The following is a 72,089-nucleotide window of genomic DNA, read 5'->3' on the forward strand; positions in this document are numbered from 1 at the left end:
CATGTGCCTCCCACGTACGCACAGCGGACGGGCGCAGCGGACGCGCCGTTTGCGCGCCAAAGGCGCGCCTAAGGCAAGCCCGTCTGCGCCCGTCCGCGACGGGCCGGGACCAGGGGCCACAGACCCTGCCCGTCCTCTGGCATACTCATCAGCCCAACTCTCTGCATACCCCGCCCCCTTCCCTCCTTCCCCTTCTCTGCTGCAATGTCTTGACTCCTTTGGTATTCTTGCTCCTCACCTTCCCTGCTCCCTCCCTCTCACCCACAGCTCCATCTCTCCCTCCCCTGCTTCTCCGCTTGCCACTCGCTTTTCACCAGCCCCCCTTGCAGCTGCTGCTTGCCTGCTCAACACTCGTTCGGCAGTCAGGCATCAGATGGAACTTTCCAATTTTTGAACACTGACTCTCCAGATTATTTATTTCTCACTGAAACCTGGTTTTCCACTGACTCTCTTCCGGACCTCCTGGCCATTCTCCCTGACACCTATTATGCTCTTCGAGCGGATCGCCCGGCTGGGAAGGCTGGGGGTGGTGTGGCGATGATTATTCGCTCCACCTTGAAATTTCAACTTCTTGTTCACCCACCCATACCCAACGTGGACTACCTGGTGGCCCGATCTCTTAATCTTCCCGACCCTCTTACTGTTGTCCTCATGTACCGTCCCCCTCAACCCATGCCTTCATTTGTAGCTGCCTTACAGGATCTTTTGGCCACACTGGCAGTCAATAACTCTTCGGTTATCCTGCTTGGCGATTTTAACTACTGGCCAGGTGACCCAAGGGAAGATCCTTCTTCCAGAGATTTCTCTGCCACCCTTCAGTGTCTGAACTTCTCGTCTCACATCCTGGCCCCCACCCATGTCAAGGGCCACACTCTGGACCAAATCTGGTCATTGCACCGTGATGTCTCACCCCCTTCTATACTTCCCTGTATTTGGTCTGATCATTTCATTATTTTATTTTCCATTTTTTCGGCCTTGACCGACAAACTGTCTTTACCTAAAAATTTACTAGTTCGCAGTTGGAACCAAACGGACCTTAACCCTCTCTCGTCTTCCCTGGCCTCCTCAGTGCCTGATCTTACTGATCTTTCTTTAGATTCGCAGACAGAAGCCATTAGCACCTGGCTTTCTTCCTCCTGCGATCAGGTTGCCCCGCTTAAGAAGGTCAAATCCGTCCGCCCTTATGACGCACGTAAATGGTTCACCAGGGAGCTTAAAGACCTCAAACTCGACCTCAGACGTTCGGAACGCCATTGGAGACGAAACTATTGCCCCACTCTCCGGGCTAAATACAGACTTCTCCTCAATGACTATAAAAAAGCGATCCTGACGGCCAAAACTAAATACTTCACCGAGAGAGTTGCCCTATCTGCTAACAAACCCCGAGAAATGTTTTCCCTCGTCCGTCACCTCACCACCTCTGACCGCACTAGCACCAGTCTTGTTCCAACCCAGATCCTCTGCTCTTCACTCAATGATTACGTCATTGATAAGATCGCCAACATAAAGGCCAACATTCCCATGGTGCATCAATCTGGTGCCCCCTGCCCCCCCCCTTTGCCCTCTTCTTTTCTGGATCACTTTCCTCCCATTTCCATCGATCGTTTCCTCAATCTGCTTTCAAAAGTCAAGTCTGGTTCTCCGGCGGACTGTGCTCCGGCACGGATCCTCAAAGCTCTTTTTACCAGCTGTCCTGCCCCTCCTCTTGGCCTTCTCTACGCCTCCTTGGCTCTGGGTTCTGTTCCTTCTTCCTTTAAATCCGCTATAGTTTTTCCTATTCTTAAAAAACCCGGTCTAGATCCCTCCCTCCCTTCTAATTTCAGGCCTATTTCTCTTCTTCCTTACTTGGGTAAGATCCTTGAAAGCTATGTTACATCTTGCTTGTCCTCTTATGTCGAGGAGAACCACCTTTTGGCCTCCCATCAGGCGGGCTTCCGACCAGGACACTCCACGGAGACAGTGATCATTGCGGTCCAGGACGAACTTAAGGGGAAAGCCGACATCAATCTTCCCCAAGCCCTGGTTCTCCTCGACTTGTCCGCTGCGTTTGACACAGTCGACCATTCCATCCTTCTCGACCGTGTCAGCGTAGCGGGCATTCGGGGCGCAGCCTTCTCCTGGCTTGCGTTCTTTCTTCAAGGCAGGTCCCAAGCGGTTCACCTCTCGGGCTTTTCCGCTCCCCCTCGCTCGGTTACCTGCGGGGTTCCCCAAGGCTCCTCCCTCTCCCCTCTTCTTTTTAACCTCTATATTCACCCCCTTATTATTTCTCTTCGCGAGCTGGGGGTCTCTGTGTATAATTACGCAGACGACCTCCAGCTCGTCTTTGATCTCTCCTCCCCCTCGGACTCTCTTCCTAAGTTCTGCTCCACGTTAGTCTTTATTTCTGAATGGATGAGCACCAACCACTTGAAGCTCAATCCGGACAAGATGGAGCTTGTCCTCACGGGTGGTCCCTCAAATCCTTGGTTCACGGTTCACTGGCCCCCTTCCTTTGGTTCCCCTCCATCCCCGGTTCCCTCCGTTCGGACCTTGGGCATCAAGGTCAGCCATGATCTGACCATGCACGCCCAAGTCAGTTCTGTCGTATCTTCTTGTTTTTTGTCCCTTCGCCTCATTCGGAAGATCTCCCGGTATTTCTCAGCGGACGCCCTTAAATCCATAGTCATGGCTCTCATCACCTCCCGCCTTGACTACGGGAATGGCCTGTACGTGGGCATACCCGCTTACGAAACCCGACGCCTTCAGGCCATCCAAAATCAGGCAGCCCGCCTCATTCTTCGCCTTCCCAAATCTTCCCACATTACCCCTGCACTCAAGTCCCTCCATTGGCTTCCCGTGCACCTTAGATCCTTTTTCAAATTGGCCTGTTATGTTATGTTATGTTATGTTAATGGGTAACTTATATAGCGCACGGCTACTCCAAGGAGTGTCCCGGCGCTTTCTGACCCATTACTGAAAAAGAAGAAGGATAACAGACATAACAGTATTATTGATTAAAAAGCCACGTTTTCAGGGCCTTTCTAAAGGAAAACAAATTGGAAATGTGGCGGAGACCAACGGGAAGAGAGTTCCATAGTCTGGGGGCATGATGTTTAAAGGAACGTCCACCAATTCTGGCTTTCTTAATGGGAGGCACCATTGCCAAGCCAAGATTTTCTGACCGGAGAGATCTGGTGGGCTTGTAAAAGGAAAGCCGTTTCCTAATGTAAGAAGCCCCGACCAGATGGAGTGCCTTGTGGGCCAGTGTAAGAGCTTTGAATATGATTCGTTTTTTAATCGGAAGCCAGTGCAGGGAGACTAGCAACTCAGAGGCTCTGGCTTGCCGGGGTAGGCCGAAGATGGCTCTAGCCGCAGAGTTTTGCACAACCTGGAGTTTGTGCAAAAGATAATCCGGCAAGCCCAGGTAGAGGATGTTAGAATAGTCAAGCCTGGAACAAATCAGAGCTTGTACTGTCAACTTCCTATGGGCAGCGGGGAGCATAGGAAGGAATTTACGAATCATTTTTAGCAGACCAAACAGGTACCTGTGAGGCCTGTGATCTGCGTTTTCAAAGCAAGGGCGTTATCAATTTTAACCCCCAGGTTTTTTGCAACCGAAGAAGAGGAGGAAGGGGGGGACATGCTCACTGGCCACCATTCCTGCCAGGGCGGCTCTGCCGGACATCCGAAGAAGAGCACCTCAGATTTATCAGGGTTGCATTTGAGGCTGCTTCGCTGAAACCAGTTGAAGACAGCCCCAAGGCAACCACGGATGCTCTCCCCGTCAAACTCCGTGCCCTTCTTGCAGGTGAAGAGTAGCTGGGTGTCGTCAGCGTATGATATGATCTGGGCACCCATTGACTCCGCCAGCGCCGCCAATGGAGTCATGAAGATGTTAAAAAGGGTCGGGCTCAACACCGACCCTTGCGGGACTCCGACATCCATGGGCGGAACTTCAGCAGAGTACGGGGGGGCCCAGACCACTTGACGGCGACCCGCTAGGAAAGATCTCAGCCAGCTCAACACCGTCCCTCTGAGACCGATCTCGTGAAGTCTTCTCAAGAGGGCCTCATGCGGGACGGTGTCGAAGGCCGCCGACAAGTCCAACATCACCAGCATTGCTCTTCCGCCTGCGTCGAGGACTTCCTTGATGGCTTCGCTAACTTCCAAAAGAGCGGTCTCAGTACTCAGATTGGAGCGGAAGCCAGATTGGGTGGAGTGGAGTAACCCATGATCTTCAAGGAAGGAAGACAGCACAAGGTGAACGTGCTTCTCGACGATCTTAACCAGGGTGGGTAGGAGAGATATGGGCCTATAGTTGGCATGTATCTCTGGATCGAGGCCTGTTTTTTTTAGAAGGGGAACAACCATAGCCTTCTTCCAGGCTGGTGGAACAGTGCCGCTGGACAGAGAAAGGTTGAGAATGGGGGAGATTATGGGATTCAGGGTCAAGGCATTACTAGCTAGAAAGCTCGCCGGACAAGGATCAAGCGGGGAGCCAGATTTGATTTTGAGTAAAAGATCCAAAGAATTGGATTCCAGTAAGGGAGGAAACTCCGATAGAGTGGGGCAGGGGTCAGGGGATGAAGACATCAAATTAGATTCATACATTAAAGCAATTGGAACAGCAGGTGGAAAGGATTCTTGAATCAATTTGATTTTAGTGTTAAAGAAAATGGCCATCTCCCTAACCCAGGGTTCAGAGAACTTGTGCTGGACTATGCTCGATTTAGGAGAGGTAAATTCTTTGACAATGGAAAAAATTTCTTTACTGGAGTTTGCCGCAGACTCAATTCTATCTGAAAAATAGTTTTTTTTGGCCTCGAGAATGTCAGAATGGTAGGATTTAATAGCTAGTTTATAAGCAAACTTAGTTTCTAGATCATAATGCTTCCGCCAGAGTCTTTCGGCTACCTTACAATTACGGCGTGCTAGAGCAAGTGATTTAGAAAACCAAGGGGCCGAACTACGCTTGACGGATGAAGAAGGGGTGGAAAGAGGCGCGAGAACATCAAGCCTATCCGTTAACCATTCATGGAAGGTTTCAAGGTCCCTCTCCAGATGGCCGGATTGAATACAGGGATAATCCTGGAGCGTTTGAGCCAGATTCTCAGGAGTAATTTTATGTAGGGGTCTTCTGGGATGTCTGTGGTGGTCTGAGTTAGTATAAGTAGTTTTACTTCTGCCCTGGATCAAAAAACTGATCAATGTGTGGTCAGACCAGAGAACAGGGGTGGGCTGGGACATAACAAGGGGAAAGGTGGAAAACACTTGATCAAGCGTGTGACCCTTGTTATGCGTTGCACTTGAGATGTGAGGAATTAGACCCAGAGGAGCAGTAATGTCCATGATTTTAATCGCTTCACTGTCAGACTCGACGTCCATATGGATGTTAAAATCCCCTAACATTATGCAGTTTTCCACCTTCAAGCAGAGAGAAGTGATAACCGATTGAAGGTCCTCAAAGAAGGAACCCCGCAGACCAGGAGGTCTATAAACAAGAAGCCCAGTAAAAGATTGATGCGGGGAGAGTACAATGGAGAAGGCGAGGGATTCGCAGCCAGGAATGGACAGAGATGGAATTATTGAGCAGGCAAAAGATTTTAGGACTGCAAGTGCAACACCACCACCTTTTCCCACTGTCCTATCCTGTCTGTAAACAATATATTCTGGCGGGAAGGCTACCGCGATGTCTGGATTGGACGAATCGCAGAGCCATGTTTCTGTGAGCATGAGACAGAGTGGTTTCTCAGAGGTAAGTAGCTCAAATATGTCCAAGGCGTGCCTGTGCAATGAGCGGGTGTTAAGTAGTAAGCACTTAAACTGATTAGACAGGGATGGCCGGGAACCCTCCGAAGCCCGGTAAATGTTAGGATACCAACCACAACCTGGGCAGCAGCATTTACCTTTAAAGCGGCCGGGGAACACATACCGACAAGTTGCGGTGTTAGGGTTAAATGAGAGTAGATCCTCAGCAGAGTACATACGCCTAAGTACAGAGCCTGCCGCTGTGCCGACCGCTGCCGTGTCGCGGACGGGCGCAGACGGGCAGGACTCTGGCACGACTCCGGCACGGATCCGGCGCGACCGCTGATCGCGTCCGCTGCGCGGAGTCATCCCTACCCGTTTTTATGACGCTGAAATCGCGTCAGTAAGCCCAACCCTACACAAGATGGCGGCCAAAAACCGGTGCTCTGCCCTCGGCGTCGATACTCAGCCGAGAGCAGGTCCGGTGCAAGAGGGGAGGGGGTGAGAGGGAGACTTGAAGCGCAACGAGCGCTGGGTGGTCCAAAGCACAAATGTCCAATAAAAGTCCCACCTATTCAACTCAGGTGAGGCGAAGTGCAAAATGCAAGATGCTGCAGTTAAAATCAATAAAAACACAGAGGATAGGCAAGAGACCTCCCGGCTACAGCCTCAGGAGGGGGAAAAGCGTGCAGAGTCAGAATTACCTGCACTCGCCCTCTCGTCCCTTTTATGACGCTGAAATCGCGTCAGTAAGCCCAACCCTACACAAGATGGCGGCCAAAAACCGGTGCTCTGCCCTCGGCGTCGATACTCAGCCGAGAGCAGGTCCGGTGCAAGAGGGGAGGGGGTGAGAGGGAGACTTGAAGCGCAACGAGCGCTGGGTGGTCCAAAGCACAAATGTCCAATAAAAGTCCCACCTATTCAACTCAGGTGAGGCGAAGTGCAAAATGCAAGATGCTGCAGTTAAAATCAATAAAAACACAGAGGATAGGCAAGAGACCTCCCGGCTACAGCCTCAGGAGGGGGAAAAGCGTGCAGAGTCAGAATTACCTGCACTCGCCCTCTCGTCCCTTTTATGACGCTGAAATCGCGTCAGTAAGCCCAACCCTACACAAGATGGCGGCCAAAAACCGGTGCTCTGCCCTCGGCGTCGATACTCAGCCGAGAGCAGGTCCGGTGCAAGAGGGGAGGGGGTGAGAGGGAGACTTGAAGCGCAACGAGCGCTGGGTGGTCCAAAGCACAAATGTCCAATAAAAGTCCCACCTATTCAACTCAGGTGAGGCGAAGTGCAAAATGCAAGATGCTGCAGTTAAAATCAATAAAAACACAGAGGATAGGCAAGAGACCTCCCGGCTACAGCCTCAGGAGGGGGAAAAGCGTGCAGAGTCAGAATTACCTGCACTCGCCCTCTCGTCCCTTTTATGACGCTGAAATCGCGTCAGTAAGCCCAACCCTACACAAGATGGCGGCCAAAAACCGGTGCTCTGCCCTCGGCGTCGATACTCAGCCGAGAGCAGGTCCGGTGCAAGAGGGGAGGGGGTGAGAGGGAGACTTGAAGCGCAACGAGCGCTGGGTGGTCCAAAGCACAAATGTCCAATAAAAGTCCCACCTATTCAACTCAGGTGAGGCGAAGTGCAAAATGCAAGATGCTGCAGTTAAAATCAATAAAAACACAGAGGATAGGCAAGAGACCTCCCGGCTACAGCCTCAGGAGGGGGAAAAGCGTGCAGAGTCAGAATAGGCTGTCTGGCCTTTCAGAATAGCCTGTCTGGCCTTTCGGGCGCACACCCACTCAGCTCCCCTTTTTATTAGTTCTATGATCACTCCTTACGCCCCCAGCCGCACTCTCCGTTCCTCTTCTCTTTCTCTTTTGCACGTTCCCCGCTTCCGTAAATCCAGAACGGGGGGCACCCGTTTCTCGGTCCTGGCCCCCCGGTTCTGGAACAGTCTTCCTCTCTTCATTTGCTCCATCCCCATCTACACCCATTTTCGTAAAGCCCTGAAAACATGTTTGTCTTCCCAGGCATTCCCCTGTTAGCTCCCTTGGATTCCACCGTTGAGTCAGGTCTAGTCCCCAGCGCCAGGAAGCCGCTTGGCCGCAGTGCGCTTTATTAAGTTTCTTTTTCATTTCATTCATTTCATTTCAGAGGTCGAGAAAGCTATTTTGGCCACCACCAAAAACAAGGCCCCTGGCCCTGATGGGGTTCCAGCTGATTTTTACATTCATTCACCAAAGCTATGGGCGGGAGTCCTGGCCAATGTTTTCACTGCCGCCAATGGCAACCCTTTGCCAACCACCTGGGTAACTTCTACCATCGTCCCCATTTTCAAGAAGGGCCAGCGTGATGACCCAGGGTGCTATAGGCCCATATCCCTTTTGGACTCTGCAATTAAGATCTTAGGCAGAGTCCTTTTGGTCAAGCTGAGGGATAGTGTCGAGAGCTGCGGGGGGCTGGCCGACATCCAATATGGATTCAGGGAGAGGAGAGGAACTGTAGAGCAATGCTCCAACTTACATTTGTTGATCTCAAAATATACGGTGGCCAAGGAGGGGTCTTTTATTCCTAGCGTTTATGGACCTCTCCTCGGCCTTCGACCTGGTGAACAGGTCTAAGTTGTGGGCCACTCGCCTGAGGATGGGGATAGACGAGGCACTGGTAAGGTATATGGCTTCACTTCACCAAGAGCTATTTGCAGAGGTGCGGGTTACAAATGAGGGAAGGTGTATGCCCCGTTTTAACTCTATGCGCGGGGTCAGGCAGGGTTGTATATTGGCCCCCCTGCTCTTCACTATTTACATTAAAGGCCTGGGCACTTATGTGGAGGACGTGGAGGGAGACGTTCCGCGTGCAGGAGTAGATAAGATCCCTGCTCTCCTGTACGCGGATGATGCGGTGCTGACAGCTCACCCTGGTGTCTGTCTTCAACGGCTTCTGGATGCCTTTGGCACATTCATGGACCAACTGGATTTAAAAATAAATACAAACAAATCACACACAATGGTTGTTGGGCGCCAAAGAAACAAGGGGATATCTAAAACCTTTGAATGCAAGGGTGAGGTTGTTACCAGAGTCCCGACTTTTCCCTACCTGGGGGTCCTTTTTGATGAAAGGGGCTCTTGGGGACCCCAGGTTAGGGCAAAAAGCCTCGCGGTGATTAGAACATTAGCAGCCCTTATGGGCTTTGCAAATAGGTTGGGCGCTAGGCCGATGGAAGCCCTTTTAAAGATTTATAATAGCAAATCTATTGCACTGGCTTTGTATGGTTCACCCCTTTGGGGTTATGTAAATCTTGATCCGATACAGAAGGCAGAAAACAGATTTTTACGCTCCCTTTTGTCTGTCCCACAGTCCACACTGACTTTCTCCATACACATGGAGGTGGGCTTGGATTTCGTCACCGATAGACTTAACATGGCACCTTTGATTTTTTGGCTAAAAACGTGGCTCAATGAGGAACTGTCCCTTAATCATAAGATCATATCTGATGTCATGTCTCTAGACCACTCTAAAAGGGTGCCATGGTTGGCCTACCTGATGAAGTCTTTTACAGATCTGGGACGCCCGGAACTCTTTACATCCCCTTTGGACATCAAGAAACAGGATGTAGATACAATCAAGAAGCAGTTCATGAGCAGGGCAAGAGTGGGGCGGGAGGAAAGGGAACTGCAGAAGCCGGCAGTGAGGAAACATTATCTGCTTGTAAATTCCATTGCACTTGCACCTTACCTTAGTTTTGTTACGAAGCCATTTCATAGGTTTCTCCTGACCAAGTTTAGGTTCAACCTGATACATTTTTATTTGGGTAGTTTCAAAACTTGGGAGAAACCAGATCTAGCCCCCCCTGTTGCTGTGATAACTTTTCTGTTCAAGATACCATGCATTTTGTTATGTTTTGTGGTCGCTTTTTGGAGCCCAGGAAAAAACATCTGTTGCCTGTTCTAAAGGAGGCTGGCTTCACGCAGGTGAGACCAGCCCTGCTCTATCTTCAATCACTGAGCAACTTTCGTATTACATTTTGCATGGCAAACTTCTTGGTGGAGGCAGCTAGAACTAAACAATGTAACACAGTAACGGGCCCGCCCAAATGAGCTTTATTTTTTTAACTTTGTATAAAATGAATTAATCTTCTCTTGTTATATATAGCCTGGAAAAAGAACTTTATTACACGCACTGATTTGCATGATATTGTTAATAGCTTTTTACTTGTATATAAATGTTTTTATCTCTTTGTATGATTTTTAACTAAATCGAATAAAGATTCTTGACTGACTGACTGAAGCCCACACCATATCTCACCAAAAATAATACGAAAGCAGCCTAAAAAACTGCCTTTTACATGCATAGGTTACCAGAGTTGTGAATGCAGAAAAGGCATGTTTTCTCTATGGATCACCTTTTATTTTGTTGACTACTGTTTTGCTGGGCAGAGGGTCTGCATCTTGTGAGTGTGGGTGCTCACAGGAGTGGGAACCCTGAAGAGAAGTTGCAACAAAAATATTATGAGTGGCCCAAGTATTTGCCCTTGTGCTTGTAGAGTTACACAGACATCTGCTCCAGTGAGTCAGGCACCTGTTTTCCGCCATGAGCACCAAAAGACTGACCACTGCTGAAAGTGGAGCCACAGTCCTAGAGACATTAGGATCCGTCACATACCAACATTTGAATGGATCACATAACCCTAAATATGAATGCGAGATAAACACATCTTTTCTGTCTCCTAATTCTGAACTATAGACCTTGAGATTCTTGATTTTAGTACTGTAGGAACATTTTGCAAGTTGTCTCATTTGCAGTGTGTATTTCAAAATATTTATATTAGCAGATGGGTAGTAAAAGTAAACAATGTTTTAGAGTTACCGTGATTTAACAGGAAGATCACAATGCTATGTGTCTTCTTTCTGTACAAACTGTGCAATGCTTACCATGAGTTACTGATAACTTGGGTAACCAGAGCTACTGTTCAATGTCTTATTTGGCTGCTTATTTATTGAAGTATTTTTCATCATCTTACTACTTTTTACTGTTACTATCTGTAGATATTGAGGTGTTATTAAATTATTGTAAGTTTACTAAAATACCTTTCTTGTAACTATAATAATTGTGTTGCACTGTGCCTTTAATTGAACTTGACACTCCTTATTTTGTGGTAGGCCTGGACAGCTCAGCCAGCTACAGGAAGAGTCAAGGAGATATGGCTGGCCATCTTTCCACTTCAGAGTAAGTATCCTGTGTCCGGCTCAGTGACCAAGCACAATCCTACCTTTGATCTTGCAGGTATGATACCAATCCTTTGGGAATACCCTGGTAGCACAAATGAACTATTTCATGGCAAAGATACTTTTATAAGATAATGCGGGGATTCATTACCTTTAGAATTCTAACAACTGCGCCATATGCTATTTCTATTTCTTTTCATTGTTTGCCCATTTTGCATGATGAGACACAATTTACCGCTAAACAGCGATGTCAATCACAATGCTGACCATATTAGGGGTTAGATGGGACTCCAACCTCACACTACATCATCAAGTCCAAACTGTCTCTGCAGCATGCTTCGCCAAGATCAGAATGGTGAAAAAGTTTATCAATTTCTTGCCAATAATACCAGGAAGATTGTAGTCCAGGCGTTGATTACTTCGCACCTAGACTACGCCAATGGCTTATAACTGGTCTGTCTGCGGGTCTCTGTCATCGTCTCCAGACAGTCCAGAATGCTGCAGTGCGACTGGTTGGTGGTATTCCCCTACGTGAGCACATCTCGCCCCACCGTCGTAGACTTCATTGGCTCCCGATACAGAAAAGGGCAGAATTCAAGGCACTGGTACTGGCTCACCATGCACTGCGAGGCAAGGGTTCTGTCTATCTTTCCTCCTGTCTCATCCCTTATAACAACACTAGGACTCTTCGGTCTTCCTCAAAAAATCTCCTCACCACTCCCAGATTTAGGAAAACTCGCTCAGGCGGAAAAACTTTCCAAGTACTTACCTCTGCTCTCTGGAACAAGTTACCAAACACCATCCGGTTGATCCAGGAAGAACAACCCTTTTGGAAAGCCCTAAAAACTCACCTGTTCTGTTGACCACTACTTTTCCAAATAACACCTTAGCCAGCATAAGATCACACAGGAGCGCAGGGACACCCCGTTGGGGTATCTGTGCGCTATATCAAAATACACTAAATAAATAAATAAATTAGTGCAGTGTACTGACCTTTGGCTGCTCTTAAAATGTCTGGAATCTTAGGCACATGGAATCTCTTCAGATGGAGCGAACATCCTTATAAATCAGCGAGCCAACCTGTGCACCGCATCATTGCTCCCCTCTTGTAAGAGTCTGGTAAAAACAGAGTGTAAAGATCCTCCAAAGACCAAAGGTTCCAGAACACTGAAGTATCAGAGGCAGGAATAAATTACAATGGCTGACATGTAAATAATAAAGAAAGTGAAAAGTAAATACATAGTACAGGATATCACACAGAGATAGCAAGCTACATATATATTCAGAATTCTCTAATGTGGCTGCCAGCGAAAACAACATCACACCCTCTCAAGAGATGTGCAACAACCTCGCCGACTTCTTCCACAGCAAGATTGCAACCATATACAGAAACTTCCAACCTACACCTACTGTCTTCCTCAGCAGATTCACCACCACTGAAACCAACACAGAGCACCTGGAACCTCTTCTCCACTCAGGACACCACCACCAACATAAAACCATCCACCAGGAGCTTCCACTAATCCATGCCTGCACCATATCTTCAATCTCTGAAACCAAAGAATCTGCCAGGAACTCACCACCCTGCTCATCAACTCAATCACCACAGAATCATTTCCTGATGCCTGGAAACACACCAAAGTCAGAACAAAAATCCCTCTGCTGACCCCAGCATACTCAAAAACTACTGGCCAGTCTCCCTGCTCCCTTTTCCAGCCAGGGCACTAGAAAAGTTCATCAACAAGCAACTCACAACACACCTGGAGCAGAACAAGCTACTTGACGCCTCCCAATTCGACTTCCACAGCAAACAAAGACCACCCTTATCGAAACTTCCAATGACATTCGAAACCCTTCTCGACCAAGGAGAAACCACAGCCCTGATCCTCCTGGACCTCTCCGCAGCTTTCGACACTGTATCTCACCACATGCTGATCAAAAGACTCTATCACATCTGCATCCAAGGGGACGTACTCAGATGGATCACATCCTTTATCACCTGCAGAACACAGAGGATCCACTTTGCACCTTTTATCTCTGAACACAAGGTGTCTCTCAGGACTCATCCCTCAACCATACGCTCTTCAATACATATATGACTCGCTGGCCAACATCGTCATATCCCATAGCATCCACATAATCTCCTAAACTGATGACTTCCAACACATCCTCTCATTCACCGACAACGGCACAAGAACAAACTTCTACAGATGCATGACAAGAATCACAGACTGGATGAAAAACATCTCAGTTAGCTGAACACAGACCAGGCAGAGGTACTGATCTTCAGCAACAATAGCAACCAGTTGAATGACTCCTGGTGACCACCAAACCTTGGACCCGTATCCACACTCTCCAAACATGACAGAAACCTTGGAATCATCATCAAGCCTTCTCACGTCTACTACCTCACTCTGCACATGCTATGTAAGATCTTCAAGTGGCTACCCTTGCATACTAGACATACCGTGACACAATCCCTCATCACCAGCTGACTGGGCTATGGCAACACCCTATGTGTTGGAATGCTGTACACCTCCTATAGAGACTTCAGATCATTGAGAATGCTGCAGCGAAACTCATCCTCGACATTCCACGACGAACCCACATCACACCCCACCTAAGGCAACTTCACTGGCTCCCTATGCAGACGAGATGTCAATTCAAACTGCTGACCCAGGCACACAAGGCTGCCTATATTAACCACTGCATGAACTTCCACCAACCGGCAACAGAACTTCACCCCACCTTCCTCTCTCTGGCCCTCACTCCCCACATCTACTATAGCAGACGTGGAGGACTCTCCTCCAACATCACAGACCTGGAACGGCCTCCCCAAGCAACTCCAGACCATCAACTCCCTTTCAAAATAGCAAAGACGCCTCAAGACCTGGCTGTTCGAATAAGACCTGAAAGCGCCTGGATACCCTACCGAGTGATTACCCATGCATTATTAATCTGCGATTGATTGATGTCTACATTTGAATCTTGGAAGATACTTCCATTGAGAACATAGTTGCACTTTCATTATTTTTGTTAAACGTAATAATGCAGTATGTTTGATATATTTTTCCAGGATTAAGAAATTACGTGAATATGCCGCCTATCAGTGTACATCTTCTATTTCCACAATTGTAGGTTCGATCCAATAAATATTCATTATTGTGATTAGTTCCATGAAATTATTTACCTCACAATTGAAAAAATGTTTTGTAAGTATCAATAAAATAGATGAATCTTTTCTTCTCTTTGCCTGAAGCTATGTTCTGCACGAATGTCTATGTTACTTTATGTCTCCCTGGTCGGTGTCTCATAAATCCACATATTTAAATGGTTCTGCTTCCCACTCTGAGTGGTATGTTTTACAATGCTTTCTGTATCCTGCAGAGTCCCTGTATAGCTGGCCACAACAGCCATTTGCAAATGCCCTTGTATGCTTTGCTCACTTTTTAATGTAAAATAAACATCCCCTTCTTTGCCACAAAATAAAACAATGCTTTTGGGGCAACACTGTTACCTGTGCAAGTGATGAATTGTTGTTGCCGTGGTCCATCTTTAAATAAACAATAAGCACCAGATCAGCTGTCCCATTTTAGGTAGTGTGGTGAGCTAGGAGAGTTGATGGGCATTCATGGTGATCCTCCCAGAGGAGTGCAGCTCAAAGGTTCATACCCCACTTGAATAATCAAGAAAGCCAACTGACACACCAGTTCCCTGACACACTGACAAACTGACTACAATCTACCCAAAGGACACTAGCACGATCTCTTGGCACACACTAAAGGTGAATCATTATTTTCCTAGGCAGTCAATTAGAGTGTGGGGTAGCGGGCTAAACACTACAAATTGACTATTAAACTGTTCTTCCAAACTTGCAGTTCTCCTGCCACATTTAGAGATGGATAATTGCTGAGCCTCAGCTTGTTCTGCCAGTGTAATCATTCGAGCTAGTGGTCCCTCTGCCAGTTGACTTTCTGGTCATTGTGACAATTACTCTGCCCTAAGGGCTGAGGGTCGCTAGATTTTCTTGCTGGGATTACTATGTGAGGCATGGCTGTCCCAGAGAGGGAAATCAAATAATTAAAAAGCAAATTCCACTTAAAGCCTCCATTACAGGCGTAGAAATGCCTGCTAAGTCTAAGGGAATCTCTAAATACAATAGGCTTTTCTCTACCAGGGTGTAGTGTAGTTCCTATATTCCCAATAGGCTCTGCGCATTGGAATAATATATCCTATAGATTTGATGTAGGACTTAAGTCAATAGGTCTCTCTCGAATATACTAAAACTTAATAGTGAGTGCCAGCTAGCTCAGAGGTCACTAGAAACTTTCTCAAATAAACAAGAAGGGATTAGTTTCTGACAACAGCATAAACATGACAACTTTGTTTCCCAAGAATATATCTCTCAGAGTCTTTGAAACTATAGATAAGTATTTCACTCAGTCAATCGTGCATGCTTCGTTTCTACAGAGTTGCAGAGAAATAGTGAGACAGGCGTTTTCAATATAAGGTGTATTGAACAGTCTTCTTTCTCATGCAAGAGAGGTGAACTGCTTCAATCGTCAGACAGAATGCAAAGTATAATGCGTACAGCGTAAACAGTAATATGAAATAATACTGTTAGAGCATTGTATGGTTTCTAAACCATATAAAAATACATACATAAATAACAGACTAAAATGCTCAACTGGTGTTTCTAAAATACGCCGACCCCACTGTACCTAACCTAGGTCTAGTACGAGGGAAGAAGTAAGTATTGTTTAGCATAGGTTTGGTTTTTGCCAAGATTCTACCAAAGGTTTCTCTAGGTTCTAATCAGCTCCATACCTTAGAATGAAGGAGTTCTGGTATCTCTTTCTTGGGACTCGATTTCCCAACACCCCCGAAGGGGGAGTCGGAAACACTGGATTCTCGGCAGAGAAGGGCAGCTTCCTGATCAGTGCGTCAGCTGGAGAGTCGTCTTCCTTCTGCACTTGCTGTAGCGAGCTGCGTCGGGCAAGTAGGTCTTCGAACTGCTCCGAACCACTGTATCTTGCTATAGCACCTTGTAGGTGTTTAGGAATGCCATAGTTGACTTAAAGTCGGGTATATGAACGTCATGAATGAACCCTAAGGAATGGATGTTCATTGTAAAACTAACTTAGTTCTTGGAGAAATCAATATTCAAGCAAGGGGAAGACCCTAACGGCTTAAGCTGGTTTTCCAAGAAATCGTTGTATCGTTTGGTGAACGGATGGAAGTAGCCATGCTTGTATTTGGGTAGCATAGGCTAAGCCTAAATAAGGGCTTGATTTCTATGCCTATATAAGGCCAACCTGAATTGTACCTATATAAGGGCATGAATCGGGAAAATTCAATCGGAGCCTAAAACGCCACACAACACCCACTCCACTTTCTTATGTACGACATTACTAAGTACTAAACACGTTAAACATATCTAAACATGATGTGTTAAAACCCACTCAAAACACATAAAAATGCAATGGTACTGGTTATACACAAAAGCGAATTGGTGCTGTACACATTAAAAGCAATGTTTCATTCTAAGCATAAAAGTTGACATTTGTAAATGCCGTCTGAATGAATCACGAAAATATACTTTTATGTAAATACAGAAAAGAAAAGCCGAAATCATTTCATGGCAGATTACATAAACTGTATGAATGTGGACAAGGTCAAATATTATCTCTGAAAGTTTTTAAAGAATTCTAGTTCTCTATGAATAGTTCTACTTTAAGCAGATTACTTTGTACCATCAGCATTTTGCGTCTGTGAGATCTCAATGAATGCCGTCATCAGAATTGGTAGCCGCTGGGGACAACACAGTGCATGGGCCGTTACTGGTTCAAGCAAAGTATCAACATCCGTTGGCATGACAGATGGGAGTGTGAGACAGATGTCCAACACACATTCTTCTCCGCACAGCAGGCAGCGTAGAACAGGTAAGATGCAATCTTGCCAAATTGGTCTGAATGACAGAAACCATGTGGTATTTAATTCTCTTAAACAAGTTAATCCCAAAATTTGGACGATGCACTCCCGACACTTCATCGCCAGTAGAGTTGTCTCCACGGTGAACTGGGTGTCGCTTGTGGATTGCCTTGCCATATCAAAGCAGTAGGAGCAAAAATAGTATCCCTGCAGCGAGTCCCAAAATGAGAGGCAATCCGCCAAACACAGATTGCACAAAGTTTGGAAATATTCCTAGGACTGCTTCAAAGGGTGCTAACAGTCCCGAAAAAACTGTCTTAAATACATGTACAATACCACTCGTATCATACATGTTTAAGATACGACTTAACATTTCTCGAGAAATGTATAGGGCAATTTGTAGTTAAGAGGGTATGTATCTCTGCAGAAGTACTTGCGACTTGCAGATCATAGGTCTCTTTGGCCGAGGTCAGTGGCACAGTTTTCTGTAAAAGAATGGCTTTCATTCTGCTTAAAGTATCAATTAATATAGAAGATATGTTCAGTGAAGGCCATAAAGGCGACTCCCAGACTGTAAACAGCAAGTGACCCTGGCTGACACGAGATAGAGTAAACCTGGCAACATGCCACAGCAGCTGTGATCGTTCAACATAATGTAACTTCCATTAGAAAGTTGTCCAAAAATGGGATCAATCACTGCAGCTGGTGAACCTTGCAGGTGGCAGGATAAGTTGGTAGAGGAACCATCGCAGGCCCATGTAAATTAATACCCTGACAAAGGAGAGAACCGATTAGTGCGTTTTCATAATTTTTACCACTAAGAAAAACTTATTTCGGCCCACACTCCAACATCTGTGTTGTATGGTAATTCCTAGGATGTCTTGATGTATTCTTTACCCAACCTTTCATATGTGCCTGCTGGTTGACAGGCAGCGTGATTGTTCCATGTATAATCCATTCAGTGGATGGCTTTTCAGCGACTGTAAATGGCAATCTTTCCAGTTTTACAATGCTCAGCACCGTATAGTCTGCTACCCTCTGTGCCAGTTTGATCTGTTTATCAGTGAGATTGAATTCTGAAAACAGTGACATAGTATTGATTAAACACCAAGGCATATAGCCTGAACGTAGGTTTTGTAACGTCCAGCCTAATAGCATGATAGAACGTAATTGCGACTGACCATATTGCAGCATGACCAAGTTCTGTTCCATTATGTCTATGGCAGAGGATACTATGCTGTCCAAAGAATATATCCTGGACGAGAGAGTCGTTAACCCATTGTCAACTACAGAGAGAGTTTTCTCTAAATTAATAAGATCAATTTCTCGTATTCTTTCTGCAGTCTCTGCTTGCGTAATCTTCTATGCTTCATTATAAGCAGCATAGATATCTGCATATATAAAACGTTTGGTTTAGTAAGTCCTTGCAAGAACTCCCTCAATCAGCGCCATCTTTAATTAAAGATAAGTGTTGTTTTACATCTTTGATTGTAGATCTATGTAGCCAATCAAGGCACAGTTTCCCTACACTGTGTGTTGTTACTATTCCTGGATATTGCAATCTATCTAGACAGGTGTTTGTGGGCCAGATTAACCATTTTTTCCTATCTGGATCTGTTCTGTTGTGATGCAAAATAGTATGTACCTCAACCTCCCCCTCTGAAGTGTTACTGCTATCAGGTGTAGGTGTAGGCTTGGACGGATTGTTCAGGTCTTTTATATTGGCTAACCCAAGACAAAATGTCTGTTGGACAGTGTCATTCAAAAACATAATTTGCTCTGGGATGATGCAGACAGTTTTTGTCTCAATGTTGTCTTTCAAAAAGTTGAAACCTAGTAAAGACAGCTGAGCATAAAAGGCAACAGAATAAATGTGTTTGGTATTAGTCAGCATACTTTTCATTCTTGTCTTATTAACATTTTTAAAGTAAAATGATTTTGGATTTGAAGTATTAAAACCTGAAAAGTATTGAAATTTTCCCAAAAATGTTTTTGAGCTACCCTTTGGTGGCGTAGGACAATGTTCCCATTGGTTATACATCAGTACATTTCTAGGGTTTCCAGATTTGTGCAAGAAATGGTGACCATAGTGATTATAACAATCCATTTGTTCATTATCAGATGAACCCTCTAAATATTCATGATTTGTAAACTTTGCAGACATTTCTAAGTCTGGCATGATATTATTAATAGTCTCGAAGTCCCAATCATCAGAAAAGGTACTAGATGAAACAAAGTCATTCAAGGAAATCTTGAACTGGTGTGGAATCTCCAACAGCTCTGCAGGGCCAAAAATGTCATATTCAGTTCTGTCTATACACCCTGGTATAGGAACGGCTGTGATGTTCACTGATGACAAGTCTCTTTGTTCACGAGGAGATGATTTGTGTGGCTTGAATAGTAAGTTGATGTTCTTACTTGCTGTGTCCTTTTTAACATATCTTCCATTTATAACCATTCCCAAAGTTAACACCAGAGTCAACCAAAGTAGAAGAAATAGCACACCCAACACAATCCAAAGTTCAATCCATGGTGAATCCAGATAAGTCTTTTCCAGGTGATGAAAAAGGTCTGTTGCTTGTTCTTTCAAAGTTCATTTTGCTGGCGTCATTTCAGGTTCGATGGGATGCCCGGAAAACGTATCAAAGTTAATGAAATAGCCAGAGGCAGTTCTGTCAATTGTTGGGATTGCATCAGGATTTAATGAAATCGCCGGAACCACTTGATCACTTGTTACATTTGTATAGTCCGATGCTATTTCATTGTAGACAGGTGTTTCTTGATTAACTGTTATTTGGGTTTCAAGAGGTACAAGTTCCATATCTTTGTTGCATAGTCCTTCTTTTCGCACTGCAGATTCTTCAAAGGTGATGAGTCTCTCAGTTTGAACCTCTTGGATAGTAGCCAGATTAGGGCATCTGCTACATTGGTCGGAGTCCACTTGGCCTACTGCTTATGATCGGCCACATGATGTGGTTTGACCAGGTCGATGGACACAAACCTGTTCTCCTTTTTACCAGCAAGAGGTGGCAGTAATACTGTTCTTGATCCGTGGATTGCTAGGACAGGTACCGGTTGTCTGTAAGAAGGCCCGAATTCCTTCTTGTCCGTGATCTTTTCTCTGACTAGATCCCCAAGCTTAGGAATTCAGACAGGCCTTTCTGGGACGGTTAGTTTCTCTTCAGTGGTGGTTGGCTTCAGGAACATGTTACTTTGTTTCGTTCTTATTTCATTTAAGTCCTGTAAAACAGCCAAACAGTCTTTGATATCAAAGGGTTTTTGGTCTACCACTGAAGTCTGACAATCGAGGTCCAAATTTAACATTCTGGTCCCAAAAAGGACTTAATATGGAGTCATACCCCCTAGAGAACTTCTTGGTAGATTGTTAAGGATGCGTTGGACACTTATTAGATGTTTGACCCACCCGTCACCCGAGCCTAATACCCTAGCTGTTGTAGATTGCTTTATGCCCCGGTTTTTCTCTCCCCTACCGAATTTCCCTCAGGATGGAATGGACTAGAGAACCGCAATGCAACGCCCAATTTGGCCTTGGCCTCCTTGTAAGCTCGAGAGCTAAACCCAGGACCCAGGTCAGAATGTAGCATGCCGACTGCGTAAATGCCGATAAAGACTAGCAAATCTTTTTATAACAATTTGAGGCCATATCCAAATGAATCTTGAACACAAATCTACTGTGACCATGATATATTTATAGTTACCATCCCTCCTTAAGGGACCGCAGTGATCCAGGTAAACTCAAGCAAATGGTTTATCTGAAATTAACAGGGGCGTCTGCACAAGACGTTTTACTGTAGAGATTTTCATCTTTTGGCACATTTCACATTCCAAAACATAGTTTCGGGTCTGTTTCCTCATGCGCGGCCAGCAGTATCTCTGTTTTAATAACGACACTGTAGCGGAAACACCTGCATGTGCAGAGGGGAGCCCTTCATGTGCTGCTAAGATTAGTCCTAATCTATGTTCCATGTTTGGAATTACTCTATCCCCCACTCCAGGGATTCAAGCAAACGGAACATTATTTGCATCAGTTATATATGAGTATTTGAGTGGAAACCCTTTTGGTAATGTTTTACCATTGTCTTTGCTTGAAGCATTGACAGCTAGCATTATTTCGTCATCTATTTTCGTTTTTGAACGAGTGATTGCAGCTACAGAAGCCGTTTGCACAGCTGCCTTTGCGGCTTCATAAGCCATCAAATTCCCTGCAATGTGAACGCCATCACGTTGATGACTCAGTGTATGTATCACGTGAGCTGTTTGTAGTCCTTGTCGTAACTGAACTTCTTCCCAAAGCAATTTATGCTTGATTGTGCCACCTTTTGCATCTTTGTAACCATTTTGAATCCAGTTTTGCAAGTATTCATTGTAAGATTGAACACAATAATACGAATAACACACTATGAGTGTGGGGGATTCATGATCTGTACTTTCAAGTGCCATCTTGAAGGCTTGTAGTTCAGCTCGCTAAGCTGTACAATCTCCTAGAGAGTGAGTTTTATTGATCATTGGTTGGAATTTGCCATTGTGCCAACGGCCTTTAACGATCGCGCACGCCTCACTATAGGCTTGTTTCCCCCCCGCAGCAGGTTGAGCTGATCCTGGTCTTTTTTTTTCAGTCTTTTCAGCTATAGGATTCTAAAAACAAAGTTTAATTTCATTCAATTTATCAATCTATGTACTGTTATATTTTATACCATAGCTTTTGTTTCAAATAATAACGAAAATGTTTTGTTTTGATAACTGTAATTTATATGGTGTGTGTGATTGCTAAATGTTGAATGAAAGACACAGGGATCATGAAGTAAGTATGGTAATGTGTAATGTGAGAATTTTGAAAAAAAATAGATTTTTTGGGTGAGGAATAATGGTAAAAATGTGATGATATTTGAAAAAGAATGTTTAATTTTGTCATATAAACAATAAAAGAAAAAGATTAATTCTAGACAGAAAAATGAGTCTTAGGTCTATATTGTTGGATTCTAAATATTTCCTCCGAGAAATGAAAGTAGAAGATATGTAGCAATACTGGCAGTTTTTCAATTTTGTTGTTTATAAGAGGCTTGGCCTTACTGCTGAGAGTCCAAACCCAGTGGTGGTATTAGCTTCATAGAACGCTCAGCAAAGCGGGGGAATTAGCCCTGCGCGTGAGCGCCGCGCGTGTCATGACGAGCTCAGCTCATCATGAGCACAGCGGCACCGTCCGTGACTTATGACGAGCTGAGCTCATCATGAGCACGGAAGAGGTTAAAAGACCTACTCAATTGTACATGTATATCGGGATAGCCTAAACACAATTTATCCTCGATAGTCTTTCAATGGATGGTCCTAAAAAACAATACAGTGATCAGAGTAACTTTCCAGTAATTTCTTAATGTTTAGACCATCTTATGTTTGCTATACTCATAAATCACTTATCCAGTCACAATTTTGTTTGGTAATACTCTGAGTCACGTGAGATAGAACAGTGAATTGTGGGGGTGCAGACGCGTTTCAACCTTCATGCAGGGGACCATGAGGATTCTAGGAAGGGCTTCCTCAGGGCTAGGATTTTACGTGTAGGACTTTGTGATCTAAAAATCATAAAGAAAAGTGATGGGGAAAAAGTTATATTCTCAAAATCTAAATGTTTGTGTTATTGCTAAGCATAACCTCAGTTTTGGTCATATTCCGTACCTAATGTGCAGAAATTCTTTTAGAACTGATCCTGTTGTCCAATGGAAAATAGAAAGTCGCTCCCAAAAGAGTGCCCTCACTCTTCTTGGTATGTCCCCCTCCATCCGGAGTGTTATTTCATATAACTTATGTGGACAACTTACCCTGGTATCTGCTGTTTCAACTTGAATGAATTCATTCAAGCCCACTGTCTCCAGATGATCCTTCAAGTTGTTGCGAGCTATGGTGACTTCTGCCACGCTGTCCAACATTGTCTGAGCCCATTCCCCGTTCTTGAGTTGTGTCCTCAAGATCCTCGGCATGTCTGATTTTTAGACCTGCTGCTTTCTTTTTGGGGAATTGAGGTTTCTTGTTTTTCTGAACGTGTTGATAGTCTTTGGACTTTATGCGTTCTTCCTTGTGTTCTGACCGTCCTCTTCTTTCGGATTTCTGTGACGAACTCTGAAAGGTACGAGAGGAACGTGTATCAGTATCTTCCTATCTATCAGGTTTTCTCAAATTATCCCTATTCCTGAGGTTATACCTCCTTTCAGAGGGCTCCTTTTGAGGAGACCTACCTCTAGATTGAGAACGCTTCTCTTTAGAAGTTTGTGTGCTATTCTCCCACTTCTTTTTAATAGGAGTAGGAGTGTTTTAGTGAAGACCTTTAACTATATGATTCTATTAAATTTTGAATATTACTAAGTAATTGTTCATCCGACATTGCTTCAATGTCAGGGTCAGGTCTGTAACTGGCTAAAGCCAGCCATGTTGCTCCTGGTCTACCTAGTGGACCAATCCTGGTAATGTGATTTATATGTTTTAGGGTGCCTTTAAACCAGAGCGCATGCTCTTGGTAAGTTAGTGGAATTTCAATATCCTTGAAAGGAATGTATTCCACTGGTGGTTCATCTTCTGTGTAGAAGTGAAACACATGTGGACTTGGATCTGCTTCAGGGAAGACTATTCACAAATAGAATACCTCTGTCTGGTGATATTCATGTGCCTCTATCACAAAAACTGCACTACCACCTCTTGCTGATAGGCCATTTTTTAATAAGTGTTATATTGATGGCTTTCCTTAAATGTAGAGGTATGCTTATAGCATCATCGTCGGTTTCTTTGAAACCTGAAATGTTAAAAGCTGGATCGGCTGGATCAGCCGCAGCTCCACCAGTTTTGGTGTTGTTATCCCCGTTTAGGGACATTTTTGTTGACTGAAAGTTTGCAAAGCAAGTTTCAAGGAAACAAAGATAAGGTGCACAATATTTTTGAACACTAACTAATACATAGGATTTTCGTCCTACTCAGCTATGGCCAATATTACCCTTGTACCCACTCCAGACGTCTATTGGAGTATTTACGGAAAAAATGGTCTCTGAGAAAAGCACGACTGAGTTACTTTAGTATCTAGTGTTAAATTAGTGCCTTACCAAACGTTGGGCACCATGTAGTGTAGTTCCTATATTCCCAACAGGCTCTGCCAATTGGAATAATATATCCTATAGATTTGACGTAGGACTTAAGTCAATAGGTCTCTATCGACTATACTAAACTTAATAGTGAGTGCCAGCTAGCTCAGAGGTCACTAGAAACTTTCTCGAATAAACAAGAAGGGATTCATTTCTGACAACCGCATAAACATGACAGATTTATTTCCCAAGAATAAGAATATATCGCACAGAGTCTTGAAAGCAATGGATGAGTATTTCACTCAGTCAATCGTACATGCTTCGTTTCTACAGAGTTGCAGAGAAATAGTGAGAGGCGTTTTCAATAAAAGATTTATTGAACTGTCTTTCTCATGCAAGAGAGGTGAACTGCTACAATCGTTAGACAGAATGCAAAGTAGAATGTGTTTAGCGTAAACAGTAATATGAAATAATACTTTAAGAGCATTGTATGGTTTCTAAGCAATATAAAAATACATACATAAATAACATAGATTAAAATACTCAACAGGTGCTTCTAAAATACGCCTCCCCCAATGTACCTAACCTAGGTCTAGTATGAGGGAAGAAGTAAGTATTGTTTAGCATAGGTTTGGTTTTTGCCAAGAATCTACCAAAGGTTTCTCTAGGTTCTAATCAGCTGCATACCTTAGAATGAAGGAGGTCTGGTATCTCTTTCTCGGGACTCGATTTCCAAACACCCCGCAAGGGGAGCCGAAAACACTGGAGCTGGATTCTCGTCAGAGAAGGGCAGCTTCCTGATCAGTGTGTCAGCTGGAGAGTCGGCTTCCTTTGGCACTTACTGTAGCGAGCTGCGTCGGGCAAGTAGCTCTTCGAACTGCTCGTATCTTGCTATAGCAAGTGAGGGTATATTTATACCTTGAAAGTGTTTAGGAATGCCATAGTTGACATAAAGTTGGGCATATGAACGCCATGAATGAACCCCTAAGGAAAAGATGTTCATTGTAAAACTAACTGAGTTCTTGGAGAAATCAATATTCAAGCAAGGGGAAGTCCCTAACGGCTTAAGTTGGTTTTCCAAGAAATCGTTGTGGCGTTTGGTGAATGGATGGAAGTAGCCATGCCTGTATTTGGGTAGCATTGGCTATGCCTAAATAAGGGCTTGATTTTTATGCCTATATAAGGGCAATGTGAATTGTACCTATATAAGGGCATGAATCAGGAAAATTCAATCAGAGCCTAAAACGCCACACAACAAGAGGAGTGGAGAGCATAGGCTCCACCAACCTGGTGGGCTGGCAGGTCACACGCAAACAGATAAATGAGGCCATAACTCATGAGAGGTTCTTGTTAGTTCATAATTTATGAAATAATATGCATGTATTTGCTGAAAAACTATACAAATCAATTCAGTCACCTATTATAACCCACTGGAGCACCTGCTATAATGATCTTCAGAGAGTTTGCCATTTCATTCCACCTTATTTTGTTAATATTTTTAAGACTACACTATGGTTTTAACATTAACACAAAGGCCTTTTAATGAAATGTTGGATGCAACTGGCATCCATGTAATTTTGCTAAGATAAGTCCTATTTTTGGTACTTTTGGCACTGCTATGTAATTTTCAGTTCCTATTCAACATTATAAGTATCACTAAAAGTAGAGTTGTACCAGTTTCACCCTAGAAAAGTATGTACTCTGAATACCAAAACATCATACAGACCATGAGTTAAGGTAATTTCAATCACATTCTGAAATTTTGGCTGAGATGCAATGTGCGATGTTTCCTTGTAAGAAAGCTATATATCAGTATGTATCCATCAAGATACTGTCCCCTAATACATTGCCTGATCTAGACCAGACTCTTGGTTGGACCCTCACCCACTTTAAATCATGCTTATCATTGGCCAGTAATTGTCCCTCTCTTGTTAACCAGATTTGCACATATTTTGTTACCCTCCTCAACACAGTATGCAGACCTGGTTATCCCCATGCGTTTTCTCTCATCATTGCGTGTAAGAATGTCAGTCAGAAATATCATCTGACATACCTATTGCATCCTAAACATCATTTAAAAAATGTCATGCCATTGGGTGCAGATGTTTGATTTCTATCTCCTATGGGGCAATGTTAGTAAATATTATGTAGTCAATACAATATTTATGTCATCCTATATTTTGACTGTGGTATTCCTGTCTCACACCCTCTCTCACATCTTTCATGGCCACATCCATCATGGAATCCTGACCATATTGTGTCCACACCCATCTTGACTACATGCCTCACCTGGGATCTGCTTCCATTGGAACTTCAGTCCAATCATAATTCTCCAACACCTCAAAACGTTCAGTGTTATAAGCCCCATGGCACCATGATCTGACTTGGTCCTCCTTGGACCCAAGTTCGTCTGGACCACCTGCCCTGTGACACACTTGTCCATCCCATTCCAGCCCATATATATGTACCTATGGAAGAATGTAGAGTTTTCTCCTGTGTCAATGAAGATTGTCTAGATTCTATTCAAGACAAGGAAGTGAGTATTAGACTCATGTTATTATGCTCTCTTTTCTCACTTCCATTAAATAGCAATGGTCAAATATTAGACCTGTCAGCCAAAGGATGATCTTCCCCCAATTTTGTTTTGCCTTATTCCTCTTATTTTTGCTGGTCTTGTTTTTGTTGGCCTTAGGGTTCCTAACCACTGCTAAAGTGTATGTGCTCACTCCAGACAAAGTGACATATTTAAATTATATTCTACGAGTGGGCCTGCTTCACTAATCGTCCCACCCACTTAAAGAGCCCTTAAAACAGTTCTCAGGTCTGCCATTGCAGCCTGTGTGTGCAGTTTAAACTGTCATTTTGACCTTGCAAATTAAACCTTTGGCCAGGCCCTTCCTTTTTAATACATTTAAGTCTAACTTTTGGTGAAGTCAGATTTTAAATTGCAACTTTGAAAACGCCCTTTCAAAAAGTTGGCAATGTCATGCCTTATAATACAACAATAAGGACTTTTATAAATTTTTATATGTGAATAAGTAGGATTACTTATAGGGCGATATAGTTATCTTTTCCCACACTCAGTAGTTCTTTTCATGAACTCTGACTTAATCCCCTGTGCCTTGATAATTAATAATTAAAAAATCCCACAATTGTGAGAAATACCAGTCAGCAGTCAGTTCACTCAACCAGCACCAGTCAACAATGGAGTGTATATGTGCCACAAAGACAGAAAAGTACAAAAAAGTGTAGAGAAATGAGAAAGTATCTCACATGCGCACCACCGGAGGAGCTGCTGGCAGGTTCTCACCAGCTTGCCCACTTAATTATCATCGTTGATGACTTTCTCATGTAAAGTAAAATATGTGTCCAGTGTGGGAAAGGTGTGAAACATTGAAAAAGAAAAGCAAGACCCCAAGGAGAATGAGACACAAGAAGTCTCAAATAAAAGTGGGTACAACTCACATACGCACTCCTAACTTTTTATTCCACAGCGTGAGTTAGCCCAATATTAAAAACACAGCATGTTGTTCACTACTTTGAGGATGGCCAACATGTTTCATTGCCTTTTCAAAAGTAACGGCAAATTCATCAGGGCAACCAAGGTCAGCCAACTCATGCTGTGGAATAAAAAGTTAGGAGTGCGTATGTGAGTTGTACCTAATTTTATTTGACACTTCTTGTGTCTCATTCTCCTTGGGGTCTTGCTCCTCCGGTGGTGCGCATGTGAGATACTTTCTCATTTCTCTACACTTTGTTGCACTTTTCGGTCTTTGTGACACGTTTTCACTCCATTGTTGACTGGCGCTGGTTGAGTGAACTGACTGCTGACTGGTATTTCTCACAATTGTGGGATTTTTAAATTATGAATTATCAAGGCACCGGGGATTAAGTCAGAGTTCATGAAAAAAACTACTGAGCTTGGGAAAAGATAAATATAGCGCCCAATAAGTAATCCTGTGCATTCACATATAAAAATTGATAAAAGTGCCTCACAATGCCAGGTCCTTGTTATTGGATTATATGTTGATTGGAGGGTGGCCTGGCATATAGATTCCCTATGCAACTCCTTGTTGAATAACAATGTCATGCCTTAGCCATTTGGTGCTTGGAACCTTGCTCTGAGCCACATAACATGGTGTAGCTGACATTTGGGCTTTGTGTATCCCTCCTTGACAGCCACGTGCAATAGAGAGCTTAGGCCTGCCTGGATAGACCATTACTGGCAAGATGGGAGGGCGTAGCTGGGCATAGCTCTACTTGATCTTGACTAGGCTGTGTCCTGTTTCCACACAAAGTTCTACATACCCCCCGTAGTTAGTCTGGAGCCAGGGCAGGGAAGACAGGAAGCCTGTGCACTTCAAAGAGAAATTCTGCTTTCTGTAGGACTTTCTTCACCTGCCAAGTGAGTGGAAAAACAGGGAAGAGGCTCAATGCTCCTCTGACTATCCTGCTGGCAATTGGCACCCCTTTTGGGAGTATGGGCATCAACATTGCTGGGTTGTTGGACTCCAAAACTGCCTTAGGCAACATGTGTATCTTGGTTTCGGTGGACTATGCTACATGGTACCCAGAGGCCATCCCTCTGAGGACCATAACTGCACTTGCAGGGGCTAGGGCCTTGAAGGGGATTTTTACCCAAGTGCGTTCCCCAATGAAGTGGTATCAGACAGAGGCACCAACTACGTGTTGGCCTACATGCAGGCTATGTAGACAGGATGTGTGGTAACCTACAAGTTCTCCATACCTTTACACCCCAAGACTAATGGGCTTGTCGAGAGGTTCAGTGAGACCCTTAAGGGCAAGATTACCCTTTCTACTCTTTGTCTGCAGAGAGGTACCACAGAAAGGAGTAGCGTCTAGCCCTTTTGAAAACCTCTATAGAGACCCTGTCAGGGAACCTCTCAGTTTGGTGTAGAAGAGGTGGCTCTAAGCTCCCATGAAAACCCCAGAGGACTTGGCTAGCTATTTGCTAGCACTCCACAACCAAAGGCAGAAGGTCTGGAAGAAATCTTCAGAGAACTTAAAAGCTAGCCAGGAGGTAACGAAGCACAACCATGACCAGAAGGCCACCCTGGTTGAGTTTCAGCCTGGCCAGAGGTGTGGATAAATGAGCATGTTGAGCCCATATCATTGGACAGGGCCTGTGAGGTGATTGAGAGAAGGGGGAGGCCACCTACCTGGTGGACCTCAAGAATCACAGTAACAACTGCAGTCACCCCTGCACGGAGCCTGGTAATGGAGGGTCTCTCCACCCAAAAAACTGGATGGGACAAGGCACAAATAACATTTTTATATAGACAGTGCGGGACTGAACAATGCAATTCCAGAAATAACTGATAAGTGTATTACGCTATTGAATCAGTAATTGGCTGTATTGTTTTAATGGGTGTCAGGTTGGGCACACGCACCTTGAGTTATAAGAGTGGCAGATAAGCACTCTGCGAGTTGGGGGTGGCGGGAGGTTCCGAGACCGCCAGGCAGGGAGGGGGATAAAGTTGATTAAGTTAAGGGGGTGGGGTTCTTGTCACGCAGTATTTCCGACACCATGTTTGACTATGACATCACTCACACAGTAAGCCTTGCTAGCATCAGAACGGGGGGAATGGAAGTTTAGTTTTATTCCCGTTACACAGTTTGGACAAGACAGGCAACATGCTGTGCACTAGTGATAATGAAATGAGCACGATCAACAAGGCGGCATAGACACATGACAGGGCGGGATGGGCGCTCAATGCCACAAAATACATCCGGTACAGTGAGTGGCTCCCCCTGCGATGAAAGTTTATCACCCTAGACGAGTATGACCTCTATGGCTAAACAAGGACTCAGATTGATATCCTGGAATGTTAATAGGCTGGGGGAGAAAATAAAAAGGGGAATTGTGCTGGACTCTACTCTGATGCTATGGGAGGCTTACAAAGTGGTCATCCGGGATGAGGCCTTGGCCCACATCGTGGGATCAAAAAAAGAGAAGCAGGTGGAACTAGTTCGCATTGAAGAAGATATATTGCACCTTGAGAGTAATCTTCAAGATGACAGCACTGATGATACAAGTCAGGCTCTGCAATTGAAAACAAAAGAATATACCGACTTGGCTACTGAATTGGCCAGAGCACAATATAGGGCATTGATTACCAGAATCTACGATGTGGGGGACAAGACTGGTAAGTTACTGGCCTAGCTAGACAGCAGGAACCTAGCTAATTTGAGTAGTGGTAGAAAGAGATGGAGCCGGGTGTACGACTCACCGAACCTCAATATATAGCAGATTGATTCGGCCAATACTATCAGACCATTTATGCATCACAGATGCCATACAAGGAGGATGAGGAGGATGCAGACTCCTTCTTGATAGACATCTCTCTGCCATTGCACACTGAGGAAGAGGCGCTTGGACTTGGACCAAGGGCTTACTGGCACAGAGATAGAAGCGACCATACAGGACTTGAGGGGGGTAAAGCAAGGGGTCCTAACAGCTTACCATGAGCAAAACTGCACCCTACCTACCTTAAATGTTCCAAGAGAGTAAGGAAGTGGGAGTGCTTCCAGCTGACCAGAGGCTAACCACAATTGTGGTCATTCCTAAGGAAGGGAAGCTAAGAAATCAGTGTTCCTCATATAGCCAATATCATGCCGAACGCGGTAAGCCAAGATATTGGCGCAGGTGTTGGCTGCTCGTTTATTACGGGTAATCACAAAGTTGGTACACGCGGACCAATCAGGCTTTATGCCAACTAGGAACACTTCCCTCAATTTGCGAAGACTTCGGGGAGTACTCAACCGCGCTACGACAATCAGGGAGGATGCGTGGTGGTTGTGTCTCTTGATGCAGTCATGGCATTTTATACCATCGAAAGGCCCTATATGTTCGCTGTGTTGCAGAAACTGGGGTTTGGCCGGGAATACATCAGGTGGATTTGGCTCCTATATAAGGATCCTTTGGCCCAAATGGTAGTCAACAATAGGAAATCGGGTACCTTCACACTCAGGAAGGGCACTAGGCAAGGCTGCCCCCTTTCTCAGCTGCTTTTTGCGTTGATGCTCGACCCGCAGGCGATGTGGATACATAGCGATCTAGTGATCAGGGAATTAGCTGGGCGGAGGTCTGGGAAGACCGTATCTCATTGTACGCGGACGATATCTTATACTTAGCATCACCAGCGGCCTCTCTTAACTGGATTTTGCATATCTTTGTTAGTTTTGGTAGATTCGCTGGATATAAAAATAACTGGGCTAAATCCATACTCTATGTCCTAAGTGGGGCGACACCTTCACTACCCAGGGGTTTCACTATTATGGAAGCGAAGGACAAGTTTAAATACTTGGAGATCTGGGTCTCCCAATACCTGTCATGCTTTGATGAGCATAATCTTCAGCCCCCACTAAGGCGTTTAAAGAGAGATGTCCTCTAACGGAGATCGATCCCTTTGTCCCTGTTAGGGAGTGCCGTCCTATTTAAAATGATGTCCCTACTGCGTTTTGTGTCTGTCCTGCAAAATACGCCTCAGCCTCTGGGGTCTGCATATTTTAGAGACATTGATAGTATCCTTAGGAACTTTTGTGGTACGGTAAACCACCAAGAATCGCCACTTAGAAGCTAACACTAGGGTGGTACGATTGGGGATTGCCCTCCCAGACGTCAAGAAATATTATTGGGTGACCCAACTCGCAGAGATAAATCAATGCACATATCGACCACTGGAAGACCCAGGTTTCCAAATGGACAGGTGGCTCCTACCTGGGGTAGCTTAGCAGGTGCATTGCATGCGAACCCAGCAAAATTGAAGTTGACTGGGCTCACTGAGCATGTAATCCAAGTCTGGAAGGCTTCTACGAAGAGCTCAGGATGGGAGGGCAAGATTATGCAGGGGGTGGTGTAATTCCCTTTGGCCAACTGCAGACGGAATAAGTATTGGCTGAACCTGAACGCTATAGGTACTTGCAGATCCGCAATGCCTTACTGACGGTGTTAAGAAAGGGAGACACTCTGCCAGAATTCTCCCCGCTTGAAGACAGGGTTCTAGATGGGGACCTCCCGTAAAAAGCTCGTTAATCCATAAAAACTGATCAATAACACGATGGACTCTCTACTCCGGCTTCGAACAAAAGGTAATTATGATGTGGCGGGGCTTGATAATGAAGAGTGGCTTGAAGCACTGGCCTCTCCCAGGGAGGTGGCCATTTCCTCGAGGCTTCGGCTAGTGCAACCGAAGATAATTCATAGACTATATCTCAATGGCCCGACATTGGTGAGAATGAGATATATTACTGAGGCAGGGTGTGTTCGGAAATGTGGTCAGGAGGGTACTTTTAACATTACCCTATGGGCGTGTATGGCTATTCAAAGGTACTGGTCAGCGGTAACAGGGTGCATAGAGAGAGTAATGGCACAAAGCGTAGACTGTAACATCAAATTAAGTCTCCTGAATATCTGGGGCGCAACAGATTTGACTTCTAAAGAGCAAATATGGGTGACTCTTGGGCCGATGATTGCCAGAAGGAATATAGCTAGGAAATGGAAGGCGCAATATCCACCTACTCTAGATGAATGGCAGAAGGATATGGACTGGTGTATGGTGACAGAGAAGACCATACATATATATAGATAGTGCCCCACAAAGTGAACACAGATCAGGGAAAAATTTAATGAACACAGGGGCAGAATATGTGATCCTCCGCTAGCTGGGAGACGCGAGGATTCAATAGACCTGCCATCACTTAATTGAAATTGTAATGCAATGCTTTACTATGTATATCCAGGTTTGCTGCCCTCTAAGTATCATTAGAGCACTGCGTTTGCTCAGGAATGTAAGTTATCTTGATTGTCCAATCTTGTTCTCAATAAAAAGATATATATAAAAAAAGAATCACAGAAAACATCATATGGTCCTACACCTAAATCACCTGAAGACCAACTACAAGAGGTCTGAGATCACCATATTCATGGTGATGAATTAGAGGAGGAGAGTGAACTGCTCCCTGATCTCTTGTCATCCAAGGAGAAAAATTGGTCAGTGGAAGGTGTCAACGTCTCCCCTACCCTGACCCCAGAGTAGCAGAGGGACTGTCACCAGCTATTGGGACAGTTTGCCTCTATTTTCTACCTCACCCCTGGGCTTATACACTTGTGTACCCAGGATATTGACACTGATGACAGTACCCTGTCAAGAGCGAAATCTTCAGACTCTGGCCCAGCATCAAGGCAGAGGTTTCCAAGATGTTGGAGCTGGGAGTGATTAAGTGCTCCAGTAGTCTCTGGTACAGCCCTGTGGTGCTGGTTCCACAGGTTGCCCCACTGGTCACCACTCAAGAACTTCAGTTCTATGTGAACTACAGGGGGCTCAACTCAGTCACAAAGACTGATGCTCCTCCCATCCCTTGAGCAGATGAACTCATTGATCAGGTGGGGGCTTACAAGTTCCTGAGTACATTTGACTTGACTTCAGGGTACTGGCAGTTTTCCAGAACTGAGGGGTCCAAAGAAAGGTTGGCATTTTCCACCTCAGAGGGCTACTTCCAATCAAGGTAATGCCCTTTGGCTTGCAAAATGCCCATGCCACCTTCCAGAGGTTGGTGAACCAGGTTTTAGCGAGAATGGAGGACTTCAGCGCTTCTTACTTGGATCACATGGCTGTCTTTAGTAGCAGCTAGGAGGACCACCTGTTTCACCTCCAGGAAGTAATTCAGGCTCTGCAACATGCAGGTCTGACTCTCAAGCCCAGTAAGTGCTAGATAGGGAAGGCACCACCTCCAGGAAGCACTTCTGACTCTGCAAAAATCAGGTCTGACTCTCAAGGCCAGTAAGTGCTAGATAGGGCAGTAGTCAGTGGTGTACCTAGGACACCTGGTGGTTGTGGATAAGCTGCAGTTCCTACAGGCAAAGAAAGAAACCTTCATGGCCTGGGAGACCCGCAAAACACAGACAGAAGTGAGGGACTTCCTGGACCTCACTGGTTACTGTAGGTATATAAATGGATATGGCTCTATACTCAAGGTCCATGATTTTTACAAGGAATTTTTTGTACAAACTGATGCCTCAGATCTTTGCATAGGGGCAGAATTGTCACTCTTAAATGAGGAGGGCCTAGACCAGCCTATAACCTTCATCATTAGGAGGTTACTTCTCCAGGCATCAGTAGTGGAGTGATTTTGAGAGAGAAGCCTTTGCTGTGGCCTGGTCACTGAAGAAGCTGAGACAATACCTGTTTGGGACTAACGTCTGGATTCAGACAAACCACAGGCTGATACAGATGAGGGGTGACAATTCCAAATTATTGAGGCGGTCCATCTCCCTACAGGAAATGGTGTTTATGGTGGCACACTATACTGGGTCGGTCCGCTCCAATGCCGAAGGTGTCTAGGTGTTTTGTACCTTAGTGATGAGAGCTCCCAGGAGGTTGGGTAGTTCTCTCCCATTTTTTGCTGGGATGGACAATGCTAGACCTGTCAGCCTTAGGGTGATCCTACCCCAAACCTTTTGCCTTTCTCCCCTTATCTTTGCTGCTCTTGTTTTTGCAGGCCTTAGGACTCTCTGCACTTTACTACTGCTAAGCAGTGCTAAAGTGCATGGGTTGAATCCTTAAAACATGGCAAGATTGACTTTTCCTTAACTGGCATGAATTAATGTACTTGTAAGTCCCTAGTAAAGGGTATAGGAAGGTGAAGTATTATGTGAAGATGCTGGTTAGGGTTCACCATGCAAATACAATCACAACCCCCAAAGATGGTCCTTGAATTCGCACTAATAAATCCATAGCTCTGTCCTTGTAGTGTGGCGAAGAGCAGTCAGGCTTTACTAGTGGAACAGGTGTTAAGCATTTCAGAGTACCAACATGGATTATAAGTAGGGATCCTGGTTTTATGGTATTTATTTTGTTTGCATTTCCGTCTGTATTTATCGGTACACAGACAAAATATCGATTTTTAAATATCGATATGCAAAAATATCGAAGTTTAAATATCGATATACAAAAATATCGAAGGTAAGTAATATCGACAGTCTAAATATCGATATTGGCATGATATCAGTAATATCGAAGTTGTAAATATCGATGTTAAAAATATCGAAATTAATAACTTTGATGTTACTAATATCAATTTTTAAATAAATTTAGTGTATATTATATTGTATTTATTATGTTTTATTATTTATTTTTAATGTTATTTTATTAAATATTGTCTTTTACTACTGTAGCGGGTTGTGGGTTTATAGGGGAATAGGGTGGGAAGTAATTTAATTATGTTAAATTAATTATTAATTAGTAGGAATTATTAATTAATTAATTGAGAATTAATTTTTAATTATTTTTAATTAATTTATTAATAGATAAATATGTTCTGTAGCGGGTTATGGGTTTATAGGGGAATAGGGTGGGAAGTAATTTAATAATAATTAATTAATTGATATATGTTTGTACATATTTTAATTAATAATTAATTGGTAATTAATTTCTATTCATTAGTTAATTAATTATTATAATTTTTTACATATTTATAATTATTAATTAGTTGGTAATTAATTATTATTAATTATTTAATTACATTAATTATAGTAATTTTTTTATATATAATTTATTGTTATTCTTAATTAATTAATTGTGCAAAATAATATTAATTATTAAATTAAATTAATTACAGCAAATGTGCTAATATATTTACTTTATTGTTATTGTTAATTAATAATTAATTGGTAATTAAATAATATTAATTAATTTTGGGTACAGGGGTATTTTTAGGGTTCAGGGTCAGTTTTCAGTTCATGGGTACAGGGGTATTTTTAGGGTTCAGGGTCAGTTTTCAGTTCATGGGTAAAGGGGTATTTTTAGGGTTCAGGGTCAGTTTTCAGTTTTTGGGTAAAGGGGTATTTTTAGGGTTCAGGGTCAGTTTTCAGTTTTTGGGTAAAGGGGTATTTTTAGGGTTCTGGGTCAGTTTTCAGTTCATGGGTAAAGGGGTATTTTTAGGGTTCAGGGTCAGTTTTCAGTTTTTGGGTAGAGGGGTATTTTTAGGGTTCAGGGTCAGTTTTCAGTTTTTGGATAAAGGGGTATTTTTAGGGTTCAGGGTCAGTTTTCAGTTCATGGGTGAAGGGGTATTTTTAGGGTTCAGGGTCAGTTTTGGGTTTTTGGGTAAAGGGGTATTTTTAGGGTTCAGGGTCAGTTTTGGGGTTTTGGGGTACAGTCGTACAGGGTAAAAATAAAATAAATTTAAATTAAATCAATTAAATGAAATTAAAAAATATAAAATTACATTAAATTATTAATTTTTTAATTTATTTTAAATGTATATGTATTAGTTTTAATTTTTTAATTATGTTTTAATATTTTTATTTAATATTTGTAACATTATATGTATTTTATAATTATTTTTACATTATTATTAATACATTTTAAAAAACGATATTTTTAATTTCGATATTTTTGTACTACGATATTATTTTTTCGATATTTTTGTACTTACCTTGTTAGGGATAGGATTCCTATATTTTTGACTTCGATATTTTTGTTCCGATATTTTTGTATTTCGATATTTTTGATTTCGATATTTTGTCAGACATTCGTATTTATCCATATGTATTGTTTGCCCACTTATCTGTAGCTATCCATATTTATTTTGTGTTTTGCTGATAAAGGAAGTTGTAGAACTGTACATTTACATATTTTTTTTAACTGATAGACGCACACTCATACTTTGATGTCTGTCTGTTTTAGGTATTTAAACTGCCTAATATTATATTACAAAACATCCACTGGTAAATGTTAGCATTATACCACAAATATATGTTGACACATGGAATTATTTAATGAAATGGCATCCCGTTTTTTAAGTTTCCCATGCTGTCCATCTGCTCAGCAGTTGGCCTATAATTAATGAAAGACACCACAGAGTTACTAAAAGGAAGCCCAATTTTCTGTGTTTATCCACTTTTAAAAATAGATACAGACAGAAAGCACATTGTTTTCTGTCTATATGTATCTGTAAAAATCCGTAAAAAAGGAAAACCAGGAGCCTTAATTATAAGTAATTGGCACAACTCGAAAGAAAGCCGACACCAATTTGCAAAAATAAAGCAGATTTTTATATAATAATTTAGACACCAAAACATGTGTGATTAGATACAAACTACCAGAGTTATGGATGTTAGAAGAAAACATAAAACACAGCAATTCGAAACTGCAGAACTTTTGCATTGCAGTCAATGAGAAAAAGTGGTTGTATCAATTGGTCACTTGCAGGTCGAGGGTAAAGGTGATGCGGGTCCCAGGACCAAGGCACGACAGTCAGTTCAATTTTACCTGGCCCGTGCAACCCAGGTGCAGAGTTGTCCTGTCTGTCCCTGGTGCTGAGCGGGAGCTGCGGGAGAGTTGCTTTTACTGCTTACATGGCACAGCGGGGAACAAGATGCAATAATGGGGCAGCTGCTGATGTCAGACGAAAGTCAGATGATGTTCCCTCTAGGTGCAGCAAATATAGCAGGGGTCGGTTGCCGGACTAGAGACCAATAAGCCTTGGCAGCGATAAACATATCAGATTGATACTTCAATATCCGGTGGTCCCAGAGAACACAGTAACTGCCTGTAAATTCGTGGAAGGCAGGACTACATTTCCCACAATGCACTAGCCCATCTGCATTTGGGTGATCCCTCTGAGGGCCTAATGACCAGCGGTTCTTCTGATCTGGAGTGGTTTTTTTACTTGCAGTTTGCAAGGGGACTAGTGCCACTAGTCCAGGGGAGTCTGACGGTGCTTCAGCCTCTCACAGGGATCCCTCAGTCTGGGGAAACCAACCTTTAACTTAGGACAAGCCTCGATCAAGCAGTTCTAGGAGTGTTGCCGCAGGTACAGAGACTCCCTCTTTTTGTTTGTGCTAGTCCTGTTGTCGACATCCCGGGTTTCTTGTTCATCCTCTTCGATGCAGGTTGGATTAGAACAGAAGTTCTGATGTCAGAGGTGGCTATTAAATCCTAGATTTATTAGCATTAGGGATGTGGGTACAAGTAGCCAATGGGCAACTAGCTGCAGCAGCTAACCGCCTCTGATGTGACCATATAATCAGGGGTGTAGGTTAATTTTTCTACATAGAACCCTCTATTTTACCACTTCTATACATGGCAGAAGTCTTCCCTTACTGTACAGACCAGGTAGCCCACCCTCGAGGTGTGGCTAGCTTTCCGAGGGTGCAAACCACCTGACAATCTAACTTCCCTCTTAGCTGGGTGTAAATGGGCATGAGGCAAGGAGATGGATGTTCCTTCCTTTGGGAGGCAGCCTGGATACATATCAGAGGTGTTGAAAGCTTTAAAGCTCATCGTCTTGATGTGCCACTTCACTAGCCTTACTGAGAGGGAGAAGGCATGACCTCCTTCCTGCCCAGGCCTTTGTTCCTTCCTCCTGGGTGTGTTCACACTGCCTGCCAGGGGTCAGAATCCTGTCTTAGTGGCAGCAAGCATAGGCTGTCAGCCAGAGCACAGGACAGCTGGGTTAACTAGGTGGGCACCCTCTAAGGTAGCCAACTGGGTGCATGCCACATCGCCCCTGGCACAAGATTCATGTCAGAGATGAGTAGGCAAATTGTTTAATACCAAACATGACCTTAACGCTGGATGTTTCTCCGCCCTGGTTACTGCTCTGCCGTTGCCGATCTGGTCCGCACAGTGCTAAGACACCCTTGGGTATTGCACGCTTTACAAAAGCAATTCATGCTTTTGCACGTAGCCATTGGACTCCTGTACAAATCTTTTTTTACTTCCCCAACGCGGCGCCCCATCCTGAATATATAAAATTTATTCAGAGAAGTACACACTATACTTTATGCTCCTTTTGATCGGAAACGCGCGTGTCCCCACACGCAGCCATTATGTAAATATGTCATAGAGGCTAAGAATGTGCTCTCAAGACAAACATGAAATGTTTATTTACCTTTTTGTCCTGATGATGATGCATGTACCCTAGATTGCATCGAAACGTCGTCGACCCTAAAAGCACCATATGTATGTTGCAAAGTCACATTATGCTTTACAATGGTTTGCTATAATGAATCTAAGTCTGTGAAAAACTGAATACTAGTACAGACCGCCCTGAACGTCTTTGCATAATTTGCTCTTTCCTGTTTTGTCTTGTTCGTTGTGGGTCACAGGCTGTGCCCACTTGTGTATAAATGTTTGCTATTTGATCTAATACTTGAAATTCCAAAAATAAATTTCTGTCCGGCTGGACAAAGGACATATATACTATCTAGTGTATGTCTATTTTATGTTTGATCCTAAATTTACTAGGGTCCTCTGTTCTGTATAATAGAGTACTGCCCAAGGACCCTAGTGCTATTCCTTTTGGGTTTCCCTTGTTTTGTTTAAAGGCTACTATGCTCAAAGCATGTAAGAAATTGGAACGGGTTTGGAGCGGGATTATTAGCCGGTTACAAAGGGATGCTATCAGGCCACCATCAAGAGTAAACCACAGGGTTATTCAATCAGAACAGGCAGCCTACTTTGCAAATGAAATCAAGGTGAGTAGCAATCCGGTCAAAAGTATCTTCTCGATATTTAAAGACCTTAAATGGAGGAAGATTTTAACTGCACCTGTGATCGCGTCAGATCAGCAATACGAGGACCGTGCCACTTTCTTTGTTAGAAAAGCGAAAAACATCGCTATGTCCTTCCCTCCGGTTCCAACGTGTCAAAGTTCTGTACTAAGAGCCCTTTCCATCTGTACTCTTGCGGCCTTCCCGTCGATCTCACAGGAGGAGCTGCGTTTGCTATGTAGCAAAGTTAAACCTGGCTCTCCTGCTGACCCTCTCAAGCCTGACCAATTTATAAAATCCCTGCCTGTGCTCCTGGCAACTCTGTGCCAGGTGATTAATACATCTCTTTCCACGGTGGTCGTCCGTAGTATGTGGAAGCAGCCAAGGGTGGTCCCTCTGCTTAAAAAACCCACACTGGACCCAGCAAAACCGGAAAATTCCCCCCTATATCTCTTCTACCTTGGGCATCTAAGATTACTGAGGCTTACATCAACTCTATTCTAACAGAATTTCAGAACAACAATGGCATTATAGATCCCCCTCAGAATGGCTTCCGCCCAGGTTACAGCACAGAGACAGCTCTCCTAGCTGTGACAGAACATCTGCGGACAGCGTTAGATGCCGGGCGCACTGCGGCACTGATATTACATGATTTCAATGCGGCGTTTAATACGGTCTCCCACCAGATCTTATTACATCATCTGGAGGAGGCTGGCATAGTGGGCTCTGCCTTGGATTGGTTCAGATCCTATCTCTGGAGGAGTGTGGCTCACTGATTAGAGCGGCAGACCCTGATGCAGAGGTCTGGCCCGGGACCAGGGTTCAATTCCCGACGCGGCAGGGTCCTGAGCCCAAAATGTCCACGGACTCGATAATTCTCGCCTCGGTGCCTATTCTAATCATGGGGTCCCACGCTGCAACTCTGGGCAATAGTTGCTTAATCTCCACTACGGCGGCCCACCCGCTGCGGGATCCCTGGCTTTCACCCTGGGGATACCCAGTATGGGTTATCTCACAGGGAAAAGCCAGGACGGGTTCCCAAGGCAAGCGCCTTGATGCCTTCGGGTGATACGTGCGCTATATAAGTTGCAATACATTTACATTTACATCTCTCTGAGAGGACATTCCAGGTGACAGCCCCCTTTTCTCTCCTGTGTCCAGTCTATTAGACAAGGTGTGCCACAGGGCTTTCAGTTCAATAATATTCAATCTATATGTTCAGCCATTAGCAGCAGTGGTCAGTAGTAGAGGGCTCACTATTGTCTCTTACACTGATGACACACAGTTGGTGGTGGCACTCTTTGACGACTCCACGCAGGATGCGCCCAAGTTCCGGAGTGAACTTGCAGCTGTCGCAGAGTGGATGACTGCCAACTTTATCCAGCTTAACGCCAACAAGTCTGAGGTGCTGCTGGTTGGGAGAGACACTGAGCTATGGAGTGAGCGCTGGTGGCCTGCAACCCTTGGTGGTGCGCCTTACCCCAAGCAGGTAGTAAAAGATCTGGGGGTCTGCATGGACTCGGCCCTCAGTTTCCAAGTTCAAACAAAGAAAGTGGCAGGGACCTGTTTTGGTCTACTACGGGGGCTGAAACCTCTGCTGGGGTTCTTTGATTCGTCCAGCTCGCTCTATTTAGGGATAAACAAGGCAGAGGTTATGCAACTGCAGAGGGTCCAAAATGCGGCTGCCAGAACTCTGCTTGGTCTCCCCAGATGCTGCTCTTCAGCCAAGGCCATCCATTGGCTGCATTGGTTGCCGGTGGCTAAGTGGATAGAGTTTAGGCCCCTCTGCATGGCCTTAAAAATTCTGAATTTTTTCCCCTTAGGTATTTTGGTCAACCTACTCGTGCCTTATGTACCTACACGCCAACTTCTCTCTATGGGGCAGTGCCTGGTGGTTGTTCCCCAGGTGATGAGGATGCGTGCTGGGGGGCGTTCTTTTCGAAGCCTAGCAGCAAAACTCTGGAATTCCCTTCCTTTACAGATTCCTTGCCTCAGCTTCCAAGGCTCTCACAGAACTACACTGCCTGCCTATTAACAAGCAAATTCAGTTCAAAGCCCTGCTCATCACATTTAAGGCAATACACGGCAAAGGACCACTACAACTATCACAACTCCTTAAACCCTACATCCCAGGAAGACCACTAAGATCTGCCAAGAGTGGCAATCTTGCTATCCCCAAGAGCAAAATGGGGAAGCAACAGCTTCTCCTATACTACCACTAAACTTTGGAACTCCTTGCCCACCTCCCTGAAAAACGAATATAATCTGCTACAATTCAGGAAGCGCTTAAAAACCTGGCTCTAGCAGTAACACTTCTCTGGGAACAACTGCTTTCTAAATTCTTAGCGCCAAGACACCTTCGGGTCCTGTTGCGCTTTAGAAATTCATAATTTCATTTCATTTATTTTAATTCGCAGCCTGAATAACTACCTGGCTTTTCAGAAGGCAATCAAAACACATCGCTACCCTATGTTATAGACCCTAGCTCCATTGGTGGCCCTTCTTCTCTGCTGTCAGTGCCGGGATGCCTTTTTGCTGGGGCAGCGGTGCTCTATACAAGACTGTATAACATAACATAACATAACATTTCCAGATTTAGGACTGCTGCATGGTGCAAGGGTGCCTGATCCGGCGCATGGCAGCAGTTTGTGCTCCAGCGCAGGATAAAGCACAGAGATGCGACATATATTTCCAAATAAGTAGCATAGCTGTGCTTCGAAAATAACCCAGCTCGGCTCTGAAAAATGACATGCAGCAACACGCTGTGTTATTTTCTTGTTCACAGGGCCTGTTGTGCTCAGTATTTACACTTTGCATGGGAGATGTGTAAAGTACTGATGTGACACATCCCATTATTGCGTACTATGCATTAGTGCTTATGGTATGACATTGCATATTGGCGTACGGTTTCACTACATGTATAATTGTTATGTAAATGCCTCTTATTATACATTTTTGCTGGTCAATGCTTGAGGCAGGTGCACATGCTAGAAAAGTCTTAGTTATGCACCCATTTTCATGGGTCCATGCACACATGGCAATCTGTGTGCCACATCTGTAGATGTCGATAGCCTTATGACTGCACATGGCCTATCGGGATTAATGGAGCGCACACACAAGCGGCTGCAGCAACTTCTGTTTCATGATATTTTAAGGGGTAAGCAAAGGCGTATGTAGACACATGTTGACCACACTGGGCAGTTGGATGATTCAGACCATTTTATTTCAACAAACATAAAGCATTTCACATTTGATGCTGTTGGTATCTAATGACCTGTGCACAAAAGTAACACAACTGCAAGTCTTTCATGTGGATTTGTGAATTTATAGTGAACCTTAGTGCTAGTTTCAGGTAAAAAATTGGTTGACAATATGTGTGTGGCGTCTTATCCCTGCAGCAGTGTTGAGGATTTCTCTTCGTTCTGCTTCAGCTTCATCTTATCGATTGGCTCCAGGGACTGTTGTTCTTCATCCCAGAGTACATTAGTTTTAACACATATATTGTGTAAGATTGCACATACCATAATCATCTTGCAGACCATTTCTTGTGAATACAGAAGCCTGGCACCTGATAAATCCAGACAACGAAACCTGCCCTTAAGCAGGCCAAAGCTTCTCTCTATGATATTTTGGGTTCAGCAAACTGCATGGTTGGAATAGGTAGCAGACATGAGTTCCTTTCCTATGGCAGAGATTTTATCACAGAAGAAGGAGGAGAATTGCTTGCATGGGATTGGGGATATAGGGGTTTCTTTGGAAGATTTAGCTAGTTTGTTTGATTGGTGTTTGACCAACTCGAATAATTTGCGAGGTCTATTTTTGGAGTTATCCAATTCAGTTCTGAAGAATTCTTTTTTTGGGTTGATGATATTTTTGTTATAGGCGTTTCTGGCTTGCAGGAGAAGTTTAAGATGGTCTGCGGAAGGGTGCTTTTTCCAGTTCCGTTCTGTTTGCCGGAGGGATCTCCTCTCATTGTTAAGGGATCCGTTGAACCAAGGGTTCCTGTCCTTGAGCTGTGTTCTTTTCAGTTTTAGCGGAGCAAGGTCATCAATTATATTGGAGATTGTTGTGGAATAGTGTTCAGTGAGGTTGTCGACCGTGGTGATATGGGGGGGAGGGGAGAGGTCGGATGCACAACGGGCAGCCAGTTTCTCGTGGTCAAGGTTTCTGGTGTCACGGATCCATCTTTTGGGGATCACCGGTTGCGGTGTCCATGTTTTGTGAGTGCCAGGCAGACGGATGGTGATAGCGTGGTGGTCAGATCAGTCACAAGGGTCTATGGAGGTAAGTTTGACCACAGACTCCTTAGAGATGATCCAGTCCAGAATGGCACCTTTCGAGTGAGTAGGGAGGGAGCAGGCTTGGGTAAGGGATTGGTCAGCCAAGAAGTCTTTGATGGCGTTGACCTGTGGATCCTTAGGGTCGTCCCAGTGCAAGTTGAAGTCACCAAGAAAAATGTCATTGGTGTTAGGTGAGGCTTTGGCTGTGATGATTTCCATGAGGTAGTCTGCGAAAGTATCATTCTTGCCTGGGGGGTGGTAAAAGATGTGCAGTCTGCACTGAAGGGGGGTGCTGTTGCAGACGGAGAGGGCAAGATATTTTCAGGAATCCGTAGGTTCGGCTAGAAGTTCAGTGATAAGGAGGTACCAGTTGTACATGCAAGCAGTCAGTTGCACCTAGAACATGTGGAAAGCCTGGGATGCCACAGAAGCCTTGTTTAATCACCATCTGCTGATGTTGTGTGTTAGGGAAATGGCGGTAGTGTGGTGTGAGCTGAATGATGGCATCCAGGACAGATGGGAGGAAAGCAGAAAAAGAGGCCTGTGAAACACCTGCCACTCGTGCTGCTGTGGTTTGGAAAGATACTGAGGCCAACATGTGTAAGATCGCCAGGAGCTTGTCAGCGGTGCAATGTTGCAGACCCTGTCAGTTGGGGGTTGCAGCCGTGGAAAGATCTGATGCAGCAGGGTCACAATGTACGCCCTCTTGAGGCAATACATTTTGTAGACTTCTTCATCTCTGAGTCCAATGAAAGTGGCCCTTTGGCCAAAGATGCGCTCCCTTCTTCTGTGCTGCCTTTGTGGTGAAGGTGGTGGGTGCGGTTGTGGAATTTGGTCTACTGGTGGTTTTCATCTTCTCAGACCAACTCCCAGCTGCAAGATTAGGAGGTCCATGCTGTGTAATCTGCTGCAAGACTGCTCTCCTGGACTTTGCTTTTATTTCTATGGCACATGCATCATTTTCTACGCGTGGATTTGTGAGGCGCAGGGATTCTAATGCAGTTTTCAAGATGAGTGACACAACCAGGAGATGCGTCAATGCTGGGAATGTTTGTAAATATCCCTGCGTCAGTAATGCGTGAGATTTTACGTCGGAACACCTACATTGCATATTTTAATACTCATGTAGCGCAGTAGGTTCTCACACCATTCCATTCTGAAGCAGTGCTGTCTTCCTTGAAGCGTCTCCCTAGATGCATCAGTTTGTAAATATGGTTTAGGAAAAAACGAACTCATGCGTCACAAAAAGTGACGGAAAGGTGGTGCAAGGGGTTTGCAAATATGCCCCTTAATGTTCTACACCAGATAGTCACTTAATTAAAAGAGGAAGCAGTGCAGACACACAGAGGACAGTGGGCATCCTGCTGGTCCACCAAAGGCAATCTGCTGGAACACCAAAGGCAAACCGTTTCTGCCTGTCTGAGTCAAGCTCCCGGTATGCGTCTTGGTTTAAACTCACCTAGCAGAATAATGCTTCTACACCAGGCAGGGCTTAGTTGAACACAGAAAATATGTTCAACATAGGTTTGACTGTTCAACTCTTTTTAAACCATTTACATCTACTAAGGGGCCTATTACGGTCTCTGTCAGAAACCCTTTGACCCGAGGTCGAAGGCTTTCTGACCGAGATCGTCGGTTTCAATTCCGACTGCTTAATTACAATCTAGGCAGTTGGAATTGAATCCGGCTGGTCATTCTGGCTGAATTCTGACAGGCTCAAAGAGCCTATTGGCCAGTTGGAGACCGTCCCGTAATCCTAATGGACGGCGTTTCCTGAGGTCGGTCGGTCTGTCCCGATTCCGCGATGATGTCAGTCAGAAGCAACTCCGACCGACATCATAATCAGCCCCTACATTTTATTTTTTGATAGAAGTACTCTATACTAAAATATTTAACCCCACATGAGTATTGCATGAATCCCCCCATAATATTTAGGATTGTGTAAATTGTACACTGCCATTATCAAAATGCCTTATAAACCCTAAGTATTTACCTAAACGTGTTAGATATCTTTAATCAATTATCTTTGGCCACCCAGGACATTGTTTTCCTTACGGAAACATGGATCAGTAATTCATCATTTCTGGATATAACTATAGCCATAGCTGTAGCCAATTTTAACCTGCTTGTACCACCTAAAGGGCTGGTTCTTACTATACTGAGCTTACAAACGCTCTCATTTAAATTATTATTCTGCCATGTGTTCAATATTCTTTTTTTATTGTAGTCAGTGATTTTAATTTACAGAACAAAAACAAAATAATGGATCTGATTGGTCCCTTATTAATGCTCTTTGTGCATAGCCTACACAGCTAGTTGCTTCTCCTACACATTCGGCAGGTCATGGCATTCATATCCAATCTGACACCATTAACAGTAGGAACTCCTCTTCAGCTGACCATTTCCATGTCCCTTTTTTCTTTACGTGTTATTTTGATTCTCCGCCTCATCATATTAAACCTATCTTTTATTGAGCCTGAAGTAAGGTAAATGGTTGAAATTTCACTCAGACTTTTGCATCATCCCTACCAAAGCTTGAGGGCTCGTTGGCTGAAAATGTTAACAGCGTTAACCATTGACTTACAACTGCCATTAGCAACCTTGCTCTTCTTAAACTCTTTCCACATTAGTCATTGTTAGCTACTTGGTTTTCCTCAGAACCTAGAGATTAAGACGCAGATATAAAATGCTAGAAAGAATCTGTTGAAAAAAGTACCTCACATCAACAACAGGAATCTATAAAACTTCCATAAAAAGCTATCATAAATCAATAGGAAGAGTTCAGGCATGCTTATGAGAAAATCAATATAACATACAATGGCCTGAGAGAAGTTTTTAAAATAGATTAATCTTTTCTTACGTATTAGGTCTGCAACCAGACAATAACCCATTCATTGTATCTCTGTGAAAGTATCTGTACATTTTTCCAAGAAAGAAATTGAAAATGCATCAGGATTTTTCTGACCCTGGGACTTTGGATGCATTACAAAGTACCCTACTACTTTCATTAAATCAAGTTTATCTCAGTTTAACATCAATTCACTTGAGGATTCTGCACAAGCGTTACTTAATTGTAGTTCTGGCTCACCTATCAACCGATGCAGCCCTCGGGTGTTGACCTTGGCGTTGCAGGTTTTAAATCCAATGCTGAATGTGATTTTTTTTTTTTTTATAAATCTTTTTATGAAACAAGCTCAATATGCATCAAAAGGCTGACAATGTCTACATAAACATTGCCAATTATGAATGCACATGTTATATTACAGCATGGTGGGGTCGAGCAAAAGTAGCTACATAAGAATCATTTAACGCTTTTACTCTTATAGTTTTGTACTGCGTGGAGCATAATCCATTCTTAGCTTGCTTTATCATGTGATTTGCTGAGGTGAATAGTGTGTCAGAGAAATCTCGACCCCCTTTACATGCCTCTGTATGCCCACCAGGGAGACAATATCTTCTGCCAATTTTTGATGCATCCTCTGCCTTTGTTCATTACTTCCTCTGCTTGCTGACATCAGTCCAGGTCGGCCTCCCATTCACCCACCAAACAGGAGAACAGCACTCCCCATCATTGCGCTATGTTCCATTTTGCTACTGCTGCAGCTACTGCCAGCCAGAGTCTGGGCTAGCCCTCCTCCCTCTTTATCATCAGTAGCAGCCATTTGGCGTCCAAAGGTACTTCTACCCCCAGGACTCTCGATATCACAGCCGTCACCCCCGCAAAAATGTAAAATTCACTGGGCATTCAGATAAAACGTGGAAGAAGGATCCCTCCTGCTTACAATCCTTCGTTGTATGTGCCTTTCTCCATTTATGGAGCAGTGTGTCGGGGTAGTAGGAACAGTGCAAGACTTTAAGCTGTATCAGCCTGAATCTCACCCGGATCACTATATCTCTTGGACTTGTAGTACCCCTACCCACTCTTTATCGTCAATAGTACCCACGTCATCCGTCCAAGCACGTCTAAGGGGGGTGGGGGGGGGGGCAGTGGTTCTGGAGTGTTGTTCATTAGTTTCTGTTATACTGTCGATGTCCCTTTATCAGGAATGAGATCTACTGATAGACGGTCCTCTAGAGGGGGAGAGTCAGGGAGGACTGTGCCCTGTAGTATGTGTACTTTTAGCGCATGTACATGATGCAGGTAGGGGAATGTCTGGGAGGCTGGGAGGCTGCTACGTCATATTCTTGTTTCAGATCTTCGAAAGGAAGGTGCACCCCATTTCTCCACATATCTCCCAGGTGTTCAACATCTATTGTCTGCCACCGTGAGAAGCCCTTCAGATAGGTCATCTCCTTCAGTTGGTCCTCGAACCATAGGGGCGTCATACTTGTCAGCCAAGAGTGGCAGCCCAAATGTCTGTTTGCCTCCCTCGAACACTTTACTACCTTTGCAGTGTATACTGACCAATCTGGATGTAGCTTACGGGTACATAGGAGAGGCTCATAATTTCCATTCGGCATCGCCGCTCTGTCCACTTTGTAAGCCGGTTCCTCTCTGTCTGCGTAGACCCAGTTGTTTATTACTATAAGTTGTGAGGCCCAAGAATAGAGTTTAACATCTGGGACTGCCGGGCTGGCCTCCTAGACTCCTCTCTGCAATTTATGCGGGGCGATATGCAGTGACCCCCCCAGCCAAAGTAAGGTTCGGAATTCCTGGGCCACCCGTTTTAAGAAGAGGTCTGGAATTGGGCAGGGATTATTTTGGAGAACATACAGGAGGCGCGTTATGGTCATCATCTTACATAAGGCTGCTCTGCCCATTAAGGACAGAGGCAGGGTAGGCCATTGTATTATGGCAGATTGAAGTGTGTCCAGTTGGGGAAAGAGGTTTTGTTGTAGGAATATCTGGTGGTTACGGGTTATAAAGATACTTGGGTATCTAAAGCCCTCTTCGACTATCGGAGCCACACACCTCACGAGGAGTCTCGTGGGAGGGCCCAACAAGGGGAACACTTCCAATTTAGTCTAGGTTATGGTATCACCAGAATAGCTCCCAAATCGTTCGAAGATGTGGAGGACCCTCGCAATGGAGAAGTAAGGCCTCGAGAGGTAAAAGTATGTCATCAGGGTATAGGGAGATGTGCTCCTCCCATACGCCAGTCGATGAGATGCCCCAAATCATCAGATCTGTCCTGATCCAATGCACCAGAGGTTCCAGCGCTAGGCCAAATAGCAGGGGCGACAGGGGGCAGCCCTGCTTGGTTACCCTGTGTAGTGCAAAACGTCTTGACTGCGTTCCATTGACACTCACCCTCCCCAGCGGTGCTCGGTGGAGCAGTTTTACCCAACTGCAGAACTTTGGGCCAAAACTCAGTTTTGACAATACAGTGAACAGGTAGGATGCATTCTATGCTATTAAAGGCCATCGAGGCATCCAGTGCCATCAGGGCTGTCTGTTGGGGCGAGAGGGCATTCGTCATGTGCAGAACACCGTATAACCTTCATATGTTCTGATGGGTGCTTCTGCGTGGTATAAAGCCAGATTGATCTACGTGGATGATGATGGTGAGGATGGCCACCAGCCTACTTGCTAGAGCCTTAGCCAATACCTTCACTTCTACATTCAGGAACAAGATTGGTCTGTATGAATTGCAGCTGTCTGGAGGCTTGCCTCTCTTGTGTTTTACCACTATTGTAGCTGTGCGTTGGTTTTCGAGCAAAGAGCCAGTTTCCCTTGCCGCCTCAAGAATCTTGAGCATTGGTTGTGCAATTCTGGTGGTTAAGCCCTTGAACAGCTGGACCGGCAACCCATTGGGGCCCACTGCCTTCCCTGACTTTAATGATCTAAGGGTGCCAGATAGTTCCTCTTCCATAAGGTCAGCATCTAGTGTGTCTCGTATGTCTGCATTGAGCGTCTGGATTGAGAAGTCTCTTAGCAGCTCCTCACAGTCTCTTTCAGATCTAGATCTGACTGGGGAATAGAGACGCTCATAGTAGGAAGCAAAGGTCTCAGCAATTGCAGTATTCATTGTCTGGAGGACATCATCCCTGTCTCTGACCCCCACCACCTATGATCTTTTGTACAACCAGGCCAACAGCCTAGAGGCCTTATCTCCTATGTCACATAGCCGGTGCTGTATGGCTAGCGTGTGTGCCCAAGCTGCGTTGTCAGTCAGGGCTCGCAGATCTTCTTGATGTAATGCTAGTTTGTGCCGTAGCCCTATGCTCCCTTTTGCCACCATTTTCTTCTCTAATGCCAGTATCTCCTGCTCTATGGTCAGAATTTTCAACACTTCCTCTTTTTTCTTCCCTCCTATCAATGCCTGAGCCAGCCTTTGCAATACTTAAAATCCTTCCAGAGGGTCTGGTGTGATGCCACAGACCCCCTGTTTTCTTTCAAGTATAGGTCGGCTCCCGAGTGGCGTTTGTCTCTGAGTTCGGGGTCCTGCAAGTACCAAGGATCTTTCCTGATGAATTTTTGCCACGTTAGTGGCCGGGCCTTTGAGTACAATGCTTAGTGGGGAGTGGTCTAAAATACCCCTCACTAGATGTGTTGGCATCTCAAAGCTTCCTATCTGGTCATGGCGCTTAAGTAGGTAGTCGAGCCGTGAGAATGACCTGTGTCGTGACGAAAAGTATGTATACTATTTCTCTTGAGGGTTATGGGTCTCCATTGGTCCACCAGTCCCATTACTGGCAAGAAGCTTGGAAGAGTCTGCTTACTAGAGTGCCCCCAGTCGCGCACAGTCGGTCTAGGTCAGGGTCCATCATTGCTTTCGTGTCACCTCAGGGGAGGAGGGTGCCTGTGGATAAGCCCACCTGTAATGTACACATTTTTGGGAAGATGTTTGCAAGCAGCTTAGGGGGATGTACGAGCGAAAAGTGAGGGAGGGGCCCTCCCAGCTGCCCCCTAGGGCCACACAGCATCCCATATCGTCTAAACAGATTTTATTAATTTTCAAGGGCAGGGAGTTTTGCAGCAGGATACCTATGCCCCGGGAACCTGTCAAACCTCCAGAGTGAGCTGCTAACTTGTACCCAAATCGGGTCTAAGGCTTTATAGCAGACAGACCAGCAGATGTGAGTGTTATTTTGCTTCTTACCTGACTTCTGCTATTTCATTTCCTTGTAGGCATTGGGGGAGTTAGTCCCTTGGGCTAGTTTGCCTGCAGTTGCCGGGCTCCAACTCTCCTTTCTGGAGCGTCATATTGAAAGGACTCGCCTGCGTTTAATAATTGTATGTGTTCTTTGCTCACAGTTTAAGTTTGTTTTTATTCATTTCCCAGTACTTTTCCCTCACAGTGGAGCCTGTGTAGAGTAAGCGTGATTGCATGGCTCTGGTTTTGACCTCTTTTTGTTTGTTCATATCGTTTTAAAGAATGCACTTCAGCGCCGGTGTGCAGACACGACCACCCTTACATGCAGGGCTATTTCAAACCACCTGCGGCGCATCTGCACATTGTGCGTGCAGCTGATGCGCCAAAGGCACACCAAAGGCAAGCCCGTCTGCGTCCATCTACGCACGGATCACGCCGAGCAGCATAACCCCTGCTGGTTTTATTCCAGAAACCCCAGACATAATAATTACCTTTTTAAGTAAGGATTTTTTAGCTCTTAATAATTGCAGCAAGAACTGTAACCACTTTAACATGATCTCTTTATTTGGTTAGGCAAGAACGAAGCCTGTAAGAGCTGTGGATTTCAGCTCACTGGCCCTTTCTCTCAGCCCAGACTTTAGGATCAGGGCCTAAACACCCTCTCTAAGAATAGGTCCACGGCATTTATTTGTGTTCTCGTCTATACATGCTCCTTAGTAAAACACGCCACAGAAATGGCAGAATTAAATGACTTCCAGCTTGGTAATCTTGTTGCTTTTTTATAACTTACAGTGACCCCCGAAGAAGGGCTGGATGCCCGAAATGCATTGGGTTATGTGACAATAAATATTGCCTGAAATGAATTCACGTTTTTCGTCATATTCTTGGTCAAAGTCCGAGTGACACCATGAGAATAGTAGAAACTTGGAAATTAACGTGTACACGAAGTGCGTTTTCTCGTCAGTGGAAGATTCGGAATACTGATGACAATTGTTTTGGATTACTAGGGATAAATGTGGAATAAGTTAAAAATGTTCGTAAATAGGTATAGGCCAAAGTGGCGTTTTGCTGTGCTTTTCCGGGGACTGGAGACAGTCCCACCTCTGTTGAAGTTAGTACCTTTGTGCTTAGGGCACAGCACTACGGAAAATTGCACGCACCTAAGGATTAAAATGGTTTAAAAAGTACAACTTAAAAACTTTGCAAGAAGAGGTGTGCGTCCTACCTTCATGAACAAGCATCATAACTATAGCCCAAAATTAGGACTGCACCCATAAGGAAACGATCATAATGTTCTGTGATTACACGAGATCGCGCACCAAGACTATCATCGTGGTTCATGGGGACGGCAGCAGGAGAACTGGATTTAAACATTGGACTGTTTGAGAATGTACAAGTAATATGATTTCAACAAGCATTGTCGGATTCATGTAAAACTCCTGTGATTATAGATGTCTTTTCAGTCAAGGTTAACTGCACATGGAACCAGGGAAAGGTGGGAAATGTAGTTTTTTGTAAGCACAGATCTCAGGAATAATTATTTCACCAGGTGAGAGAGGGTGGGAACCTTCATCTAATTCGGACCAATCAGAGCGCAAAGCATGTTCTTTAAAAAGAGGGAAAACGAGTGGAATGGTAACTCCTTTTTTCAGCAGTGAGGCAATGTAGCTGTTAATGTTGGGACATCAGGTACGTGTAAGATAGGAGAACAGTTTATTTATGAATGCAATGGACACGGGACTCTTTTAATGACTCTTAGACTATGTTACCTAGGTTAAATACCGTTAGTTTTAAATGTATCAAAGATAAGATTTACTGTTTGTTTTTTGTCAGATTATTGGTTATATGTTCATTGTATATAACACAGAGTTCATACTGTTCATAAAACATGAGTTCACGTACTTTGTCTGAGTATTACAAAAAGTTGAAACTGAGTTTGAAAAGAAGGGCGTATATCTTTAGGGCAAGGGGTGGCTCAGCGCGCTATTGCAGCATGTAACAATGTGCAAATAATAGGGGTTCGAGTCTGAGGCTGTACTTTTTGGGTTAACATGTGTATATTTGTTTAGAAAAAATTGGGATGTCTTTCTTAGGAGAAATAAAAGATAAATTAAGGTCTGACATGTTTAGACAATGTAAAATGTATCCATAGGGACAAACAGCTTGGTAATCTTGTTGCTTTTTTATAACTTACAGTGACCCCCGAAGAAGGGCTGGATGCCCGAAATGCATTGGGTTATGTGACAATAAATATTGCCTGAAATGAATTCACGTTTTTCGTCATATTCTTGGTCAAAGTCCGAGTGACACCATGAGAATAGTAGAAACTTGGAAATTAACGTGTACACGAAGTGCGTTTTCTCGTCAGTGGAAGATTCGGAATACTGATGACAATTGTTTTGGATTACTAAGGATAAATGTGGAATAAGTTAAAAATGTTCGTAAATAGGTATAGCCCAAAGTGGCGTTTTGCTGTGCTTTTCCGGGGACTGGAGACAGTCCCACCTCTGTTGAAGAATTAAATGACTTCCATAAGCCAGATATCATTTTCATTACTGAAACTTGGGTAAATAGTTTGTTGATGCAGGAACTTCTTACCGCGACTGTTATAGGCTATTTGTTGCATAGACAGGATCGCCCATTAAAAAGAGGAGGAATAGGTATTATATATATCGAGACAATCTTAGGATCAAATTTTCGACCAATCAGACCAAAGACTGCGAGCCCTATCTTTTAAGTTTGAGTTGACAAAAAGTAATCTTTCAGAGGATCTCTTATCTACTGCCCTCCAGGCCCAAGAAACAGATTATTAAACTCTATCTGGTCTCTCCTTGAGGACGATATCTGTAACACAGATTTTACAGTCCTCTGAGATTTTAATTTCCACTTGGAATCTCAGGAAGACAAAGATACTATTGCCTTACTTGAAATCATGAATGCTATTGAGTTCTCCCAGCAAACACGAGAACCTACCCATAGTGCTGGCCACACCTTTGATGCTTTGTTTTTTAATAATAAAGCTATTTTCATCCTCAAATAGCTTCCACTAGCCTTGTCAGATCACTCGACCATTTTCTTCTAGCTTAATTGTGCAGAAGCAATTTTGGCTTTAAACAATAGGCACAACAGTATAGGGCATGGGCCAACCTTGATCACAAACATCTGCAACAAGTACTGACAAAATCCTCCCTGCCACCAGTGGCAACCCAGAATTAGCTGCCCAGGATTATTTAAATTGGCTAGATACCTCGTTTTCTCAAACGGTCCTAAGAAGGTTAATCCAGGGGAATAAAATCTTCTGCTCCATGGGTTTCCGAAGCAATTCGTCTAGAAAAACAAAGTTTTAGATGACATGAAAGGAAATGGAGGGCCCAATATGATTCTCTTGAGAAAGAAATCTACAAACTTTCCATACCTAAATAAAAATCTGTTCTGGTTAAGGAAAAGACGTCATATTACACTTCGCAAATTGAATCCTCTTATACCAGGTCATAAACAAACTAACCAAACAACCTGATTGGAAACAATCAATCCTTCTGTGATACTATCGCTCAACACTTCAGAAATAAAATTTATCAGATTTGTATCTGCTTAATACTTCCAGCGACATTCACTTGTCAGTGACCAAAAACTTGCCATTCAGATAGCGACACCCCATTGGCAGCCTTAGACACCTTCTCCCCAGTCACAATAGCACAATTTCAAATCACTTGATTATCCATGCCCTACCTCAGTGCTTAAGCCCATCGCAAACCCCGTAGCCATTAAACTGACTGCTATTTTCAATTCCATGTCCACCTCAGGTATCTTCACTGCTATTTGGTAAACAGAATAGGATCAAATTTAAATCTCTCTGTCTTACCTACAAGGCCCTCCATAGCTCAGGACCAGTCTTTCTGAGAAAAGCCTTTTCATGGTGCATTCCTACCAGAAATCGTAGATCAATGGGTCTTTTAAAATAAACATAGTTAGTTAAAAAAAATCTAAATGGGGAGGAAGCAGTTTCCTGATAGGAGCAACCAAACAATGGAATCTACTCCCTTTTCATATTGGGTCAGCTCCCTCTCTTCTACAATTCAGAAAAACTCTAAAAACCTGGCTTTTCAACCATTAGTTTTGTTTTTCTCACTTGCTCTGCTCTCTGATTAGTGCCCAGACACCCCTGGGTATACGTTGGGCTCTTCAAGTTTTTTTTAACATAACATGACATAATATAACATATCATATAGTGGTTTCCCTTAAGATGCATCCCCTTAAGGTCCGGGGAGCGGCGTTTAAAGTGTTGCTGGACTAGTGAATGTTTAATTTTGTTCCCCAGACCATTTACAATCCATGTCCATGCACGTATGCAAGTTTGTCTTGCCGCCATCATAGGTGTGTCACGTTTTATGTGTGGCTCGCCCCCACCCCTCAAAGAACCCAGAATGTGCATGTGTTGTATTTCGGCTATGTCTTTTATGAGCAAAATGAATCAATTTTACAACATGGACAAGCAATTCCACCAACTCCTCCCCCTCTGCATCCCTGCTTGGTGAGTTACAAACCCCCTTAACCCCAAAATGCAGAGTGCCTGTCATCCAAACATTGTATCTATGACAACAAAAGAAGGGTGGAGTGTATGCCCCTGGCGTCAAATAAGTAGCCACTTAAGACGGAGAGGTAAATTTTCCCCAAATCCCTTGAGAACTGTAAATAGCAGAAGTCACTGGAGGACAGTGAGCTTCTTTTGGGTAAAGTCTCAAACTAGTGGCTGAACTAAGGGTGATAGAGATTCAAGAGCCCCTTTCATCTCCCGACTCCTCGCCCCACATCGCCCAACATCAAGAGAAAGGAGCTGCATAGGACTCCATTTCAGACCACTGGTGTCACTTATCTGCATCAGGCATTTGGCCGGATGGGGGCCCGAACCCTGGCCTCGCCCTCTTAGTGGCTGTTCACTTGTGGTGGGCGTCTGCTCCCTGTTGCCCCTCGACCCAGCCGGTTTCTTCTCTTTAGCCACTCCCATGCCTCCTCCGGTGCCGTGAAGAAATGTGACTTTCCGTCCAACAACACTCTGAGCTTGGTGGTGGGTGCAGTGTTTGTGGGTGTGCTGGAGGTGGTGGATCTGTCTGTGGTGGTAGGTGCAATGTATGTGGTTGTGCTGGGGTGGTGGATGTGTCTGTGATAGTGGGTGCAGTGTATGTGGGTATGCTGGGGTGATAGATGCGTCTGTGGTGGTGGGTGAAGTATATGTGGTAGTGTTGGGCATGTTGGATGTGTTTGTGGTGGTAGGTGCAGTGTATGCTGTAGTGCTGGGGTGGTGGATGTGTCTGTGGTGGTGGAAGCAGTGTGGTGTCTGTGTTTCTATGCATGCCTCTTTTTTGTGCCGTTTGTTTGTATGTGGGTGTGCTGCTTGTGTCTGCGTGAGTGGGTGCTTGTATAGCTGTGAGTGTGCTTGGGACATGCCTGGGAATAAGGACTTTCGATGGGGATGGGGTGGGAGGTGGGTCACATGGTCGGGATGGTTGGGAGGCTGCGGTCAGTGAGGAGACTAGACCTTGAAAAGTCCTCTGTATTCCAGTCATAGCACTGTGAATGCCTTCCAGGTAGCCTACCATTTGTTGCAATTGACTGGCAGGACCCTGGATGGCATTCAGTAGGGCAGTGTGGCCCACAGAGACATTCCTGATGAGGTCAATAGCCTCCTCGCTCAATGCAGCCAGGGGTTAGGGGATGAGGTCCCGGGAGTGAAGGAGATCCCAGACCTTTAAGTCTGGATGGAGCAACAGGGAGAGTGGAGATGGTACTCTGAATGGTGATAGGCACCCTTCGGACCACTGTGTCCCTCAGTGTTGGTACCAGAACCACTGTGTTCAGGTGATTTCCCGCTTGCATTGGTAACTTCTCCTTTGCTTGTCCAGAATGATGCTGAAATTGCGTATACACTAGCGTTATTGGATCTGTGTAAACAGAACAGATCATGAACTTTGACCACAAAACAGTTGTTCACCTGCTCCAAGCCTCTCAAACTTTGATTCTACATTAGTATAAGCACATGCACGTAGGCACCATTTTCTGAAGTCACTTGGTCACAGTTATATCATTCCAGACACGATCCTATATCAAGTATGATGTTGTCTCTTATCCATTATTATGTCTCTCCAGGAACTGGGCCACACCTCAAAATGGTTGGCCTTTGTTGTTCAGAATAGTGAACTGATGTCACCAAAAGTATTATGCACCAACAATACCGTTATACTGTGTGTTCAATAGCCCCTAAAATGTGCACACGTATCATTATCAGTAAGTAAAATATGAATCAATGTCTTTCAACTACAATGTTGTACCAATATTAGTAAAAACTGAAAACAGGTTACCTTTGTTTTGACATTTCACGGTGGTAAAACTCACTTCAAGTCACTAAACTATATGACAACTGTCAAAAATTATACATGAATTCTGTACTGAAGTATCTTAGTGATGTACCACATACTATGTACATACCAAGGCTGTTGAAGACAGTCTGAAACTAATATTTGAGGGGATTGACAAATGACTTCTACAATTTAAGTAGTGTCATAGCCCTCGAAAAAATTCTAATACACTACAGTACAGAGCAAAGGCATCTTTACATTTGACTCCTAAAGAACTCTAGTTAGTTGAGCTTTGTTGTATCTTTGTGAAATGGCTTCACTAAATATGCTGGCTTTCACTGTACTCAAAACGTTGTAGAACATCATACTAATCATTACATACTATGATTCATATATGATATTTACTTCAATGATTGAAATGTGAATCATAATATGCAACAAATTACACCTTTATACATTTCAACATTTGCCTAATGAGTCATGAGTTTGGCCTGAATCTGAGTTTTCCTGACGGGATACTCAGACATATATGTGATGGAACATTCCATCTTTCAAAATACCTTCAAGTTTCCCATTTTACCCCATTATTGACAGTTCATCTGGACATGACAATGGACATTAAGGAATAGTTTTGGGTATTTGTTACTCTGTCACCATTCCTGTCTGTGTTTCATCAAACATTGTATGCCTATCTCAATTATTTGGCCAAAAGCAGACTGCCTTGCACGCACATTTGTGAAGCAGCAAGACATCATGCACATTCGTCACTGTTTAACATGTATGAAACAATATTTCTGATGCTGAGCACAATTTGGATATGTCTTAATACCAATATGTAGCCTTCAATGCTGCGGCCACCAGTCATTTTGGATCACATGCTCACTCTGGGTTTGTAGAATCCCAACTCCAATGTGACAGTTGGTGTATCTAGCCTATCAGAAGTGCCTAGTATGCTATGTCACCTGCAATAGGGCTAACATGACATCATCCACATCATTGAAGGAGCATCACATCTGACACAATAAAGACTATTTGCCTATTTGGTACATCTGTCCTTCATGACATCAAACAACTTGATGTATTTGTGAAGATTAGGCAGCCATGGGTCTGCTCACAACAGTCCATTGGTTGTGGACAAGAATCAGGTGGGATCATTATCCCCCAAAAATAGATAAAGCATCTTGTACAAGACTTACACCATCAAGAACTCTTCTTGAGCATTGGACATGGGTCACCCTGAATATTGATGGCAAGAAATCCTGGTTGTAACGAAAAATGAGTCATATAACAAATGTAACTCTGATAAGAACTTACCCCCTTGTTATTTCAATTGGGCCCTCAACTGCACATCCATGCAAGAATGCAGGCCATTAGTGGGGTCAGGGTGCAGTGTACCCCCTCACACGTTGGGAGGACTTCCCGAGCCGGACTTCAGCGATCTTACGGTTCCAGCATCTTAGATCCTCCAATCTCTTGCGGCAATGGACGCTGTGCTGTTTGTAGACCCTCAGGGTCCGCACCTTCCTGGTGATGGCCTTCCATATGCCACACTTCTTATGGGCTGTGACCTGTATGGATACATGAAAAGAAAGAACAAACAATAGTATTGTGATGTCTTGTTTGTATGTATTGCTGTCACAAAAATTGCCTACAGCTATCAGTAGCACAACTCATAATTTAGCATACAACATGTGTATTGTCAAATGCTGACCTAAACCAATAACCTCATACATACTTTAATAGTGACATGTTGCCCATCCTCATGCCATGTCATGGTCTAAACACACAGATCCAGACCTATGACATTATCTAGCCAAGGAGCCCCTAAGTAATCTGTGATGTGACCTACTTCTGATCAGTGCAAAAGATTGTGAACTACTGAAGGCTAAACATTAATAATAATGGCACAGTGAATAATGGTCAGTGTGAATGAGGGGCCTGAGGTTTGGACATGACATTCTTTGAAATGGAGGTCAATTGAAAAGAAGTGTTAGCTTAAGAAGTCAGGCAACTCTCCTTTTCAACAGTTGTCCGTTTAAAAGCATATTTTAAGCACACCTCAAATTTTGAGCTTCAAATAATATATGTGTGGTAATCTGCTTCTGCCTCTTTCTTCATATTCAATGTTAAGTGTAGAATTCTAGTATGTCATGTTAGAATGTGTAATGAGTCATTGTGTGCGGTCATGAGATTCTGTAATAGTTTTGTAAGTAAACGTGAACAGTTATTCCAGACGTGATCTGCTGGGTGATGGATGAGATTCTTTATGCTAATAAATCTTATGAAGAAACTATCAACCTGCTTTCAATTTATGATTCAACGTACTTCACTGGCGTAGTCGGCAGTGCAAAGAATCTCAACAAGGAAGATTGGTGAGGAGCATCAATTTTTTTTTACTTTCAAACCCTTTTCTAAGGGATGACTACTGCTTGGATTTCTTATAAAAAATAAGGAAACCTCGTTGGACTTAAAGTACTGGTTGGAAATAAAGAGGTTTTATTGATAATAATAAGGGATTGAGAGCCTTTTGCCGCTTATTGCTCAAGCTGTAGTTAAAACACCTTCATATTTTCTTTGCTTGGTGCTCATTCAATGCTGGCTCATCCTTTTATTTATATTAGCTAACTTACGTGTGTTGCTCCAATATCTAATTCATAAGGATTTTCTTCCATGACCAGCAGTGAATATTTAAATAATCGGAGCATAATACTAAGCATTGTCTTTAAGTTAAATGCCATTGACTTAGTCTTATGTTCATAATGGCTGTGTTATAGAACTGTTTAGCGCATTTACTTGCTGCAGATACCAAGTTATTAATTCTTTAAAAAGTGGAAAGAGCGAGGAATACACGCGTAGGATTCAGCATACGAAAATTGAATAATAACAAAGTTGTTACCTGATGTGGCAGCCTTGGAATCCTGAACGCGATTCTCCGACATTCTGCATTCTACGTGAAGCCACTCTATTGCTTTCTTGTGGAGTTCTTGGATGTTCTTTAGCCTTCGTCAAGCCTCTCTACTGCTCCACGAACGCTTCACGTTGCACGCAGACGTCAGTGCGTGCAGGAACGTGGAAATCATCTTGGCTTGGAATATGTTGTTGAAGAAATCGGTAACTGAGCGCAATAGCTGCTTTCTAGATTTATTTCCCTTCGTGCATCGGTTCCACGCTGATGCACACAGCAGGATCTTCTTCTGTGTCCAGCTACATTTACTTCACGCTGATGCACACTGTTTGAAATTACACAGTGAGGTGCATCATTTTTCTTCACGATGATGCACACAGCTTATGGTAAAGGTCAAATGAAATGAAAAATTGCACTTGTATAGCGTGTAACTACCCGGAGGCCTTGCAGCGCTTTTGACTGATTACTGTAACGGGCTCAGGGTGAGTCAACACGCTTTTGCAAAAAGATGGGTTTTCAAAGCCTTTCTGAAGGACATCCGGTTATTATTCTCTCGGAGGGGTAGAGGGAGAGAATTCCAAAGCTTCGCAGCAGTGTGGGAGAAGGAGCGACCGCCTCATCGGGCTTTGTTAATTTTAGTTGTAGTTGCTAGATGCAGTGAGCTAGAGCGAAGGGCTCTAGACGGGGCATAAGGCACAACTAAGGGAAAAAGGATAGCAGGGCCTGTACGGTGGAGGGATTTGTGCAGAATGCACATGGCCTTGAACTGTACTCTGGCAGCTACCGGAAGCCAGTGAAGTTCTTTTAAGGCTTTCTTGGCTGACTGCCAGCGAGGTATCTTGTATAATAGTCTAGCCGCACAGTTTTGCGTGACTTGAAGCCTGTTAGTCACTGCTGCCGGGGCTCCTAAGTATAAAGCATTTCCATAATCCAGGCGGGAGAGTATTAGGGCCTGGACCATAACCCTCCTCGCCTGGAATGGGAGCAAAGGGAGCACTTTACGAAGCATTTTCATTAGCCCAACACATGTGGAGGCTGTTTTAGTGGCCTGGACCGAAAAATCGAGAGCTTTATCAAGCCAGATTCCAAGGCTCTTTATCTGAGGTTTGGGAAGGGGAGGAGGTCCGAGACATATGGGCCAGATGGATGCTAAGGCAGTCGGAGAAGGGTTGCCCAGCAGCATAATCTCCGTCTTCTCCCCTTTAAGTTTGAGACAGGAAGATTGCATCCACTTAGCAACCGCCTCCAGACAGGGACCTAAGGTGTTAGGCGACCCCTCATGGTGGTCCAAAGAGACCACCCATTGGGTGTCGTCGGCGTAGGTGACAATACGCACACCAAAGGGCTGGACTATCTTTTCTAGAGGTCACATATAAACATTAAAAAGGGTGGGGCTTAGGGAGGAGCCCTGGGGAACCCCACAACTGAGTGGATGCTTGGGAGAGACTGCCTCGCCCTCAAACACCTGGAAGAATCGCTCATCCAGGAAGGAGGTCAGCCATTCCAGGGCCGTGCCCGACACGCCCATACCATTCAATCGATGTAATAGTGTGGCATGGTTAACCGTGTCGAACGCGGCACTGAGATCGAGTAATATGATGGCCGCTTTTCCTCCCCGGTCCAGCACAGCTCTAGCTTCTTCCGTCACTGCTAAAAGAGTAGTTCCAGTACCATGCTGTGGACGGAAACCCGTCTGAGAGGCACGTAGCATGTTATTAGATTCTAGATAATCTACTAGGATGTTATTAACGTACCTCTCAAGCAGTTTGCTCATCCAGGGGAGCAAGGAAATTGGGCGATAGTTGGCCAAGTTGTTCTGGTCCAATGTGGGCTTTTTCAACAAAGCTTTAACCATCGCACACTTCCAAGGAGCAGGGACGGAGTTGGAAGTGATGGACGCATTAAGGACATCCAGGATGAGCGGGCAAATGGCATTGATGACCTTAATGAGAGTCTGTGGGGGTGCTGGGTCATAAGGAGATCCCGAGGTGATTTTGGGAATTAATCTATCCAATGTGATGGAGTCAAGAAGTGGAAATTTGTCCAGCGAACAGGGGACGGAAAAGTCAGAGTCTGTTGTGGTGGTAGGTTCGGAGTCATCATTACCAGTGCTGAATGAGGAGTAAATGACCTGAATCTTCTGGGAGAAAAAAGTAGCTAAATTGTTACAACGGGTTTGTGCGCCGTCAGATGACAGACGCTCATGGGAGGGAGAGATTAAGGATTTGACTATTCTAAAAATTTCTTTGGGGGCGTTCGCAGCCAGATTAATTTTGGGTTCGTAGAACTGGGCTTGTGCGGATTTTATGTTGTTCTTGTAGAGCTTTATTGCTGCTCTGTACTCTGCCTTCTTCAATTGTGAACGTTCTTGTCTCCACGCTCTCTCAAGTTTGCGGCAGGATTGTTTCATTGTTCTAAGGGCGGGAGAATACCAGGGAGTGACTTTGGATCTTATTATTGATTTCAAGGAAACCCTCGGGAGGACTTGATCAAGGGTGCTGGAGATCCAGTTGTCAAAATTGACAGTGGCGGTATTAGGGTTGGTCGCCTTCTGGGGTAGGTGTTTGGTAAGAGCCAATTCCCATTCAGGGAGCGGGAGCGAGGCCCATTTCCTTCCCCAGTGTTTATTGTAATTTTGTAAAATGGGGGAGGGGCTTGTGGACCATGTGAAGGGTATTAAAAAATGATCCGTCCAGGGCAATGGGATGGGTACCTCAACAGTTAGGCTATCTAGATTACTATAAATATGATCTAGAAGATGTCCCTTAGTGTGCGTCGAGTGAAAGCCTTTTTGGAGCAGGTCAATGGCCTGGAGGTTAGATCGAAGACTATTGGCTGCTGAGTCAAACGGGTCGTCTAGGTGTAGATTTAGGTCACCCAACAAGGTAAAATTGGCCGAGGTGAGCACTAGATTGGCGGCTATGTCCGTCATGTTAGTGATGAAATCGCTAAGGGTACCCGGTGGACGATAAGCTAAAATGCCAGAAAAGGTATTAATAGGGGAGAATTCGAGAGTGAAGTGTAAGCTCTCACAGACTGGCGTAGTGGAGGAGGTGATGCGGCATCTATAGTTATCTCTATAGATGATGGCCAACCCACCGCCTCTGCCTGTCTGGCGGTCCAGTCGTTTGAGAGTGTAACCTTGGGGGGTGGACCATACTGTGGTTGGATCAGTTTCTAACTGGAGCCATGTCTCTGTCAAAAAGAGGGCCTCAGGGTTGAGCTCTTCTATCAACATGGCCAGTTCGGTATAATGCTTCGGCAGGGACCGACAGTTGAGAAGAAACATCCTCCACTTATGTAAGGAGTGGGGTTTCATCGTAATTGGGGAGGACATCCTCCAATCACACACCTTACAGTGGGCCTTCATATTAATAGGGAGGACCGAATGAAGACATAAAGGGTTAATGATGGGTTGTAAAGCGTGCAGTGAGGAGGAATTATAAGAAAGGCGGTTTCCTACCATGATACCGGCTGAAGCCGGGAGCTGGAAGCGTCTGGACGCGGACTGGCGCAGACTGGCTTCTCTTAGGCGTCTCTTCGGCGCTTCTACGGCGCTCCCGCTGCGCGTTACCGCTGCGCGACAGGGCAGGAGAATACGTAGATTGGGGAGGAAGGGAGACTAGAGCGTCACCCTAGGAAGATGGCCGCCCGCCGTGGAGCAACCAGGAAGTGAAGGCGCTTTCCTCCCTCCACAACAAACAGCATGAATCAGTACACTAAGTAATCAGGGTAGCAAACAGTTTTAAAAATAGTAGCAAGTTTAAAAACCCTTGTAGCAATGAAGTTTTTACATACACGCTAGCGCAACAATGTTCTTAATCATTCACTCACACAACCATTCAAATCATTCACTTCCACTTTCTTGCGCTGATGTGCACAGCATGCTTATGGACTATACAAGATCTTGAGGTGATTTATTGTCTTTAGATTTATAATTTTATCTTAGGATTTTACATTAATTCCACATTTTTTAATGCTGTTGCATAATACTAGTTGATTCTATTTTACTTTCACTAATTTTTATTGTGGTGTGTAGTTCTTGAAAGACATTACTTGTTCAAGTTTAAGGGGAATGTCTGAAAATATGATTTGATTATTCTGTAAAAAATATGATTTGATTATTCTGTAAAAAAAAAAAATAGGGGTTAAAGTGCTGATTTTTCATTCTTATATCAAACATGCAAAACGTCACTGTTATGTTATGTTATGTTATGTTAAAATGGGACTTTTATAGCGCAACGGCTACTCCAAAGGAGTGTCCCGGCGCTTTGTGCTCCAAACCATGGAAGAGAGCAAGAAACATAACAGTAACAGAACAGGGCCCAAGGAAGGGGAAGAGTTATCCAGCAAACAACCAGGTTTTCAAGTCTTTCCTGAAGACAAGCAGATTTGAGGTGTTTCGCAGGGACAACGGTAACGAGTTCCATAGCTGAGGAGCAAGGAAGCTAAAAGACCGGCCACCTAGCCGAGCCTTTTTAATGCGTGGTACCCGCGCCAAAGCCAAGGCTTCTGACCTGAGGGAACGTGCAGGTCGATAGAAGTCCAGCCTCTTCTGGAGATACTTGGCGCCATTGCCATGCAAGGCCTTGTGGGCAAGGGTCATGGCCTTAAACAGTATCCTCTTCCGCACCGGGAGCCAATGGAGGGATACAAGGAGATTAGAGGCGCTAGTACGGCGATGAAGGCCAAAAATGGCACGCGCAGCAGCGTTCTGGGTGACCTGCAGACGTTGGAGGAGATATTCAGGCAAGCCCAGATATAGGACGTTGGCATAGTCCAATCTGGACCCTATAAGGGCCTGAACAGTGATCCTCCGATGTTGCTCCGTTCTTTCTTAGTGCTCCTGGTGATCCTCTAATTCCGTGGAAAAAATTGGAAGGTAGTATTTGTAAGGTATGTAAGGCTTTGTGGGCCCTCGCTCAGTGCTGTAAGAATATCTTCATTATTGCTACACTGTTTGGGGTCGGAAGGCCAAGATCTGTTTGACCACTTATCTGATTTGTCTGGAGAGGAAGCTAATGGCCTCAATGATTACGAGTTAGGCATTAAAAAATTAGATAAGCATTATCTACCAAAAGTGAGCACAATTTTAGAGCGATATATGTTTGCAAAAAGAATGCAAGGCAGTGAAGAAACGATGGAAGGGTGTGTTACGCACTTAAGTAAGTTCGCATCTTCTTGCAGGTTTGATAACCTCACTGACGTACAAATTTGTGACCAATTCATGTTTGGATGTAGCATGGAAAAGGTCAGGGAGGAGTTGTGGTTACAAGATGAGCCCACTTTAGATGAGGTTCTGGGTGTTGACAAGAGGATAGAACACTCATTGAAATGTGTCGCAGTATTAAAGAAAGATTCAGAGAAAGTTTACAAAGTTCAAGAAAGTAAAATCTAGGGTAGAACAGATCCAAAGGAAAAACAAAAAGGCGCAGTGATGCACAACGAAAGAGTTAATGAAAAGTGGGTCTATGTTAAGTGTTTTAGGTGTGGTAAAACAGGACACTTAGCAAATAACAAGAAGTGTCCATCCTTGAGTCAGACTTGTTCTAAGTGCAAGAAAAGAGATCATTTGACATCTTTGTGTAAAAGTAAACCTGTACGTAAATTTAAAAAGGTTGAAGTGTATGATAATGAGTATGGGGAGTTAGAAACTGATGACTATGAGTGTGAATAAATTGTTGTGCAAGTTATGAATGGGGATAAGAAAAAAAACAGTCCTTGTGACAGTATTTTAGTTAAAGGTGCTAGCACAAAAGTTTTATTTGATTCTGGTGCAAAAATAACCATTGTTTCGGGTGAGTTTTTTCTGAAAAATTTGAAAGGGAAAGTAAATCTTTTAAAACCGGATATTAAGCCTTTGGCTTATGGTGGAGAACCCATCATGCTACATGGGTATTTCATAAGTCTTATTGATTTTAAAGGTAGACTGGTTTCGGGTAAGATTTATGTCTCAGAGAAAGGAGACAGTATTATTAGCTGGATCCATCAAGGTGAACTTGGAGTTTACCTGGACCCTAATGTGGATCCTCCAATTCAATTGGGGAACAGGTGAATTCTGTAGTTGTTGAGAAGGGTGACAGTAGCTTTGTTGCTGAGCTCAAAAGAAACTATCCCAAAGTTTTCAGGGATGAATTGGGTTGTCTTAAAGGATATCAACATAAGATTGTGTTCAAGAAAGACTCCATACCTGTGTGTTGTAAAGTAAGGAGTGTACCTATTGCAGTAAGAGATGACATGAGAAAATAAATAGACAAGCTTAAAGATTGAGGAAGTTGAGGGGAAAATCTAATGGCGCTCTAAGGTTATGCATCGATTTGAGACAATTAAATAAATGTGTTGAGAAGTATCCTTTACCCAACATAAATGAGTTATTGGTATTGTTAGGTAGTACTAAAGTCTTTAGCACAATAGATCTCACGTCAGCCTATCATCAGATAGATCTTGAAGAGACATGTAAAGACTTCACATCTTTCATAACTCCTTTTGGTACTTATAGATTCAAACACATGGCATTTGGCTTGGTGTCAGCTTCTTCTGTCTTCCAGAGAGTTATGGAAAAAGTTCTTCATGGTCTTCAAGGTGTTTATGTATATCAGGATGACATTTTGGTATATGGTGATGATGAGGTGCAATATGATGGTAGACTTAGGGAAGCCTTGGAAAGATTGTGTGAGCATAACTTGACTATTAAAGCTGAAAAGTGCAAATTTAGAACAAACTCGATAAATTACTTAGGTCTTAATATCACCAGTGAAGGGGTGAAACCTAAGTCTAATTTGATTAACAGCATTCAAGAGATGAGTTTGCCCTCATGCAAAAGTGAACTCATGAAGTTTTTAGGTGTTGTTGAGTACTACGCTATTTTTGGTAGGAATTTTGCTGATTGTGTAGTCAATATGAGACATTTGTTGAAGAAGGGAGTTGACTTTGAATGGTCCATGGCTTGTGAAGAGGAATTCATAGAGATCAAAGAAAAACTCAAAACTGCTTTCTCTTACTAGTTTCAACCCGGAATTTAAGGACATACTCATCACTGATGCCAGTGAAAAAGAATTAGTGGAGTTCTGCAACAACTGGGCCCTAGTGGAATGCAAACCATAATGTTCTTGTCTTGTACTCTGAAGGACCCTGAGACAAGATACTCTGTGGTGGAGAGAGAATCCTTAGCAGTATTCTGGGCTATAACATTTTTTTTTTATTCTTTGGGGTATTGAGTTTGAGGTATGATCTGATCATAAACCCCTGATTGAAAAATTCAGCAAGAAGGGACTGGAAACAAATTCCAGTAGGATAACCAAATGTGTAATTGGTCTACAGGATTATAATTTTGTGATACGCTATATTCCAGGTTCAGAGAACAAAGTTGCTGATGTTTTATCTCGCCTAATTCCTAAGTCAGAAGTAGTGGATGAAGATGTAGAAGATGGTGAAGAGTGGATTTGTGCAACTGAACATGATATCATTTCTGAGAAACGGCGGTGTGATGAAATGCATCATGATGAGACTTTGAATGAAGTTATGAAGTTGATTACTAAAGGTTGGGTGAGTAATAAGGAAGGATCAGATAGCAGCAAGACATTTTGGCCATTACGTAATGAACTGTCTATTGATAAATGATTGTTATATCGTGGAACAAGAATTATTCCTCCCAATTCTCTTAGGAAAGAGCTCATTGATATGGTGCATTCTTCTCATGGTGGCTTGTCTAAATGTAAAGAGAGATTGCGAATGACGTATTGGTGGCCAGGGATGGATAGGGAAATTGAGCGAGTGTTACGTGATTGTGTTACGTGTTCCTTAAGTGACAAATCTAAAAGTCCTCGTGTTCAACCCATGGTGTTGAGGTGACGACCTTCTGGTCCTTGCAAGACGTTGCCTTGGATATTTTGGGCCCTATTATTAGTAATTATTTACAACAAGGGGTGGTGAGGGACAGAGTCTCTGAATTAAGCAGAATACTCTCACCCAGTCAAGAGATCAGGGCTAGATCCAACACCGTTTTTTAGCTCACTGCACCATCCCAGTTTCAGAACCTGGCTGTATGCAAATTAGTCTGTTCCTGTCCCAGTGCATGATGGGAACAGGGCAAACCAAACTACAAAAGCCAATTCTTACACTGGGAAGGAAACAAGCTTCCGGGGACCGGTTTCTGGCATTACAGCCGTCTTCGGCCCGGCTTGCTTGAATCCTGATGGTGCAATGAGCAAGGGACTCATGTCTGAGTATACCCTTCCACGCTTAGGGTGGACAAAATTATTTACAACAAGGGGTGGTGAGGGACAGAGTCTCTGTATTAAGCAGAATACTCTCACCCAGTCAAGAGATCAGGGCTAGATCCAACACCGTTTTTTAGCTCACTGCACCATCCCAGTTTCAGAACCTGGCTGTATGCAAATTAGTCTGTTCCTGTCCCAGTGCATGATGGGAACAGGGCAAACCAAACTACAAAAGCCAATTCTTACACTGGGAAGGAAACAAGCTTCCGGGGACCGGTTTCTGGCATTACAGCCGTCTTCGGCCCGGCTTGCTTGAATCCTGATGGTGCAATGAGCAAGGGACTCATGTCTGAGTATACCCTTCCACGCTTAGGGTGGACAAAATTATTTACAACAAGGGGTGGTGAGGGACAGAGTCTCTGAATTAAGCAGAATACTCTCACCCAGTCAAGAGATCAGGGCTAGATCCAACACCGTTTTTTAGCTCACTGCACCATCCCAGTTTCAGAACCTGGCTGTATGCAAATTAGTCTGTTCCTGTCCCAGTGCATGATGGGAACAGGGCAAACCAAACTACAAAAGCCAATTCTTACACTGGGAAGGAAACAAGCTTCCGGGGACCGGTTTCTGGCATTACAGCCGTCTTCGGCCCGGCTTGCTTGAATCCTGATGGTGCAATGAGCAAGGGACTCATGTCTGAGTATACCCTTCCACGCTTAGGGTGGACAAAATTATTTACAACAAGGGGAGGTGAGGGACAGAGTCTCTGAATTAAGCAGAATACTCTCACCCAGTCAAGAGATCAGGGCTAGATCCAACACCGTTTTTTAGCTCACTGCACCATCCCAGTTTCAGAACCTGGCTGTATGCAAATTAGTCTGTTCCTGTCCCAGTGCATGATGGGAACAGGGCAAACCAAACTACAAAAGCCAATTCTTACACTGGGAAGGAAACAAGCTTCCGGGGACCGGTTTCTGGCATTACAGCCGTCTTCGGCCCGGCTTGCTTGAATCCTGATGGTGCAATGAGCAAGGGACTCATGTCTGAGTATACCCTTCCACGCTTAGGGTGGACAAAATTATTTACAACAAGGGGTGGTGAGGGACAGAGTCTCTGAATTAAGCAGAATACTCTCACCCAGTCAAGAGATCAGGGCTAGATCCAACACCGTTTTTTAGCTCACTGCACCATCCCAGTTTCAGAACCTGGCTGTATGCAAATTAGTCTGTTCCTGTCCCAGTGCATGATGGGAACAGGGCAAACCAAACTACAAAAGCCAATTCTTACACTGGGAAGGAAACAAGCTTCCGGGGACCGGTTTCTGGCATTACAGCCGTCTTCGGCCCGGCTTGCTTGAATCCTGATGGTGCAATGAGCAAGGGACTCATGTCTGAGTATACCCTTCCACGCTTAGGGTGGACAAAATTATTTACAACAAGGGGTGGTGAGGGCCCCCGGAAGCTTGTTTCCTTCCCAGTGTAAGAATTGGCTTTTGTAGTCTGGTCTGCCCTGTTCCCATGATGCACTGGGCCAGGGACAGACTAATTTGCATACAGCCAGGTTCTGAAACTGGGATGGTGCAATGAGCTAAAAAACGGTGTTGGATCTAGCCCTGATCTCTTGACTGGGTGAGAGTACTCTGCTTAATTCAGAGACTCTGTCCATCACCACCCCTTGTTGTAAACTATTATTAGTAATGGTACTACACAAACTTTTGCATTAGTTGTCATGGACATGTTTTCAAGATGGCCTGAAATTTTCTTTTTGTCAACCATTGACTATAAGCACATTATGAAATGTTTGAAAGACTTGTTCTCCAGAGAAGGGATTCCCGTATCATTATTGACAGACAATGGAGTTCAGCTCATTTCTGAGGAGATGAGAAACGTTCTTTCTTCTAAAGGGGTCATTCATAAAACTTCCTCTCTTTATCTTCCCGAGGCCAAGGGTATTATAGAGAGATTTAATCGAGTAATCAAAGACACCATATCTCTTGCAAGGTCTTCTTCTTTTGACTGGAAATCTGAGGTAATGAAGAAGCTCGAAGAATATCGGTTGTCTCCTCATACCAAAACAGGGAAAACACCTTTCTTGTTGTTCAGAGGAAGAGTTCCCAATACTAATGTAGAACAAGGATGGATAAACAAGTATGAATTAAGTAGAGGTAAAGAAAGCAAATGTGATGATTTTGAAATTAAAAGAAAGGATCAAGAGAAAGCTAAGGGGAGGAAGGGTTATTTTGATGCAAAAAAGGTTGTGATAACAACCAAGGTAATGGTTGGTGATCTGGTTATGATAAAACATCCTGGTTTAATGGGAAACACTAATTCTAAATTTATGAAACCAATTAAAGTAATAAAAGTGTTTTGAAATGCGTTAAAAACTTAAGATCATCGCATTTGGAACTTGAGTAGAGTGGTTGTAGTCAAAGGCAAGATAAATCACAGCTCAAGTGGAAGTGCGGATGGATTTCATTCACGTCTTGGTATAAAGAATGATGTTCGCAGTTCATCAAGAGTTAGTAAACGACCTTCATATCTTTCTGACTATGTATAGATATTTTAGTACATTCATATTTGTTTTTAAGTTTTTTTAATTAAGTAAAGTGGGGAGGTGTATGGTAATCTGCTTCTGCCTTCTTCTTCATATTCAATGTTAGGGGTAGAATTCCAGTATGTCATGTTAGAATGTGTAATGAGTCATTGTCTGAGGTCATGAGATTCTGTAATAGTTTTGTAAGTAAACCTGAACAGTTATTCCAGATCTGACCTGCTGGTTATTGGATGAGATTCTTGATGCCAATAATTCTTATGAAGAAACTATCAACCTGCCTTCAATTTATGATTCAACCTACTTCTATATGTTCTTGACAGCTGTACCTCAGCACTTCAGTTGTATGACCCTGTGACTCACTCATGGCCTGGCACTTGATTTTGAATGAGCACTACTCAATGACAGTCCTTACTACATGCAGCTTGATGATCATGATGTCATTTGAACACCCCATTTCCTCACCTTTTACATTATAATGGCCACCTTGTGCCCATCCACTAAGTGACCTCAAGACTGTATGCTACTCTGAATGGGTTTGGGAGCTACTGGTATCTCCCCAACTACATTTTGGAGAACCCTGATCTATGCAGAAGGATGTGTGCAACTCTACACATAGCTAACATCACATTCAATTGTTTTTAACAGAGTACATACATAGCTCCAGGTCTTGCTATCCTGATATGATGTGTTTACCATTTACCATGATGTTATTTAGCAAATTATCACAAGTAAACATATACATGCATAGATCTCTACATACACACTAATTTAAATCTAGGGCTTTAAACACACAACACATATTGATGGTATTTATTTGACATTTGAGAGTGCTTACAAATACCTCACATCCTTGTCCTATGTGACACAACATCAATCAATACACTTCACCCTGTAACATTGTAGCCTGTGTAAATTGAAACAAGCCATCTAGAAAGATTCAATATATGTATTCCAGACATGTACTTGTTCCTTTGGTGAGCTATTGAGGTGGTCATACAGGGAAAGGACCACCTTTGCCAGCAACTACAGCTCCTCAGGCACAAAGGCTGGGGCCTTCTCATCTGTTGGACCTGGTAAGTTTGCTCCCAGAGGTGAGAACATGCAGCTGAAGTAAAGGAGGTCTTGATAGCAGCAGTGCTAAGAGGTAATTGAGCTTTTTTCCAGCCGTCTTATACATGTAAACTGCTGGCTTTTGGCCTGCTAAAGGCCAGGTTTCATTATCTATACAAAACTGGTGAAGCCCTCCTCTATTCACAGACAAAGG

This window comes from Lissotriton helveticus, chromosome 2_1, assembly GCF_964261635.1.
Source record: "Lissotriton helveticus chromosome 2_1, aLisHel1.1, whole genome shotgun sequence".
NCBI classification, from domain to species: Eukaryota; Metazoa; Chordata; class Amphibia; order Caudata; family Salamandridae; genus Lissotriton; species Lissotriton helveticus.